The 71,129-nt window shown below is 48.5% G+C and overlaps 1 protein-coding gene across 1 annotated transcript; it reads left to right on the top strand.

The window, feature by feature from the left end:
- Nucleotides 1–21,982: 21,982 nt before the first annotated feature.
- Nucleotides 21,983–62,398, top strand: Rnf165 (ring finger protein 165). Its single transcript, XM_048806586.1, has 9 exons — nt 21,983–22,074; nt 40,306–40,436; nt 41,468–41,783; nt 43,367–43,477; nt 50,674–50,803; nt 52,185–52,289; nt 52,538–52,633; nt 55,400–55,506; nt 56,044–62,398. The coding sequence occupies exons 1-9, from the start codon at nt 21,983–21,985 to the stop codon at nt 56,159–56,161; spliced, it is 1,206 nt and encodes a 401-aa protein (XP_048662543.1). The 3' UTR covers nt 56,162–62,398.
- Nucleotides 62,399–71,129: the final 8,731 nt, after the last annotated feature.

Below are 71,129 nucleotides of genomic sequence, written 5' to 3'. Positions count from 1 at the left end.
AGCGAAGCCGTTGCAGCCCCAGGAAACACTGACCCATGCCAAGGTCACTGTGCTTCACTGCCCTCTTCCCCCTTCCTGTGCTGTCTCTCCAGTCACAAAGCCTAGCTTGTCCCAGTGGGTCACAGGCACCCCTAGCCCAGGTCTCATGGGGGTGTCAGCTGCATCAATGCTGCCTCTCTCAGCTCTTCCTATTTCTGGAGAGGGGTGAGTCCATCCTTTAAGACCCTCAGAACAATGCTTCAGGCCTTTAGGAGAGATGGCCTCTTTCCTGGCTCTCTGGCCCAGGGTCCTGCTCATGCGCCATCAGCACCTCCTTCCCTTGGCCTTGGTGAGCATCCCTCAGGCTCTGCAGCAGACCTGGGGCAGCTGTGTGGCGGGTTCAGGCTCTCATGCTGCATTCATGTGGACATCTCTCAGGGGTTGGTTTGGGGGCCTCAATACTTAAATAGAAAGGTTATGAAGGTTTCAACATGGCAAATCCTGGCATCCGGGCGGTTTGGTCCCTGGCAGCTGGGATGTCTCCCGTAATGCCGTCTTTCCCTCCTCCTGAGAACGACAGGCCTGGGAGGCAGGGTTCACTCAGGTCAGCCGCTGGGGAGGAAGCAGGGTTCTGCCACCCTGGCCTGGTGCCATCAGGGCCTCAGGGCTGCAGGAGCCTCTGGCCTTGGATTCCTGCTGGGCCCTCGCTGGGCTGCAGCTGCAAACCTGTGGCTTTCAGAGATGAGTCTGTCTGCTTCCCCTCTTGCTCTCCCCCTCCTTTTCTTCTTCAGTCCTCCCCTTGTACACATTTAATATTTTTTAAAATGGACACATTCATCAAATGCCAGTCTCTTGTTTCCCACTGTTTATTTTGCTTACTACTGAAGACAAAATCTGCCCTCCCTGTGGATCCTGCAGGCTCTGCTGGCACTTGAGCATCTTAAGTTTCCTGCCTTTCCAAATATCCTCCGTCAATTGTCCATCCTCTGATGTCCACCCCAGTCCCGTGAGAATGAGCAGGAGGTTCCTCCATGAGTAGGGAAAGAGAGAGAGGTCCTGGGGCCTGAGCTGGCAGGAGCCTTCCCTCTGGATGGAGGGGAGGCAGAATCTGGGCAGAGCCTGAGATACCCCCTCTCACCTCCAGCTCTGGAACCTCTTACCCTCCCCTGCCTGCCAGGGGTGTGGGGGAGTTTCCCAGAGAGTTTTCTACTCTTTTTTCAACGGGGTTTTAGGGAATTGCTGTTTCTGACGGTGTGGCTGGATCACAGGATGCCCCTCTTACCTCCCTTCCCATCACCAGCTAGGCCACAATCAGGCTGAGGGCCTGTCCAGGCCAGATATTCACTGGCTAGTATGGTGGACATGGACCAGAAGAGGTTACCCAAGAGGGAGACGCTGTCAGACCCCAGCCATCTGGGCGAGACAGTGAGCATCAGGGACTGAAGACAGAAGGTCCATCTAAATGAATGTCAAAGCAGAAGTTTCAAACTGTTAAAGGCATGATTATCTTACAAATATATGCAGATTTATTTAATTTGCAAATGACGGAACCAAGAGATTAATACTCCCAGTTGAAAACAGAATGAGAAAAAATAGGTATATATGTATACACATCTATGTGTATGTCCGTGTGTACATGTGTTTACATATATTTGTATGTATAAACATACACATTACTGGGAAAAAGAATGCTGGAATAAGATTGTTAAATTAGATATAAAATAGGTTAATATCCAGGAGGACAATAAAATCATAAACTTTGGTGTCATACTGTCCATTCAACACAAATCGCCATCACAGGACCAGTTCTCTACTGCTAGTACCTAACCGGGCTCAGTGGTAAGTCAGAGAAATTTCATCCTGGAAGGCAGATGCCCTTCAGGCAGCTCTGTGTGACCACATGCTGGCATGGCTGAGGGAGACACAGCCAGCCCTCTTTTTGCTTTAATTCAAATTTTTGGATATGTATTTTTTTTAACAGTGGGGGAAGCAGTCAAGGATTGAAATAGAAATTCTAGCCAGAGAGAGCTTGTGACAGAGATGGTCAAGATCTAGTTGATACAGCAGGACTTTTACATCCAAAGCGGCTGTCCTGGCCCCACTTCCATTCCTGCCCTTCCTCGAGCCATTTAAAATTCTACTCTGGTTGTCAAAATAAGCTGAACACTTCAGTTGGACCCACATCCACGTCCAAGGCCTCATGAAGCTGTGGAGCTGTGGGTGAGGTTCCTGTAGTTGACCAGTCTTACTGAGGACCTTCAGACTGGTGTGTGTGAGTGAGTGTGTGTGTGTGTGTGTGTGTGTGTGTGTATGATTCCTCTTTCTTATTATCCCAGGAACTCTCTCCTTCATGGCTCTGTCCAGAGCTGACTGGCTCCTATTTTGTATCCTCTCCCAAATTCCTTGTTTTTTACTTGAAAATTTCCCATGGACACATGGACACCCCTCTGCTGCTTTCCTGACCCACAGGCCCACACATAACCCCTGTCACATAAGCAAGCCCACTCAGATGACTTGTGGAAGCAGCAGAGCCTCCTCATAGAAGAGGGCTCATCTCCATCCTCCGTCTCTTCCATCTGGACCATGGCTGGCCAATTATGCATAAACTAGAGAATGCCTTCCTTCCCTTGGCAGATGCAACACAGAGCCAGGGCACACACATAGCTGCTTCAGTCCGACACACTCCTTGCTGGACACCTCAGTGCACTGAGTGGGCAGCACCCCTACAGATGGTGGCCACATTTCCTCCTCAGAGATGTTCAGAGTCGTCTCCGGGGCTCCCTTCAGCCTCTCAGTTGGCAAAAGTTCCTAGTGGGAGCATTGGCATACATCCTCAGAGATCCTGCTCACCACGCTGGAGCCAGCCTTGTTCCATAGGCTGGAGAATATGGTGACCAGGGCAGTGTGATATCAGGGGCCAGAGGAGCCTATTCTGCCCCACCAATTACAGGGCTGATTTCTGAGTCCCAAATCCAATTGCACAGAAATGAGAGTCATTTTGTAAATTCTCTTAAGCAGATGGAAGTGGGGGCTCATTTTCACAAGTGGGTATAAATGATTGACAATAGATTGTCTTGTCTTGGGGCTCTGGATGTTAGATGGACGTGTGTGTGTATGTGTGTGTGTGTGTGTGTATGTGTGTGTCGTGGCCTGCAAGACAGTTAATTTGGGAAACTGAATGAGGGGATTAGAAAAAACAAACAGACACACAACAAGAGAAAAAGCTGGGACCCAATGGGCACCACACTCTGATAGAGTGCAATGACCACAAGTCAGCTCAGCATATTTATTCTATAAATTTTATCATAGAAAGGGTTATGTGGGAAAGATTCTTCAAAGCAAGAGGAGCCAAGGTCATGAGTATGAGCAGACTGATTATCAGCTTGTGCCCATAACTTTCTACTTTGGTGCAACTGGCACCTGAAACTCAAGGTTAAGAATTGAATAGCTCTTTGGCTGGCACAGAACCTCCTATTGAACAGGGTGTCACCATAGCAACTGGGCTATCTCGATCAGCACCTTCACACCAAGAGTTCTCCAAAGCGGCATTACCTCTGTCACAGAATAGTTCAAAACCATAATTCCATTGCTGTTCCCAACATGTGTGTGTGTTGGTGTGTGTGTGTGTGTGTGTGTGTGTGTGTTGGGGTTCTGAAGAGGAAGGTCATGCCCAAGGATGTTGAATTTGAGGCTGGGAGCTTTTTCTTGATGGTTCTGCTGCTCTGGGGGACATGGAAGAGTTTCTAGAGCCAGAGACCACTCCTCCAATCCTATAATTCTGTTCTTTTCTGCTGATGGGTGGCTGCAGTAACAAGCCTTCCTTTCAAGCACACAGAGAAAATCTCAAAACACACCTGCAGCACCCATCTGGAAGTGTCAGCTCTCACCCTTGGAGTGTGAGCCGAGCACCCCCCACCTCCTCTCAGAGCTTCTCCACGCCTCTCCAGCCTTTTGCTCCCTGTCTGCAGTTTGCAGGACCCCCTGAGGTAATTAATTAATAAATCAGTGTTTGCCTTCCTCTTGGAAAAGTGATTTTTTCCCTCCTCTGTAAGTGATAAGTGTCCCAGTGGAGCCTGGTGAGGTGTCGTGGGTGGGAGGAGTGGCAGTTATTAATTGGTGCCAAGAAGACTGTAATATTGTCTCCACAAAATGAGAGGATGGGGGCCAGATGACCTCATGGTGTTTGCAGTTCTGACACTCTGGCTCTCTGAACCCCTTGTCTGCAGGGAGGAGTTGTTTCCAGGCCATCTGGGCCTCTTTCTTGGTTGATTTGCCAAAAAGGAGGTATTGGGGTCCACCCACAGCTTCATGAGCAAATGTCTTGGTCCATCATTTCGGGGGAATGTTCTTGTGAGTAAGAGAGGAAAGCAGCTGGGTACCCGCTGTGCCCAGCTTGTCTTCCTCCCGCTGCCTACTTGCTTACACTGGCAAGGTGGGCTGAACAAAAGGCATCCCTGTTACTATGGAAGGATCTGTGAACTCTCTGACACTCTGGCTGCTCTTTCTTGCCATCACTATCACCCTCACCATCACCTCTGACAATTGCATGATCTGATAGTTTATTAAGTACCATTGTAGGTAGTAATTCCAGCTGAGACACAAATTTCCTTGGTGGTGGAGCTGGGCTAGGTATAACCACCATTGTTTTATGAGAAGCAGAGGCTCAGATGTGTTAACAGAAATAAGACCTGAGGCCAGAACCAGAATCCAGGTCTTGTCCTATGTTACCGTATGTTTTGACTTCACATCCATCTGTCTACCCATTCATCTGTCCATCCCCCCATCCATCCATTCATCCACACATCCATCTTGTCCATCCACCCATCCACCTATAAACACACCCACCCACCCATCCACCCACCCACCCATTCATCCACCCATCCATCCATCTATTCATCAACATCATTCATCAACACAGTAGATAATTATTATGTGCCCATTTCATGCCAACCATGTACATAGCAATAATGAACAAAAAAGGACTTTTACCCTGTCCCAAGAGCTGTCGATTTGGGGGAGATTCTCCTTTTGGGAATTGTATCATCTCTAGTAGGAAGAACAGGATATGCAGTGGGAGCCTGGATACGAAGCTCTAAGAGGAACATTTTGTTATCACATCCCACCATTTCCTTCTTCCTTCTGCCCACAGCAAAATAGATTTGGTTAATTTTTTTTTTTAAACCAGGGATTGAACCCAGGGGCTCTTAACCACTTTATTTATTTATTTTTTTATTATGAGACAGAGTCTTGCTAAGTTGCTTATGGCCTTGCTAAATGGCTGAGGCTGGTCTTGAGCTTGTAATCTTCCTGTCTCAGCCTCCCAAGAGGCTGTGATTACAGGCATGCACCACCCCAGGTGCGAACCACCATACCCAGAGGATTTGGGTAATTCTTGGGGATACTCCACCTTCTGATTTCTAGAACCTCTGGCAGGGTGAACAAGATTGGGACAGAGGAGCAGCTACATATTAGCAGAGGGAGGGAAGGACACTGATGTTTTGGAGTACTGCTGGGTGCTGGTGCTGGACCAGGTACTTTGCAAAGATATCTGTTTAGTTCTTTCCTCACAACAACCCCAAGAGGCAGCAGACAGGATGAGGAATGAGGTGCCTTGTGAGTGAGCCAGGTCAGAAAAACTGATTCCTGGTGGTTTCACCCAGTGAGATCTTGCTGTACCTTGTCAGTACACAGCCCTGGTCTGGCCAGCTCAGGAGACAAGTTGCTTGAGGTCCTGTGGTTCTCAACTTCAGTGTCCAACTGAAGCAAGTGTGAAAAAAAGACAGATGGCTAGGTCCCACCTCTGGAGTCCCACCCAGTAAGTGAGCGTGGAGGATAGGGGCCTCATTAAAACACCCCCTCCCCGTGATACCCATGTGGTGCTGAGGTGAGGAAAGCAGTTTTCTTTGGACAGTGGAGGCCTTCAGGGGTGAATCCAATATGAAAATGACACTTAGCTTTGGGGATAAAGAATGTGTATAGGACCTGTGGTATTCCAGGATTTGTAGGAGGGAATCTTGTCCAAACGTTGATGCCAGATTCTCTTGAGGTTGTGCAAAATGTGGAAATCCCTGAGTTTCTCAGCATAACTTGAGACAGTTGGAAGAGCCAAGCTGCAGGCTATGTAAGGCCAATGGATAGGAACAGCTTTAGCTCTGGAGGCCTATGGTGAGAGTGGAGAGGCTTTCGATCCGGGTGACTATGGAGTTCTGAAAGCCCAGGGTCATGTCAGGGGCCTGGTTGTGCTCAAAGCAAACTCTTGAAGCAAAATGTGATCACAGGGGTTGTCCAGATACAGGGACAGTCAGTGTGGGCATGCAGGCTATCAGACCGGGGCAGACAGGTCTAATTAACCACGGTAGCTTTCCCTTAACCCCCAGGCAGCATATATAGGCTGTGACTTTCCAAGATTCAAGTTGGCACGTGGGTTCCCTGCAAAGCTCATTGCCATTGGTGATCACTGGACACATGAAGAACATGAAGCCGAAAGACGGGAAAGGGCCTTGCTCAAGGTCACATGGTTCTTTAGGATTAGAGGAGGGAAGTGAGGAGAAATGTGGCATTTTCAGAGTGGGCTTGGGTTTGGTGGCTAAGCAACTTTGAGAACTCCTGTGCATAATGACACCTCCATCTTGAAGATTCACTACTCATGGTGTATGAAAGGCTTGGAAAAGGCCAGCAAGAGAGAATTTGACTTTTAAACTTGAAACTTCCTATATGCATTTGGTCCTGAGATTCCTTTGGAGCCATGGACACTGCTCCATCTGTAGAATAATTTATTCCAGGACAGATGGAGCCTGTAGGCTGACCATACCAGGCTGCAGTGCTCTCACTGTTTCCAGGGTCTGCCCTTGCCCATGGTCAAGGGCTCAGAGTGCTCCGAGGGTCAGAGCTAGGTGAAGCTTCCCTCAGCTGGGATCTGGGGTGTAGTGGATCTTCATGGCTTCTTTTCACTCTGGTGGTTTAGTCTTCTCAGATGGAGAGTGTGCAGGTGGGGCGGGGGGCACCATGGACCTGCTTACTATATCCTAGTCCACAAGAATAAGCGACTCTTTGGGAGAGTGGTTTTAGGATTAACCAAAGAAAATTCCATTTCCCTGAATTAGAAGTAAACCTAGAGAACTCAGAGATGTGTTTGTATGTAGAGGTGGGTGTGAAAGAAAGGGTAGCACCCCACTGGGGTGCCCCTCAGTGATAGGGCACCTGCTTAGCATGCGTGAGGTCCTGATTCAGTCCTCAGAACCATGAAAACAGAAAATAAAAATAAAACAAAACAAAACAAAAATGAACACACAAACATGCAAAAAAGGATCTAATATAAAGGTTAAAAAAGAAGAAGATTTAACAGAAGACACAAAACATTGAAATAGTTGTCATGAAACACGTCTACTTAACTCAGGGACAGCATATTGGATTTCTTTAATAGTTTATTGCCTCAGTTTACAAAGGCTTCTACCAGAGGCAGAGTTCTCTCTTGGCTCAAGGTCTACAACAGATTGGGAACAGCCAATTGGAAGGGGAAGGACAAGCTATGGACCCCAAAACTTGTAATAGGGGGAGCAGGTACATTGTCATCCTGTGTCATAACTCACCTTTAGGTAATTAGGACTCCAAAGAAACAAGGAAGGGTCCATTGTATTTAGACACTGTTTAAAGAGCCCAGAGAACAAGCTTGTAACATTAGGAAAGGTTTTCATGTTAAATGATGGAGATTAAATGAGTAAGTTTCTGTTACAGGGAAAATTCACTTACGCTTCTCTTTCCCAACAATGTTGATAAATGAAACATCATTCAAAGTTCTAAATGCACTAGATAAATTCCCATGGGACAGACACATAATATGTCATAAGAAAAAAAAAAAAAACCAAAGCACATCATTCATCTAATTTGACTCTTCTGTTTTGTGTGCATCTGTGGGCACAGAGCCCTGGGGTGGGGGCAGGGCTAGTATGAGCAGCAGGCTCTCCTCCCTTCTCCTGAGCTGTTCTGATTGGTTTGTGGACATTAAGTCTGCACATCACGGACTAGTGGTCACCCAGCTGCTTTCCTATGCTGTGACAAATGAAGAGCTTGGGACGTGTCAGTGTCCTCTTCCCACAGCAGGTTTCTCCACTCCCACCCCCACACACACGCACACTCAGCATTCACTCCTGCCTATGTGTTTTTCCCCACGCCACTCCCCTGTCACCCTGTCCCGTTCCCTGACCTTTATGTGAACTCACCTCTTCCCCAAAGGTGTTTGGATCACTCCAGACCCCTTGCTGCCTGAAAGGCCAATCAATGGAGCATTTGATGGGTTTCAGCTTGGGGCTTCTCGTGGGGTCCTATGTGTTCACCCCACAAGCTTCTCCAACTGAGACCCCCAGAGCTCTCTTTTGGTCTCCTGCTGCCCATACTGGGTGGAAGTGGACAGCTCTTTACAGCCACTCTGAGAGTCCTTGAAGGCTCCCTGTGACCCATAGACCTGTCCCATGGGACAGTGGATATGGGCTCAGAGGAAGCTGGTCAGGGAGCACATAGGTGGGGTGATGGGTTTTTCTACTGGAGAAGACCCACAGCGGGGAGGTCTAGGCTGATGTACCCTGGATTATCGTTGGGGCTGAGCATGACCCTGTCCCCCACTGGGCATTCCCAGCTACCCGGCTTTAGATTGGGCCTGTGGGAGAGGTGGGCACTGCTGCTTCTGCACCCAGGAAGACAATATGCCTTTGTGGAGTTGAACTTGTCAGTTCAATAAGACTCACACGAGGGCATTAGGGTGGGAATTCCAACCTGCGTCGCTGTACCTCCAGCCTCCGGGAACCCAAAAACAGCATGCAGGAGCTCAGAGGGAAACCAGAGGCCCCAGGTAGCCTCCTCGCTCCCTTGGTGCAGAGACCCAGAGGGATCCAGGCACTTGCTCATTTTCCCTAGCCACTTAGTGGCAGGATGAACCCGGCAAAGCTTGGGGACTCAAGTGCTGGTGTATCAGCCTCACACACTTGTCATGGTCAGATTTGCTTAAATTGTGGGTCTATATTTAAAAGCAGCACCCAGACAAGGCATTGTGTATGAACCCTGATCTTTGCCAACAGGCTGTGCCACTAGTTTCACTTGACCACACCTGGCAGTGTTCAAGGAGAACTCTGTGGGGCAATAGTCCCAACCCTTATTTTAGGGTGGTAGAGGAATTCCGAGGTGGTAGGGGACAGATGGCCAGACCCCACCTGAGCCACCAGGAATTCTCTGGGGGAGGCCCCCTGCCCCACAGTGGTTTCAGATCTGAGACTCTTGTTTCCTCTTCTGCCTCAGGGCTTCCTAAAAGCAGTCAGGAGGCTTCCTACTCTTTCTTTCCAGTTTCAAGCCCTGCCTGGGCCAGGGCCCCTCCCCTCCTGTCCAGGCAGGGCTGGAGCTGGTCCTCTCGCTGTATGACTTATCAAAGCGTGAGGTCTTGCACCTGTATTGCTCACTCCAAACCTTGGTGTACCTTCCAGGTGTCTCAAACCTTCCATTCTGGGAAGCCATGTCCCAATACTCAGAGGTTTGGGCTGCTGTGCTGGGGCCAGCAGGGAGACAGCCAGGTCACAAGAGCTCGCGTGCTGTAGCTGGGCTCTGTAGTCTGGCTGGAGGGGTTCAAAGCCTACCTCTGCCTCTTAGTAGCCATGGGGCCCTTTAACTCTTCTGAATCCCCGTTGCCATGAGACTTGGAGGAACAAGGGCACTCACTGCCTGATGGAGGCCAGGATGCTCCAGGGGAGGTTCCAGTGGGCAGCTCCCAGACCATGGGAAGCAGACAGAGCCTGCCATAGGTGAGCCCACCTTCCCGCTGGCTTCCTGCTCTTCCTGGATGTACATCCTGCTGCAAGCCAGACTTTCACGATTTCCTTCCTCTAGAACCTTCTCCCTTAGCAAGACAAAGTGCATCCTCTGATTCCATCATGACAGCGTAATGTTTCTTGGGCAAAGACAAGCATGGCCCCAGCCTGGGAATCTGTAATTGTGCAGCCTCTGTCTCACCAATCATGTCCCCTGCCCAAGGCTGGGACAGTGTCCTCCTTCTAGCCTGCCAGCTGTCTCTGAAATTCAACTGTGCTGGGTTTACTCCTGTGATACCTCTCTCTCTCCCTCCCAAAGGGTCGGCTGCATGATACTTAAGTGAGCCTGGGGGGCTTCCGCCACTATGGGTGAATCTCTCCGCCCTCCACTGCCCACAGCCAGTCGGCCTCACTCTTATTTTGCTCTCAGCTAAGCACTATGGTCACAGAGGGGGAGTTACTCTGAGCCACTGATCAAACAGAAAGCAGTTTCAGTTGGTTTGAAGCATATGCATAAAAACTAATGACCCTGGTGGGGTTGATAGTTAATAGACCTTTATACACACCACCCCAAATTCCAACAACGGGAAATCCAGAACTTCCCTCCTTGTCCCCACCACTGTGCAAGGGCAGCTGTGACTCCTAACCACGGCCCCTAGGGTGTTTCTGCAAGAGCCAAAGTCTTTCTGCATTCACAAAGGAAGGTTCCAGTGTATTTTATTATGGCTAGTTCTTTTGAGAATAGTTGTCCTGGTGGAGGATACAGGGTAACTTCAAGAACCTGAGCATTTGACAAATGGGGAATGTTCTCGTGCATGGGGCTTTGCTCCAAGCCTGCGATGAATTCCATGCAAAGCCTCACTTCTCTCGTGGAGGAACTTGTGGAACTCAAGCTCACACCTAAATCAGTCCAGACCAGCTGGACTCCCATTTTACAGAGCTAGAGGGTGGATGGATTGAAAGACGGAAGGTGAGTGAGCTATTTTCAGCACCAGGTTTGCTACTAGTGTTTCCTCCTGAGCCTCTTGGGAAGGAGCAGGAGCTCCTGAGCCCTACATTTCCAGGGGACTGTCTGACCATCTCCTCTGCTGCTTGCTGTATGCCAGAGGTAGAGCCAGAGGGTAGGTTTCTTACTTTGGCACTGGATAATTCTTTGGGGGACTGTCTCATACATTGTATGCTCAGCAGCATCTTGGCTTCTCCCCACTAGACACCAGCTGTACTCCTGCCCCAAGAAACCCAAAACATCTCTGGATACTGCCAAATGTCCCCTGGGGACAAGACAACTCCCAATGGGGACACATCATTACTGAGCATACATCATTACACCCAGTTCTCACTGTTGATTCCTTTTGAGGAATCATTTTGAGGAATCAACTTGAGTATCATCCCTGCTTTACAGATGCGTTTGCCAGGGCTGAACCACATCGTCACTTTTCTGAGTGATTTAAGTCACTCAGTTGGTGAATGGCAGAGCCAGGACTCAAACCTGAATCTGTCCACCTCCACATCTGTGACTTTAACCATGATTCCTGCTGCAGGGGATAAGATCTTGTTCATTCTCTGAAACTCCAAGGATCCGAGGATCTCAGCAGGTCTGCACCTAGAATGTGCTTAAGTGAATTTGGGAGACAGGAGCTAATTGGCAGTGTTCAGGGTGAGAGTTCCAAGTTAGGGATTCTCTTTCTCCAGTGGCTTTCTGGGGCCAGATGGAGATTGGAAGAAGCAGTCGAGTGGCAGAGGTGTCTGCAGTAGGTGGTCTGGTTTGGGCTGGTATTGGTATCTGTTTCCACAATGATGCTTCCCAATAATCCACCCAACACTCAGGGGCCAAGAACCATAGTCTTATAATTGCTCATTCTACATAGAAGAATCAGTTCTTCAGGCCCCATGTCAGCTCAGCAGGGCTCATTCATTGTATGGCTTGCTGCTCTTCCCTAGCCTCTCTTCTGTGTCTGTGGCCTGGGCTGGGACAATTGGGTTGACATGGCTTTGTTCCATGGGGCCACATGTGGTCCTTCAGGTTAGCTCAGCCTTGCTCACATGGCAGAAGCAGGAATCTGAGACAGAGAGAGAGAGGAATGTGGCAGGTACTCTGAGGCCTAGGCTCAGAACTATAGTAGTCCCCTCTGCATTATTCTACTGGCCAAAGCAAGTCCAAAGCCAGCGGAATTGCAGGGTGGAGAATAGACTCTATATCTTGACTGGAAGAGATTCTGGTCACATTGAAAAGAAGGGGGAGACAGAGAGGGCATCACTGAAGCCATTTTGTGTTTTTCTCATAGTTCTCATTTGCCTTCTGGCTTGGCCATCAGGGCCCATCATTGAGAGAAGAAAGGGGAATATTAGCAGGTGCAGGCAACTGAAGAGAAATTCCAGCTGTCTGGATGCAAGTCTCCTGTTACCAATCAGGACACGGGCTTCATGAAGGTATAGACTATGTCCTTCCCATACTTTCCCCCATCCAAGTCCTAAGACCTAGCAGGTTCCTGGCACATAGTAAAACCTAAGCTAATAGTGACTAAATGTGAACCCAACTCACTTTGCTCATATCAACCACTTCAACGTAATGGATTTCAGTGGTCTTTGTCAAGTGCCTGCCATCTGTTGAGCTCAATGATGTTTAATCCAAGAGGGGTGAAGGACTTGTTCAGTTCTCAGCCTGGATTTCAGGGCCAGGAACCAATTATCGGCGTGGTCAATAGGGGACTATGAAGAAGGGGTTGGGACTGTTTTGGTAGTACTGGCTTTGCACCCCACACCCAGACAGGGACAGCCTGAGCCATCCAAGGAGGGTGTGGCAGAGGCCCAAGTCTCTGAAAACTTCCCAAGATCTTGGCATGATGTGACTTGGGTGGATTTTCTGCTGATTTTCCAACTGGCTCAGACCAGCCAAATCCAGCGGGTATCTGAAGCAGCCTGCTGGCGCCCTTTTTCTTTGAAAGCTTGAGGGCTCTGCAGGGGAAATATGAGCCGGCTGAGATTCACCACAATACTGTCTGTGTAAGGGCAGCTGGGCACCCAAGCCTCTCAAAGCCTGGATTCTTAGAAACAGGAAGCTGTCTTCTGCCAGGAGTCAATGAGGCTCGCTTCCCTTGGGCCGGGCCTGGAGGACCATGCTGGAGACGTCTGCTCTTCCTGCCCTGCAGCTTCCAGGAGGAGGCAAGGAGGGGCCTTCACTAGATGTCATTCCTGTCTCTCACCCCACTTCAGCCTTTCCTGGGGTCGGGAGTGGGGGATTGGTGTGGGCAGTAATGTGGGAATCCTCCAGAGCAGGACATACCAGACCAGTGTGTGTGGCTTCTCACTTGGTGACAAAGCAGAGCTAGAGAAGAGAGAGGTAGAGAGAGTGTGTGTGCATGTGGTCATGGTGAGGTGGGAGTGTGTGTGTGTGTGTGTGTGTGTGTGGTGAGGTGGGAGAGTGTGTGTGTGTGTGTGTTTGGGTGTGTGTGATGTCATGGTGAGGTGGCAGGGTCCGGTGGAAGGAAGGAAACAGGTGGGAGGAGCAGATATTCTGACCCTGTCAGAAACTGTGGATGGTCCACCAAGAGAAACCCACCTCTCTGCCCTCAGGTGCCTGCAGGTAGGGACATGAGCCTGACATAGTGAGACCACTACACAGAAGTGCTGGGCCATGTCCCATGAAGCATGGAATGTGTGGCTGGGACTTGAGGGCTGGGGCACACAGAGGCGAGGAGGCCGGGAGGGTTTGAGGGAGAGGGGGGTGGAGACTGGTGGCCTTAATGGGCTGACATCCGGGGATCTGGCACTGATGACAGGAGAGGCCAGACATCCTAAATACCAAGGCTCTTCCCTCTGTCGCTCAGGGCTTCATCCCACTGGCTTCTGTCCTTTGTCTTCTAATTGCTAAGGAGACATATCACCAACATGTAGTCACTATCTAGGACACATATGTAGGACAGTGGCTTGAAGTTCACTGTGCCAAAGAACCCCAGGAGCACCTGTTAAAGCTCATGGGAATGACGTCCAGAGATCGATAAGCAATGAGTTTGCCACTAGACCCAGGAATCTGCAGTTAGCAAAGTCCCCAGGAGGTCATGAGGAACTATGGCATGTTTTATGATGGACAAGATATCTTCAACTGTAGGGTGTTCCTCTGAACTCTCTGCTATCCTATGAGTTGTCCCAGTGGTTTCCATTGTTTGCAGTGGAAACAAGACAAGCCTTCCAAGGAACAGCTCAGGGTGACAGGGAGAGGTGGAACTGGGATGAGGGAATGGACTCTTGATACCAGGGCTGTGCTCATGGGCAGCTCAGCTGAAAGGGCCAGGGTGTGCATGGCTGTGCGTGTCTTGGGGTGCCAGGGTGCAAGATGCCCTGATCCTTCCCCCATCAAATGTGCCCCCAGGAGACTGTGACTGCATATGTCCTGGGAATGTGTGTCCTTGAACTGGGCAAAGCCTGCAGCTTCCTGGAAAGGGCCCACTCTGATGGCCATTAGCAGAGTGTCCCAGGCACTCAGACAAGAATGGAGGAGAAGGGGGAGGTGATGAAACAAACATTAACCGTGTCAAGGGTGTCTGGCCTCTGTCCCTCTTCTTGGGGAGAGGACCACCAGAGTCCAAGATGACCTTGGAATGGTCATCCCAACCTCGATGAGTCAGCAGAGTTGATTCCAGCCCATGCAGAGGGCTCATGAATGTGTCACCCCACCCTAACTTCTCCTATTGCTGCTGTCAAGATTTTTTTCTTCTTGTGGAATTTTTCAGGTCTCTCAATGTCCATCAATTAAGAATAAGGATTCTTTGTAGTTAAGTTTTATCATGGATCCAAGAACATGAGGGCACAAAAGAACCTCAGCCAATGCTTCATCCTCTTCCAGAGAGGCAGTGGCTTGCCCATGGTCACTCTGCTCCTCAGGGCCTGGCTGTGCCTGGATCATGTCCAGGTCAGAGGACACAAGAACAGAGCTGAGGCTCATTCCATCTTGGGGTCCCTCCACTGAGCCCCCTAGAACCCACTGAAGCCCTCCAGGAACACTGTTAAGTGAATATATGCAAACCCTTGAGTCAGCCCCAAGTGGTCTAAGCCTCTCCAGGGAGCTTCCTGGAGTCATGGCACCTGACAGCTGAGGAGCTGAGTGTCTCCTCTGTGGTCCCCAAACAGGGCAGAAAGGCACATCTGCCAGATAAAACATAAGATACCCTGTTAATTCATATAAACAACAAATGATTTTTTTGGTACAAGTATATCCCAACTATCACAAGGGATATACTTATACTAAAAATATTGTTGTTTATGTAAAATTCCAATATAACTAGACTCCCAGTGTTTTTGTTGGCTAGTGGGCAATCCTCAACTCACCCTCTCAAGCTGTGTAGACATGTTCCCTTTGCCAAGGGGCAGCCCTGCTGGTATTTGAAGACAGGTCTCAGTGTCTCTAGTGTTCCAAAACTTCCTGTATTTCTGGGGTGTACATAGCCCCTCCTCTGGCCTCCACGCTAGGAGTTTCATCTGTGATGTTAGGATTGTGTTAGCCTTGTCAAGCCATGTCCCATGGCTCTAGTTCCCACCTCCCCTCCCTCCCTCTAGGTTGACATCAACCCGCATTCATGGGGCCACCTGACCTAAGTGTAGTATCTATTGCCCAGACTACATATCTCATTTCTGTCCACAAGCACTTCATAACTGTCTTCTTCAATTTTCTGATTTGTCCTTTTCAATGAATAGCTATTGGACGTTTCCTTCTGCAACATACCAGATGCCTGGGGACCACTGGATCTGTCACACTCTAGTGGTCTTCATCCACCAGCCCAGCTGACTCTGTCACAAAGAGTGACACAGGGCCCCTCCTGATTATGTGTGCCCACTTCTTCTCCTCCCCTTTTCAAGTGATCATAAACCATTTTAAACTTTGTTACAAATTTGTCAGGGTGTTTTATATTCTCATGGAAAGTTCTAGAATTCATCTTTTTTCCCTGTAGGAAAATGTAAACATGATTTATGATCTGCAACGCCTCCACCGTGGATCTCAATTCCTCAAAACTCCTCAGTGGTTCTGGGGTCACGTCTGCAAGTTCTTCCCACAGCTGCATTGTGATTTAATGTTGTGGGAAGATGTGATACGGCCAGTGAACCGAGGGCTCTCTCACTCCTTTTAACTTAATCTAACGAGTTACTAAGTAATTTTTTAAAATATTTTTTTAGTTGTTGATAGACCTGTATTATTTATTTATTTATATGTGGTACTGAGAATCAAACCCAGTGTCTCACACATGCCAGACAAGTGTGCAACCACTGAGCCCCAACCCAGTCCAAGTTACTAAGTAATTTTGATGGCTGTAGATCAAGGACAGGGAGAAGGGTGACAGAAACACACTAAAGGTGTAAAACACTGATTTTGTGTCAGACATGCAATGTATTCAGAATTCAGTGTCTCATATCACTCTCACAGAACACAGTGAGTAGGGATCATGAGTCCCATTTTAGAGTTGGAGAGACTGAGGCTGAAGAAGTTGAAGAAATTAGGTGAAATGCTCAATGTCACCCAGCTGGTGTGGCTGTATATTGGATGCAGATTCACATATTGGCTCCAAAGCTGCCTGTCTTTCCACTGTACCAAGAGCCGAGCTTAACTCTAGCAAGTTTGATGTGGCAACCCTGCCCCCATTTTTGGATAAGGCTCATTATATAATTTCTTTTACGTAGAGCCTGGTTCCTAAAGTGACACCTTATTATTTTTTAGCACATCTGTTGTACACTGTGTGGCGGAGTGGGGGCGTTGCCCTCTGGAACACGGGGAGGTCCGGTGATTTGTTGAGTTTCCTGGAGAGAAGTTTTAGCTCAGGGGTCCTCAGTGACTCTTTCGACTCTGAGGGCTTCTTGGAAATAGCAGGGCCTGCAGGAGGTGACTGTGGCCAACTGACAGGGCCTGGCTGCAGCGTGTCAGCTGTTTGAAAGCAAGACCAGCAGGAGGGTGGAGTGGTTGGCGCCATGCTGATGGTTGCAGGAGGGGATGGATGGTTACTGGATCCATGTGAGCTTCGAACACCCCAAGGGGTCAGACGAGAAGGTGGGAGGGGAAAGGAATTTGCTCTGGGTGAGTCAAGTAGGATGTCTATGTGGGATACCCAGGCAGGGGTCTGGAGATGGGAGAGCTTTGAGGACTCCTACCATGATGGTTAGGTAGCAGAACCCAGAGCACTTGTTCCTGTAGGACCTACATTCCCTGCCTCCCATCCAGACAGATTCTGTGTGGCATGTACACTCTTGTGTATCCTGACACAGGCATCCACACTTATGCCAACTGCTCCCCCATGCCCACCTACATACATATCCACACACATGTGCACAACTTTACACATCCTCATGCTCACTCCCCCACACACATCATAGCTATACATGTGTGCACAACTTTACACACTCACATAACACTCCCCTGTATACATGTGCACATGATGCTCACACCATGCTGTCCTTGTGCACACTTGCATTCACTCCCAAGCACCCTCATGTGCACACATCCACACACACCTGCATCCTTGCTCTCCTGAACTTGTGCACATTCATACACTCACTCACCCACTCACACGCACATGCCTCACACATGTGCATCCTTACTGTTCACACAGGCCCAGTCCTATTCAGCTCTTGCTGCATAAAACCAGCTGTTCTCAGCCTCCCCAAGAGTGGTCCTTTTCAGGGGAACAATGCCTGGAAGCCACAGCACAGCTCAGCCAGGTGGCCTACAGAGGGGCGGGGCTCATCCCTCACTGCCATTGACCCTGAGGTGCTGGCTGGGGCAGGCCAACTCTCATGGACACTCTGAAGGGCTTGAAGCCCTTCTGGTCTCTATTCTGGGCCTTTAGGAACCATGAGACTGATGGCCTTAGAGGGGACAGATGTCAAACTACAGCGGTCCCCAGAGAGCCTCTCATTGGCTCATTGTGCAGATGACAAGACTGAGGCTCAGAGAGGGCCTGACTTTCCCGGAGTTTCCCTGCCAAGGGGTGGCAGGCTGGGGACTGGAATACCAGATCCCTCTGTCTGGGGCAGGAGCCATCAGGGTGCCCCAGCTGGGAAGATGGATCCCAAGAGGGATTGGATGTGGGTCCAAGTTTTGAGGGTTGGGCACAAGACCTATAGCAGCCAGGTATTGGACTGTCGGGCTCCTTCTGTTCCCCACTGTCCCACAAGGAACTGGTGACTGGGAGTAGACAGGCAGCTCCAGGCTCTGTCCCTTCCATCCCAGAATCCAAACCCTGATGGAGACACGCAAAGATAGGGTAGGCAATGGGTGATCTTTTCATGTCCCCAAACAACCTAGTTTCCCTTTAAGAAAGACTATTTATGAAGCTTTTACTTAAGAGTTATCTAAAACCTTCTTGAACTTGACTTTTGTCCTTGCCTTTGCCACCTCTTGGGGGTGGGGGACAGGAGGAATGAGTCCTACAAATTGCACCCTGCCACACCGAGGTGGGTTTCCTTTCATTTGCCTCGAATTCTAGTGTTTGAGATCAATCGAAAACCCTGGGATTAGCAGCCCTGGCTCCTGCCTCCCTCTCCAGGTCACTGCAGTCTTCATCCCACAGAGTCAGGGACCAGCTCTGGCCTGACAGTCCACTTTGCAACCCACAATCTTTGGCAGAAACTGCATTTCCTACTCCTCAGGAGTCTCTGACCTCCCACCCAGCATGGCTGCCACTGGCTGGCGTGGACTGGCCCAGTCTTCTTTGCTCAGATGCCCTCTCTGTCTCTGGGACATGCTGTTTTTAATATTGTTATTCTATGGCTTTATTTCTGCCCCCATTATAAAACCCTGGAACAAGAAGTTTGAAAAAATACAGCTCATAATCCTGTCGCCCAGCAGGACCGTGCCCGCCTGGTAGCACTCTTCCTTCCAGGTTTGGACAGATGAGGTCTTCAGTAGATGAGTGGTTTTTTGGTTTTGTTTTTTGGAGTTGGAGGCTAATCATGCAGAGGACATTTTCAGACCCGAGAGTCCAGCAAATGGCCTGCATGGGAAAAAAAATGAGTCACAGCTGTTATTCATAGCTGGGTTCTAAAAACTGAGAGCAGGGAAGGACTGCTGGGGCTGGCACAGGGCTGGAAGCCTTGGGGCATATCAGGTAACTCTGCTTGTGAGGAGCTTCTATTCCAGTTGGGGTGACAAGATCCACCTGTCCATAGAGTTGGGTAAAACCACAGATGCTACATCATTACTAGTGTCACAAGGCTGCCTGGGGCCCTGGACTTTCTAGTAGTGCAGAGATTGACAGTGTCTGCAGGAATTCGGGTGGCAAAGATCCGGTGAGGTGTCAGGGAAGCCCTCCTGGGGAGGGGGCATGTGGCTGAGCTTTGAAGGCTGAGTCAGTTTGGGCCAGATGGATGGGGGAAGGAGGACACTTCTGACCAGGGAAAGAGGCTAGAGAGACATTTGGAGGTGGGAAAGCTCCAGGACATGTGGAGCTGGGAAGTCACTCAGTTTGGCAGGTTGGCTACAGGTGTGACCTTAGTCAGCTGTGACTGAGGCTGCCATTCAGGGAGTGTGAGCAAGAGGTGTCCTAAGTCTGCTTTCAGAAACACCAAGACGGTGAGGGCGTTGCCTAGCGGCAGAGCTTGCTTGCCATCTCCTGGCCCCACCCGCTGCCCACCCAGAGCCCGAGCAGGCCTCAGGCTCATCTGCGTGGTGCCAGCTTGGTGCAGCACCCGTGATGACAGTGTGGAAGCAGTAGAGAGTCCAGAGAGGGCACACGCTCAGCACAGAGCCGGACTTCTGAGACTCACATTCCAGAACTGTCTGATACGGGCCATGGACTGAGGTTGTTGGGAGTAGCCAGAGTGAGGTATTAGGCTTTGCTCTGAGGGAGACCACACATCGGGGGAACCTGTGGGGCAGCTCAAAGGGGATGTTCAAGGAGAGGAACTTACAGAGTTTGGGGGCTAGCTGGGCTCAGTGGTGCATGCCTGTAATCCCAGTGACTCAGGAGGCTGAGGCAACAGGATCGTGAGTTCAAAGCCAGCCTCAGCAAGGCCCTAAGCAACTCAGCTAGACCCCCATCTCTAAATAAAATATAAAAAGTGCTGGGGATGTGGCTCAATGGTTAAGCACTCCTGGGTTCAATCCCTGGTAACAAAACAGAGTCTGAGGGCTGGAGTTCTACATGTCTTCGTCAGAGTTTGTAGATGGTAGGAATTGCTGGACCAACCAGAAATTTCTCTGAGAACATTCTAGCATGAGTAAAATTACTGTTGCATTCAGTTTGTCTGTGGTCTCATCTTGGAACAGATGGCTGTGAATGAGCTGATGTCAAAAGAGCGTGATAGTCTGATAGTCTGAGATGAACGTGAAGGTTTGCCAGTGCTGTTTATCTGTGTCATGAGTCACTTCACAGGCTTTTCTGCAAATTGTGGGTTTTGCTCCAAGTCTTAGCTCGCTATTCACTGCCTAGATACACACAGGGCATTTTCTTCTGAGACTCTGTTCCTGCCAAGTTCCTTGGCCTCTCTGTGCCTCGGTCTCCTTGTTGATTAAGCAGGGACAATAACAATAGCAATACCACAGAGTTCTAAGGATTAAGCGAATTAATATATATGAAGAACAAGATGGTGCCTGGCGTCACTGTGAGCAATATACGCGTCAGCCATTGTTGTGTGACTAAAGCCTTAAGACTGAGGAAGAGAACATTGATGCACAAAAGAAAGACTGGTCAGGAGCTGGTGTGGCTCATAGATGCCGGGGTTCTATCACCAGCATGGGGGGAAAAAAAAGAAAGAAAAAAGAAAGGATAGTATGTGGGTATGTTTTCTACTTAAGGATTAAGGAGGATAAAGGGGAGCCCTGATGTGGGCACCCATGACCAGGACAGTATGCTGTCCTGAGGAGCAGACACCGTGATCGTGAATGAATAAGTTCTTTTTGATAGACATGATCTTCTGAGAAAGACAGAAGGCAGGGGATCAGAGGCTCCATTGAGGTTTGTCACATCTGTAGGTAAAGGGTGACTTGGGGTTGCCAGCCCTAGGGAGGTGGAGGCTAAGAGGCTGTGGACCCTTGGCCACTTCTGAGCAAGGTGGACACTGGTTCCACAGAGGGACCTCTGTACCAGGAATCAGGCAGCCCTGGCCTAGGGCTGAACTTGCTCTGGGCAGCTGAGGGTTGGTTTACTGCTGCTCGTTCCTCATTCTGTCTGAAGCAGTCTTTATTTATAACCTGGGCATTCAGAGTAAGAGGCTCTTGAAGGGCCCTCCAAGTCCCTTGCTTTCTTCACTTCAAAGCATCCTGGAGGTCATGGCCATTACTTCTCGTGACCACACAGTAGCCCCTGAATGCACATTCTCACGTCAGCGGACATTTGGTTGTTTCCAGTTGTTTTTTGCACTTAAGCAGCCTTGGTGCACATTCTTTACACGTATCTTCATGGTGTTGTATGAATTTGTTTTTAGGATACATGGTGAAGTCGCTGGTCAGCAAGGGCTGTGCTTGGGTGACTTCTGTGCCATTGCCAAATCACCCTCTGTAGAACTTACACCAAGTTATGATCCTCCCGTGAAGCTGCGGGCCCCACTGCTCTCCTTTGTGGTGAAGAGTGGTTGGTGGTCCGTCGTGGAGACAGCGGCTCTAGTGCATCTTACCTCTGAGGTTACACGACTTTAGGGCCCTGCTTTGGCCCCTGTTTCTGGTTACAAAAACAGCCTGACCTGGCTGCCTGCTCCTCTGCTTGTACCAGACTTCTGTTATGCCTCTAACCTTGCGATTCTGCTCTCCAGCTGCCCCCAGGGAGAGACAGAGGGAGGGAGAGAGAGAGAGAGAGATCAAGGTCCGGGTGATCAGTGTCTTACTAGTGCCTGCAACTGTCATCTAGCTTCTATGCACACACACATGGCTTCCCACAGGCAGGGGAGGAGGAGGAGACGGTGGAGGAGGCCATCCACCTATGTGTGCAATGGTAAAGGACAGGACCCCTCAACAGTGAGACCGAGGAGCAGACTGGCCATGCAGGGTTCTTCTAGGGACTTCAGCTAAAGGACACCTGCTTTGACCTGATGTGAGGCTCCTGAGACCTGGTGGTAATTTCACCCAGGAAGGCACTGGCAGGGCCTAGATCTTGGTTGTGACCTGAAGCCATGCCCTCAAACACTCAAATCTGACACTAATGATCATTCCTGGATGTAGAGAAAGTGGAGCATAAACTACAATGACCAGCAAACAAGTGGACATTTGTTACAAGAAAGTGTAAAGAGATCCGCAAATGGAGGAGTACCTTGTCTCTCCTGCTCTTGTCATTGACGTGGTTGGTGCATCAGTCCCCAAGTTTCCCAGGCTCATGAAAGTGGTCAACAAGTAACCCCAGGCTCCCTGCCCTGCTGGTGTAGCACTTGAAGCCCACCCCTTCATGAATCTAACGTCTCCTGGGCACTAGCATGTGCCAGACACTGGCTGTGCGTGGATGGCAGGTGACGAAGACCCTGCCTCCACCCCAGGGCACTGCTGAGACAAGGCTTCTTGTGACAAAGCATAGAGCAGAAAGTGGTAAGTGTCACAACAGGGCGGGTTATCCATGCCTGATGGCTCTGGCACCCCATGACAGTTCTCACAATTCCTGTTCTCTGAGCATCTGATAATGTTGAGGGTTTAATGAAGGGAGAGAGCCCAGGTAGAAAGGAGAGGACAGATCCGTGGAGAAGTGGGGTGAGCCGTGGGAGGAGGGAGCTTCAGCTCTAGCCATTTGCTGGTTTCACAGGGTCACCAGCAAGTGGCTTTGGTTGGGTGAGTTTGCTGAATGATAGCTACTGTCCAGAGGCGTTGGCTGCAGAAAGGAAAGAGGCAGATTTCCTAGGGGCCTTGTACTTGGCCTCTGTTGATGAGACATGGCACGTCACCATGGTGGCTAGGATAAGTGCTTCCAAGTCAGCCTGTCTTTAACCCTTACAGTCGAGGGGGGTGTTGCATGAAGCCCTTTGTATTTTCCTGCCACATCCTCTTTACCACGGGTAGTGTCCTTTCAGTACACATTTGGTAAGCTCCTACTACGTGCCAGCAGGGAGCTGGACAGCTGAGGTCCTGCCTCATGGAGATGACATTCTATTGTGCTAGCTTTGTGTCCCTTTCTATGATCAGGAATCCATCCAGAGGAGGGGCACTTGACCTTAGCGGGGACCTTGAGAAAGGCTTCACATTGTAAAGGAGTGAGGCTCTTGTGGTGGCATCTCAGGCCTGGGTCATTACTTGGGGCTGTTTGCCTAATGCCAACACAAGGGGACAGATGAAGGAAATCAGATTGGGTCAAGGCATTGGACCTGCTGGAATTACAGCCCGGAGCTGGGCCATGGGCAGGAGATCTTTACATGCCCTTGGTCCCTTTCTTCTGGACCCCTGGAAGCCTAGCAGGGGTAGGAGGGGTTGGGGCACTGGGGGCTGGGCTCCCTGGTGTGGCATCCATGATCCAGGCTCCCGGGCTAAAAGCCTCTTGTCAGCAGAGTAATTGGATCTGACTTGCAGCAGGCAGGGAGCAGAGGTATTCAAGTCAAGCGGGGCTATTTTTAAACGCCCTCTCTCTCCAAGTGCAGAGCTCGGCTCAGCGGGAGAGGCCAGCTCATCTCTGAGTCCTGGGAATCAAACACAGCCCCCGCCGCCCAAGAGGAAGTTCTCCCATCTCCATCTTTCAAAATCAGATCTCAAATTGGGCAGCTGCCCATGAATCCTGTCAAGACCACATGCCCTGGTTTGGGGAAGGGTGGACTCCCCGGGCCACAGGGTCAGGCGACATATTCTGATTTGGGCTTGCTGCCAGACTGGCTGGAGGCGAGCCCACAGCCCTGGTCTCTTGGTCCCCTGGCAGCCCCAGAGGCTCACCCCTAAGCCTGCAGGCAAATGTGTCCCTGCCTGCCTGCTGCTGTCTTTGACTCTTGGTAGCAGCTCACAGCTGCCTGTCAAGCTCTGAAGACAGAGCAGAGAGCAGCCACCTTCCTGTCACACTTCCTGCTGGGAGCTGAGACCCATCTTGCACGCTGCCCAGGGAGGTACAGAGGGCTCCAGAGAGGCTGACGTTCTGTCAGGCTGCTGACGAGCTGCTCCGTTTGTCTGCATCTCCTCATTAGTTCTTCCTCTCCCCCAGCTCCCACCCCAGTAGCTAGCTCAGAGACGCTCCCTCCCAGGGGATGCAGGGCAGACAGGAAGTGCCATTCTAAGTGGTCCTGACTCGCCCACCTCTTCCCACTCTTGGAGAAAGACCGACCACCTCACGCAGGAGCTGTCAAGAATGTGGAGGTGCCATTCAGAGCCAGCATAGAGTGACAGCATTCCATGATCCAGACAGTGCACCTGCAGCCAGGTGCCACTGCATTCTGTTACAGAGGACACAGAGGTCCCACAGGGAGCCCTTGGCCAAGCTCACTGGCAGGTCCCCCACTCCCTGAGCAAGACCCTCCAGAGGTCTGAGGCTTTTGGACGTAGAGAATGAGGGGTGCTTTGACCTCACATGACTCAGCCCATCTCAGAAATGGCAGGTGTTCCATGCTCCTGCTCAATGAACGGACCGGACTCTGTTCAAGTTTGTTACTTTGGGTGACAGAACTTAACTCAGTTTTCAGAATTATTTGGTTCAAACATTGCAAGATGGGGACCCTTCCAGGACCTCTTCTTTCTCTCAAGGGGAATTAGAGTAAGCCAGGCTGCCCTGACCCATGGCAAGGGGACTAAATCTCAAGTTTTATAAAGAGTGTCACATAAGCCCAGCCCTACCTGAACCATGTGGTGACCTCCTTGGGGCCCTGGGAAGACCTTTCCCAGCCTCCTCTGCACTGTCACATATGCTGAGCCCATACTCATGTGTGGTGGTGGCCCTCCTTCAGTTTCCCATCAGTTCCTAGTGGGGTCGGACACTCCCTGGCACTGCTGTCCTGAGACCTTTACTGCAGATCCCAGAGCCACTCACTCTATATTGTTGGCCCTGTGACCTGGGACATGTGACAGTGTGGTGTGCTTTCCTTTAGTCTCAGTTCACTTTTCTCTTACCTGGGGGAGGAGAGCTGCAGTTCAGGAGAGGCGTGGAGGGGGCTGTGGGAGCCCTGGGCACCCAGGGCTGGTGGGGGTGGTGGAGGAGACCATGTTCCCCATTCTGCTGAGCTTTCTCTTTGAAAATTATTTTACTTTAAAAATACTTGGTGTATTTTAAAAACATCCTAGACACATGTGATACAAAATTCATATAGCACAAAAGGATTTATAAATAGATGATGATAGATAGGGATGGACAGATAGGAGATGACAGAAGGGCAGGTGGATGATGGATGGACAGGATAGGCAGCCCAGATGCCCAGCTTCTCTCCTCATGAGGAAGCTCTGTGGTCATGCCTCATGGATTCTTCTAGAATCATCTGCATATTAATTTTGCTGTATACACACTGTGACCTAAACCACAACTTAATCCAAGCTAGTGCAGCATTCTCTGGTTCCTGTATTTGTTTGTGGCAGTATCTGTGACACCAGGTCTCATTGGTGTGAGTCTCTATGATAGTCAAAGCACTTTACTGTCTCCCCATCACATCTCATCCAATCCATGTCAGTCCGGGAGGCAGCATTCTTATGTGTACTTTGCACATCTGGAAGCTGAGGTTCAGAGAGTCCAAGATATATTTACCTAAGGTCACACAGTATGTAAGGCTGGACCTGAAAATGTCACTTGCCTGACTTTCCAAGCAGATCCCTTCCATGGTGTCTTTCAGGAAAAATCCTTTCCTCCTGCTCTATTATGTTGGCAGACAACAGTTATTTAATAGAAAAATAATAATTGGCCTGGCAAACCAGGGTCCTGTGGGCACTGCCAACAGGAAGGCCTGACTAATCCCAGCAGGCCATGGGGCAGGTGGATACTCAAGACCACAGCTGCCCTTGATGTTGATGCACACACACACACACACACATACACCCACACATACACACACACATACACACACACATATACTGGCAAACGTATACATTCACACCTACACACACGCACTACATTATCACACATGCATGTACATATACTACACAATATGCACACTCACACAGGTCACGCATGTGCGCACAAACACATCCAGCTCTCAGACCCCAGCAGGGCAAACACAGCAAGTGGAATCCTGGTCTTCAGAGCCTCCCTTGCCCCGGCGGGGAGGTAGGGGACCGTCACTGGGAAATGCTGAATGAGAGGCCAGACAGGCTCGGGAGGCATCTTCGTAGCACCACACATGGGAAGCGTGGATCCCACACCTAAGGCTGCAGGAGGACGTGTGAGACCAGGTCTCATCTATACCCCAAGTCCTTTATTCTCAACTCATGGGCATATCACTAGTTTCAGGTGACATCTGAAGCCAAAGCCCAGAAGATGGGGCAGGTGAGGGAGCAGAAGCCAAATCCGCTTTGTGGGTAGCAGTCACCAGGGCCTGGGAGGGCCTCTCCTAGTGCCTGATGACCTTGGCCTGAGATTGACAGACGCCCTTGAAAGAAGCGCCACGTGAGACCTCAGACCATGGCCTCACTGGTGACTGGCTCGGGGGCCCCTCTCCAATGTACTTGTCCCTTTATTGAGAACATATTTTGATGATGCTGACAGTGAAGGGACAGGCCAGGAACCAGAAACACAGGCTTCAAATCCCCAGCCTGGACCATGTGATATTGAGCAGGTCTTTCTAACCTTCTGGGCCTCAGTTTCTCCATCTCTAATTTGGGGATATTCTTCAAAATTCACTGCACAGAGTGGTCTTGGGGCAGACCTTGGGGAAAGCTCTATGAGAGGTGAAGTGGTCCACTGCCATTACTGGGGCCATGACAGAGGGACCAAAGCAGAGCTCACAAGGAAGCCAGCGCACCAGGATCAGGGGACAGCTGGGCAGGGAAGCCGGAAACAGGGGAAACGGAAGCCAGCTCGGGATGGCAGGGTTAGGACAGCCAGCGCTGCACCAGCTGGCTGCCCGCGCTGGGGCCGGTCCTCAGCCTTGCTGACTCTGCGGCTGGCGTCTTCACTGCTCATTAACATGTCATGGGGGTGGAGAGGAAGAACAACTCAAAACAATTGATTTGTCTGTCTGCCAGCACATCTGGGAAAAGGCTGGGTGTGGGAGGTCAAAATCCAAGCTAAAAATCACGGCTTCACGTTTTCAAGGAAATATGCAGGTCTGTGGGTTTCCATTCTCTGTTGCTATCGCTGGTGAAAGCTCTAGGAAATCAAGGTTCACGCACCTGCAAACTCTTAAGGGACAGTGGGTGGGGGGGAGGGGGCAGTTAAAGCTCTTCTGGCTTTGTCAGGAGAGGGCGACACAGGGACCTGGCTGGTGAATTGGATGGCGATTAATAAACCATCCACTTAATCTATCCATCCACCCACTATCTGTCCATCTAGCAGTTACTGAGCACCCAGATTCTATCCAGCCACATTCTGAGGGTGCACTGGGTGTCACTGGGAAAGAAAAGAGGTTCTTTCTCTAAGCATTTACACTCACAGGCAAATCAATCAGAGCATAACTCAAAATTGAGTCTCCACCGCACTGAACAGCAAACAGTGCCATCTGTAACAGCTAGATTTTTCTATACCACTACTACTCCAAAACCTGGCCCTGAAACCACCACCATTTACCCCAGCTCACAGTTCTGTGGGTGGTCAGTTGAGTTAGGTTTAGCTGGGATGCCCTTTTGGTGTCATCTAGGTTCACTGTGTTTCTGTGGTCAGCTGCTCAGGAAGCTGAGATAGTCCCTCTCTGCTTCTCATGGCCTCTCATCCTCCAGCAGGTTAGCCCGGGCTTGTGCTTATGGCTGCAGGGGACTGGGAGAGAGAATGGGCACTGGGGGAAGAGAATGGGAACTTCGAAGTCTCTGGAGGCCTAGGCTCAGAACTGGCATGATGTCACTTCTGTTACATTTTATTGGCCAAAGTCAGTCACATGGCCAAGCCCAGATTCCAGAGGTAGGGACCTAGACTCCGCCTCTTGGTGGGAGGAGCTGTGGTGGATGAGCGCTTTGGGGGTGCTCAATTTTGCAAACTATCAACTACACCCTTCTTGTAGTTGCTCAGGATAAAAGATCGAGATCTTGTCCTCTCTCATGTTCCCTATCCAAACCACGAGCAAATTTGGTCACCGTGATCCTTGAAATGAAATATATTTTGCATATAACCATTCCTTTCCCTTCCCTCAGCCTTAACGCCCTAAGAAACCTTCCTCCCTTTCCTGGTTGTACTTTCTTTCCTTTGTCCTCTGCAGCCTATTCTAAACACAACAACAAGAGAGTCAAACCTATCAGTTTTCTGCTCCTTTTCTTACTCAAAGTAACAGTCAACACCTATGATGACCAGCAAGATCTTGCATGATCTGTCTCCCCCTCACCAAGATCCATCTCACTAACCTCCTATCACACAAACCCATTAGGGTTTCTCAAAATGCCAGGCTTCCTCTCACCACAGGGCTTTTGCATTTGCAGTTCATAAAAGCTACCTCCTTTAGCTTTTTATGCAAAAGTCACCTTCTCAGTGAAAGTTCTCCTGGCCATATTATTTAAAATGGAATCACCTCCCCACCTCATCCTTCTCCACTTCCATTTTCTCTCACCATCATCAATAAATGACATGTGTTCTTATATATCTACTTATTGTCTATATTAGCATAATACGCTAGAAGTACTATGTAAGACACATGTAATTAAAAATTTTCTAACAGCCTACATTTTAAAAAGCAAAAAGAAGCAGGTGAAATTTATTTTACAATATACATTATTACAAATATTTTAATTTCAACATGCAATTAATTTTAAGTTTTTGATTTAACATATTTTGTACTAAGTCTTTGAAGTCTGCTCATCAGTTTGGACCCGCTACATTTCACACTTGCTCATTTTGCACGCTGTGCAGTGCAGAACTGGACCACAGCTCCACAGGGGCCAGGGGTTTTGACTCTTTTATTCAAGGCTACCTCCATGCCCCTGGGACAATAGCTGGCACACAGTAGGCAAACCATCAATCTTTGGTGAATGAATACTTCAGGTTCTGAATCAAATGCAATGATGTGGCAGGAGAGTCTGAGACCCAGAAAGAGCAGGTGTCTGGCTGTGCTCCTCAGGCTGCTGGGGCAGAACCTGGGTGGGGTTAGGTGTGGTTTATCTCGTCCTGCCTTGCCACTTTCTTCAGCTTCTCCATGTTTTCCGTTCTCTCTGAACAGACAGAAAGTCTTGCAAGCTCATCCTCTCCGACAGCAGGGATTTGATCTGTCACCCTCTTCTGCACATGTGTGCCGTGAAGAAGGGAGAGGAGCGCGACTCTCTCCTGCAGGGGGTTGGCTCTGGTGGGAATGCTGTTACTGCATCCTCCTCCTCCCCAGTGTTTCAGGGTTGGCCCCAGAAGTAGGGTGCCAGCCCGGTGCTTCTGTTGGTAGTTTCCCTTGGGTGGCCTGGCTCCTCTTCCCTGCCTCCTGTTTCACACCAAATCGTGCTGGGGCTTGGAAGAGGAAGAGCAAGGATTGAGGAGGAGCAGGTGGTCTCAGCATTCTGGAGTGTCTCCAGTCCGGGAAGGCCCTGAGCGGCTTGTCTGGAGCCAGCCTGGGCTGCCTAGTGGAGGAGAGATGAATCTCACTTTGGGAGTCACTTTCACAGGTGACACTTCATTCTTTCTATTCACCCTGCCACCTGGGCGAGTAAGATGCCACTTGCTCATTTTGCAGATCACAAAGTGGAAATGCAGAGACGGGGGGGGCCATGTGACCCCATTCGCTCCCCTGAGGGCTTGCCCAGGGCTCTCCTCCACAGGAGTGGGCACAGTCTTGGCCTGAGAGGCCTCTTGGTCCTGTTGGCGTGACCTGGTGGAGGGGACGCTGGCCTGGAATAACTACATAGGATTCCAAGTGATGAGCAGAGGGAGAAAGGGCACCACAGGACCATGCCTGCCTGGACAGGGACAATCACAGGCCACACCAGGGCAGCCAAGGGGTTGATTGGGTCTTTTGAGGTGATCTGAGATGGGCCTTTCTTCTCCCAGGCATCATCTCCCTCTCTCCTCTTTGTTTTCTATCTTCTACCTGTTCTCTTTTATAACCTTCTCTCTCTCCACCCACATCCTCCCTCACATCCTTCTCTGTACACACACACACACACACACATACACACACACACACACACACACACACACGGGCTGGATGGGGTAGGTGCCCAGGAGCTGTCCTGGCTGTGAATCCTGCTCCCTCTGAAAACAAGCAGAGACCCAGCTGCTGATGAGGTTAAATGCTCCCAAGCTGCTCAGCACAGGCTACAGTCTGAAATCCTACCATTAGAACTTCCTAACACCATCTCCTTAAAATGTATCTGCTCCTGAGAAAAGCCACCGTCCCAATTCCCCTCCTCCACTCTTTTGCATCACTGCACTTCTGAGTGCGGAGTCCCAGGGCCAGAGCAGAGGAGTGCAGGGAGCATGTCATCAGAATTCTCCTGGGAGCAGTGGAGGTCCAGGAAAGAGGTAGCCTCCTGTTCTCTCCATAGAGTCCCCAGCACTGGGCCAGTGTGCCTGTAACGTGTGCCCTGCAGCCTCCACGGGAAGGGCCCAGTGGAAACTGCAATCTGAACTTTCTCCACCATTCTGGACACCAGGCAATGATCTTGTGAGGTGGGCCCAGGAGCCATCCAGGACTTCCTGAAAATTGTTGAGGTTTGAGGGTTTTAAAAATTTACTTGGGTTTCTATCAAGAATACAATGATAGAGGAATATCTGAATTCTTGATCTAAGAGGGTGGGCACATGGTTTATAAAGCTGCCCAGTGTGGCCCAGTGCAGGCCTTCTGTCCTTGGTCATGCATGGCAGCAGGAGGGCTGCTGTTCTGGGTCTGAAATTGTGTCTCGGGTTAGTTGGTTGTGATCACACTGACGGCTCATGCAGTGGGCCTCCCCACTCCACACTGGATTTGCAACAGGCCCCTGTACTCAGCACAGAGTTCTCGATCTTTCTGTCTGCAGTTTTTCAAGACTGCTTGAACTGCCTTTGCTCCTCTCCAGCTGTGCAACTCCATGAGGGCCTCCAGGATGGGGAGGCAGCCGCCTGCATCCTACCAAACATTTTACCAAAATGCTGCTTCCGGTGGTGTGTTCAGGCATTCATTGACATCCATCCATTCATTCAGTAAGTCCTACATCCATATCAACATCCAGTATCCAGTATCAGCATCCAAAGTCCTGCCCTCACAGAGTGCACCATCTTCTGACTGTAGATGCTGTCCACAAAATGCCCTGTGACATCTGCGGTAAGAAGTTTTGCAGAGGCCTTGTTGGCTTAGATGGAGAAAGGCATCTTCTCAGATGGGCAGCCCGGAAGACTTGTTCCGTTACCCACAGGGCTTCTCTTCTGGTTGCACTCTGTCTCTGAACAATTACTCCTCCTACGCTTCCTCCCCTTACTCCTGGACCTTGGGGCCACTGACCCATATATCAGGCCTTGCTTCTGGCTGGGAGTTTTCTATTTATTTAATTGTCTCAAAACCATGGATAAGTAGGCTTCTTAAGGATGCAAAATATCTTCCCTTTAGTGTTTTCAAAATCAGAATTGGGTTCCTTGGAAAAAGCTGAGCTCTTCATCAGAGATCAAAGACTGGCCCTGGGGAAGCATCTCCAAGTTGCTGTGGGGTGTTAAGGACCCCTTTGGGCTATCACTTCCTATCTAGGCCCCAGGTGTCCTCCATTGGACAGGGAACACATTTGAACAGTGAGAAAAGCAAACATCTGGCAGCCTGAGGGGACGAGCCAGGGAATAGGCCTCTAGGGCTGATCAGACCAGACCAGAAGAGGTTAAACTGAGTTAACTGGAAGAGGCCAGGAAACCAGGAAGAATGACCCAGGCATTTGGATTCTGGGCAGCTGCCCACTTTCATTTTCATTGCTGATTTGACTGATTTATAACCAAATATTAGTTTATGAAATGTACCCCAGATTCCTAGTCTGCCATTCAGATTCCTTGCAATTTGCCCTCCTTCCCCCCTCTTCCCTGTGGCACATTCGCAAACATTCTGCATCTGAATGAATCAAAAAGGATGTATTCCCTAGTGCCACAGTTTGAATGTCTCCCAGGCTGCAGAAATCAGTGTGGGCTCTGGAGATTAAGAAACAGAATTCTGAGCTGCTTCCTGCGAAGGGAAGAGAAGACTCCTCAGTGGATCCGTGGAGGAGAATGCGAAGCCTGTCTTAGGACACCAGCCTCTGGCTTGCATCTCCTCCTTGCACCCTGGCTCAGGTGCCAGGTCCCCAAGAACCCCAGGCTTGCTTTCCTGGCCACCAGCTCCTCCCTCCCTTCTCCCAGACATCACAGATGGGTGCTGACTAGTTGGCAACTTCAACTATGATCAGTCCACCCTGTATGAAGGGAAGAGAATGAGAGCAGATGTTTCAGGGAGTTTGCTTTGTCTCATGGAGGGTCTAGAAGGGCCTTTAACCTGCTTGTGTTCATGCTCCTCTGTGGGATAGTTAGTTGGCCTCTGTGTGGGCATTTGCAAGGACAAGGAACTCTGGGGGACAGATGCTTTCTGAAAAATGGCTTCCTTTTATGGACTCAAATCCGCCTAGTAGAAAGAGCTTTGTCCCTTTCTTAGAATGACCAAGGTGCAGCAAGAAATCAAACATGTGCTTGGAAGTGGGTCAGCAAGGCAAAACTGTACTTCTGCAGAAGGGTGTGCCCCCCAAACGAAGCTTGCAAGCAAGCACCCCTGGGAGGGCAGTTCATCTGCTTTTACCCTATCAGAGCCCCTTGCTCTGATAGGAGAAGTTCATGGTTACAATCTATGTGATTAGTAATTTAAAATTACAGAGGGCATGGGGAAAAGGCTATAGTTGTACCTGCTAGGGAATTTAAAAATGGCTACATTCTGACCACGTGGTTTCCTAAGTTAAAATGGCTCCATTATACATTGTGAAGTTTAAGTTACAGTAAACATGTTTGTGTATTGCATTACAGGTTTAAATTTGATAGAAAAGAAAATATTAATCTTACATCTTTGACTGCAGCTGTGACCTGGCTGAGTGCCCCCTCCTCTGCTTACACCCAAATCTCCAACTGTTGCCCATGCCAGACCACTTGAATCCCCTCAGAACACTCTTCACCATCAGAGTTCATCAATGTCCCTCTTAACAGCAGGTGACCTGAATTGGTTTCAGTGTCCCAGAAGTTTCCACTCTCCTTTTGATCAGTTAGACCCTGTGCAAGGGATTTGGGTCAGTTAGAGGTGCTGTAGGATTTGTCTTGCTAAAGCCTCCCCCCATCACCCCCACCCCTGCCTGTTTTTGGTCTTAGGCTACAGAGGGGACCTGAGAATTTTGGCCAAGGTGGACTGGCCCCTGTCTAAGCAACCTCACCACCATGGCCACTGCTCAGCCCCTTCACAGAGAGATTCCAGACTGTTCCCCATGGAAGCCAGCGGCTGGGGCTTTGCCAGTTCCAGGTTACTCCCTTGGGCGGGAGTAGGCTAATTCCTAGGGAGCTTCCTCGAGAGAAGGCAGAAGGGGAGGGGACATGGGACCACCAGGGCTACCACATGTCATTCCCATTCTGAGGTCACTTGGGCATGTGGATTCCTTTCTGGGATGACCTTGTGTAAACATGTATGAATATTTGAGTATCATATCCAGGGAGGAGGGGCTGTGACAAGAAAGGCACAGGGTCACATTGTACTGGGACTCAGGAAGCCTGGACTACAGGACAGCCCTGCGACAAAACAGCTCTCATTTCCAAGCCTTGAGGTCTCCATCTGTAGGATGACAGTCACATGATCTGAGTCACATTTGCCTTGCGTATCTGATGATGTCATGAAGAACCATATTTCCTCCCAGCTGGTAATTCAATCCTCAAATTCTCTAAGATAATGGGCCTCCCCCTTTTACGATTACTGCCCCCCCCCCACCTCTCACCACTCTCCTATCCCCAAGCTCCTTCTAAGAACAAGGACATTTGCCTCATGGTATTTACTCTGAAACCCCTCACTTCCCAGCTTATTACTGGAGATAAAATTTGCACACAGCCAAGATGCCAAGTGTCATAAGCTAAATGCCACAAGTCAAAGGGAGAGGGGAGCTTTGTCATTTGGGAAGAGCTTGAGGGTTCTGAGGGGCCCTGCCATCACCCTGGGGAGTGGAGGAGGGTGAGCGGGATGTGACAGTCTGTGAGGAATGGTGGCAGTGTTGGGGCAGAGAATCGCCATCGAGGGCCCAGAGGCAGGCAAGGAGTCTGGGGTTCTGGGACAGATGAGAGGGAAGAACACGCAGGGAAGTGGGGGAGCAGGGCCGAGGCTCGGGTGGGAAATGGAATGCTCAGAAACAGCGGCAGTGCTGTGAGGCAATCTGGGACAGCCATGCTGACAGCGTCCCTCCCTGCCTCTCTCCGCCTTTTGCCCCCTTCTCACAGTCATCTCAGTCCAGCTGTGGGACAGTGGGGTGGCCACAACAGTCAGTCTGTGGGTGTCTTCCTGTGCTTCTGCTTGGCTTCCATGAACAGGAGGAGAGCATGAGGGCCCTGCCGGCGACGAGGCTCCAGCAGCTGGACCCAGCCAGGCATCACCCCGGGCCACAAGCTGGCAAAACTAAGGCCCCGAGAGGTCTCTTGTGACTGCGAGGGGAGGTGCCCCGGCCTCTCAGATGGAGCCTTGACACGGACACCTCTCTTGCTTGGACAGCTTCTCTGTGGCGACAGCTTCCTCATGGCCTCTTGTGGGCAGACAGCTGCTTTGCAAAAATGGTTTCCTTGGTTGCGCGCACGGCTTTTTAAAAAAGGATTAAACGCTGAGTCCCAGAGATGAGGCTCAGCCCTGCCATCCCAGCGGCCAGACCCCTGACCTATGCTCCCACACAACCCGAGTGCCCCTTCCCCTCCCTCGACTCTGCCATGGCCCTGTTCTGCCCCAGTGCTGAGATGGAGTGGCACCGGGTCAGTGAGCTGAGGCACATCAGGAAACCGGACACCCTGAGAACCAGCCTGGGAAGGAGGAAGCCTCTGGCTTCCCTGGAGGCCCTGGAGGGTCTGGTTTCCATCCTCCCCTCCCAGGGTCTCCTGTGTCCGGAGGAGGGGGTGGGTCTGGACCTGGTCGGGTGGCCAGCCTGTGATAGGACTCTGTCTGTGCTTTAGACACCTGCAGGCAGAAGGCCATTGTCTCCAGGACGCCTGGGTGGGCAGCAGGCAGGGCTGCATCAGGGGCCCTTGTGGTGCTTCTAATACCACCTATACTCTCCTTCAGCTGTGTCTTCATTTCTGTCTTCCTCTGAGGGCATGAAAGTGGTGCCTCTCAGTCATGGAGTCTTGGGGATGAAGAATCACTTTCAAACAGAGTAGGATGAATACTGGTGTGTGTGTGTGTGTGTGTGTGTGTGTACTCACAAGCAGGCCGGGTCCTAGTCTTTTCAGGCTGCTATAACAAAAGGCACAGACTAGAGAACTACTGAACAAGAGATGTTTATCACTCACACGTCCAAAGTCTGGAAGTCAAGATCAAGGCACCAGCAGGGAAGATGTCTGGTGAGGTCCACCTTCTTCACAGATAGCACCTTCCAGCTCTTTCCCCACAGGGTGGAAGGGGCTAGCTGGATCTCTGGGCTCTTTGATAAGAAAACTAATCTCTTTCATGAGAGCTCATCATCTCCTAATGTCCCCCCACACACACACAACATGACAACATGGCAGTTGGGGTTTTCAGACCATAGCCCCCTGCGCTGTCACCTCTGCTTGTCAAGCCTCCTAGCTCCCGGGGCTCTGCAGGTACCTTCTCGACACGGCCATCAGGCAACACCTGCATTCAGATCTCTAGTCTGTTCCTTAGCAGATGGGTGTCATGGGTGTCCCAGGCAGTCAAAGAACATTCTAGACTCAGCACCTCCTCACTGTTGTCTCTACCACCTTTCCCCCAGCCCTGAGCCCTGTGTCCCCTGCCTTTCCTTCTCTTTTCCTTCCCCATAGGGGTCGTGCAATGCTAACCCATCCCACCTGACCCATCCCTGCCATGCGCAGTTAAAGCCCAGAGCCACCCTTTCTAGAGCTGTCAGCCTGTTTAGGTTCCTTGCCTACAAGGCATGAAGCAGCCACTGGTTCCCAGGCATTTGTGGAGCACCTGTTTCGTGTCTCAGGTGGACCAGTGGGCATCAGGTGAGCTGCACACCTGTGGGCTTCCCTGGTCACAGCTGTGCAGGGCCAGCCCCAGGCCTTCCCCCTTCAGGTTTGCACCTGCCTTGCTCAAGCCCAGCCCCCTGCCGGAAGCTACAGCTCGAGCCACGTCTCAGGAGGCACTATCATTGGCATCAATTTCCAGAATCCTAAGACACATTTTTTTTTTCTTCTGAAACTAATTTCGTGTCTTACAATTGATGTGTTTATTTAATGTTGGGCTTTCATTTATTTTATTATTTTTTCTTTTCTTGTTTCTGGGAAACCCTTCTTTCTCCCCACTCCCTGAAGGCATTATTTAGCTCATGATGGATCTTTCAATTGGTGGCATTTTGGCCTTGGGGAAATATGATAAATGCATCATGTAATCAGGGACATCTGGAGATTATTTTTTTAACCTGAAAGAGCGACTCTAATGGGAAGAACTGCAGGTTGTCTACTAATGGGGGAGGCATGTGGGGATGTCGCTGCTGTTTAGATCTCACTGGTCCTTGGTTTGTCACAGACCTGTGTATTCTGGAGCTTCATTCCCTGGGTCTTCAAGACCAAACAGAGCAGCTGTTACCTAGTATTGTCACAGTCTATGTGACATAGGGCTGAGCATGGGTCCAGAGGCTCAGAATGGGGGCGGGGAGGGGGTCTCCTGGCTTCAATTTGCTTCTGAGCAGGATGATGAGGCTGAGGGGTAGAGATGAGGTGGGGGGTGGAGATGACAGGCAAGGGGTGCAGAGTCCCAGAAAGGAAGTCAAAGGACCTTGGCAGGCAGAGATTGCCTGAAATATTATGGAACACAGCAACATTTATTCACTTTTCCTTTGCAGCCCACTTTGAGGGGCATCTGCTCTCACTTCCCTGTGTGTCAACTGGAAGGCCCAGGCTGCAGGAGGCAGAAACCTCCTCAAGCTGGGCCATGGGTCCTCTGCTCTGTGGGCCTCCACAGCAACCTGCAGGCTCCCCGGGGCAAAGGAGGCTCCCCCTGCAGGAGGGTTGTGGGAGAGCGGGAGGCCACTGCTGCTGCTGCTCCTAGCAGCAGGAGAGGCTCCACCAGGGCCCCAGAGTGGGGATGCTGACCCATCCCTGCCATGCGCAGTTAAAACCCAGACTCGCCCCGGGGCCTACATGCCCCTCTCTTTCCCATTCAATTTCAAATTTATCTTCATCCAGCTTCAGTACCTCAGTCCCTTGGAGACAGTATTGTCCCCTCACTCCCTCCAATAGTCAGGCATACACCCGGGAATTTCCTGAGCACCAGCACCAAGCAGGTGCATTGGGGATCCAGAAAGAGTGAGGGCTCTGAGCTCAGCTAGTGGGGGCAGTCACTGTGAGGGACAGCTCAAGGTTGCAACCGCCAGGTGCCCAATGGGTGGGAGAGGCAGGGATTTCTACAGAGCTGGGAGGAGGAGGGTGTTTCTGGGGGCTGGTGGGTAGGGAGGCATTTGGGAAAGAGCGCAGAGGTGGTGCAAGACCTTTAAAGATTTGGGGAAGGCACTGGTGAGATGCCAGCAAAGGTCCTCAGTGGGAATGTGCCCAAGTGCCTGGAATTCTGAGTTGACCGACACAGGGGACTGGGGAGGGCTTGGTGGAGTCTGCGGCAGGATGGAACTTTAATACAGGCTAGGCAGGTCTGGACTTCACCAGTGAGCATTGGGGGCTCTCCACCTGAGGGCAAGCCAGTGGAGAAACTTGGTTAAAGTCCTTTGCTCCATGTATGGGATTGGCTTTTGTCCTTTAGAGCCACACTGTCTCATATGGAAGCCACTAACCACAAGTGGCTATTGGGCAATTGGAATGTGGCTAGGCACAACAGATGTGCTGTAAGAACCAATGCAGACCAGACTTCAAAGGCTTATGGGAAAAAAAAAGAACGTAGAATATCTCAATACTTTTTTATAACAAAAACATGTTAAAGTAATATTTTGGATATATTGAGTTAAGTAACAAAAATTAACTTCACCTTTCTCTTTTTATTTTTGAAAGGTGATTACTCAAAAATTTTACTGACCAAAATGGCTCAAGCTATAAATCTATTAGCAGGGCTGGGTGGTGAAGTGAGCCGCAGGGGACCCAGTGCCTGGACTCATCAAAGTCACAATTTGAAAGGCAGAAGGGTCCTGGCCTTATTTGGAATACTTATGGAAATTAAGGTTCTAGACAGTTCTGGCTCACTTGGAGTCAAGTTTTTCTTTTCATTTCTTTTAGGAAATAAGTAGGGTTTTTTGTTTTTTTGTTTGTTTGTTTTTTTAACCCAGGGATTGAATCCAGGATGTGAGCCACACCCCCCAGCCCTTTTTTATATTTTATTTAGAGACAAGTTCTCTTGCTAAGTTGCTTAGGGCCTCACTAAGTTGCTGAGGCTGATTTTAAATTCACAATCATCCTGTCTCAGCCTCCTAAGTTGCTGGGATTATACAGGTGTGTGCCACACACCTGGTGGTCTTTTTTTTTTTTTTTACGTCTATCAATGACATACACATGATTTCCAAACTTCACTAGATCAATATAAGACACATTTAGTAAAACAACTATTGTTGGCCTCTGCCCTCACCTTGGTCAAACTCTGTCTGACCGAGTTTGTCAGTCAAACTCCCTCCAGCTCAGCACTTCCAACCCTTCTTCAGGCATTTACTTCCTGATATATATAAATTACTAAATAAATTTCAAAAAAATGATTAGATGCAATTTGTTGATTTTTCAGTTTCTGACACTGTCTATGTTCTTCATATTATGGAACAAGTGTCCTTTTCTGTTCTAGCAGTTTTATTTGTTAATATATAAATATTGTTTACTGCTGAGCCAAGTGGTGCAGAATAATTGCACTTTCATGTGCAACTTTTTTTCCTGGAAGTAATCATTACTCATTGCTTTGTTATTTTTACACATTCTTACCAAATTCTCAATCAATATGTAAAATTCCTCCAAATATTATTTTATTGTAGCCATATTTATTAGCAATCTTATTGTTTTCATTCCCCTCCCCTCTGAATACTATTTGGGGATACTCACCCTGATGAGGAGCCCCTGCCCAGCTTGGGAATACCCCACCTTTGGGATGCAATCCCCTATTTCATTGATCTTATTTCTTGGTTTGAGTCAGTTCATCTTTGAGAAAGGATAATAAGAAGGTTATTTTTTTTAAAAATGGCTTTATTCTATTCCCACTTTGATTAATGGTTTGGCTGAACAGAGAATTCTAGATTGAAGAACATTTTTCCCCCCTCAGGAGGCAGTCGCTCTGTAGTTTTTAAGCTTTTAGTATTGTTTGAAAAATCCAATGCTATTCTGATTTCTGATCTTTTGCATGGGATCTATCTGATTTCTCTCTGGAAGGTGCTAGAAGATTGTCTCTTTGTTCTGTTTGAACAGTTCACAATGTGGTGCCTCAGTCTGAGATTCTGGTCCTCATCTCTTTTGCTGGGCACTCAGAGTGTCTTTCCTATCTAGAAACACAGACCTTCAGTTCTGGGAAGTAGTTTTTGTAATTATTTTCATAATTTCCTCTTCAGTGTTTCTTAGGTTCTTTCTCTCTTACTAGTGAAATGTGCAGGGAGTCTTCTGCCCAACCTTTTCTCATTCTGCTTCCTGGGAAATGTCCCCGACTTCATCTCCATCCCTGCTGTTAAACTTCACATTTCACCTCGTGTATTTATAATTTCTAAGAGCTCTCTTTCTTGTGTTCTCATTGCTCCCTTTAAAAGAGCTTCCTGGATCCAACATTTTATTTCTCAGAGGATATTAATTACAATGTTTTGAAATTTATTTTCCTTCTAGTGCTTGCATTTTTTTTTCTGCTCCTCTGAGTTCTTTTTCTTCTTTTTAAAATTGGCATGATCCCTCCCTTATACTTTGTAATCTTCCTGAGACTGGTCACCTTGGCCTGTGTGATCGTGTCAAAGAGCTTCCTAAAAGCTCTCCAGAAGCCCTATGTGTGACAAAGGACTTTTTGACTAATGGGCTTCATTGAAGAGTGGCCAGTTGGGAACCCAGTCGTTTGTTTTTTTAAATATATACTTATTTTTTTAGTTATAGGTGGACACAATATCTTTATTTTACTTTATGTGGTGCTGAGGATCGAACCCAGTGCCTCATGCATGCTAAGTGAGTGTTCCACCTCAGAGCCACAATCCCAGCTTAAATCCAGCCATTTTATTGAGGTGCCTCCAACTGGAACTATCTGTCGAGCATTCTGGGACCACTGGTTTTCTTTAGAGAAGCAATCTCCAGTGTCCAGTCCAGGATGTGTGGGTCCACACACCTCATGACAGGGTTTTTGGAACCAAGGGGCAGAAGAAGGTAGAGAGTCTCAAAGTTCCATGGATAGATTTTCACTTAATCCTGTTTTGCACCGTGCTGTACTGGGAACTTTCTGGGAGGGGAAGTCACTGCCCTGCATGGGAAAGGGTATGAGCCCCTTGCATAACTGCCCCTTTTGACAGACTTATCATTAGTCGTCCTCTTCTTAGCTTGATCCTCTTTCGTGACTTGCAAAGTAGTCACTGCCTCCAATTCCTGACCCCTCCAGCTTCATGTGGCAAGCCTTGTCCCCTTCTTGTTGATTGCCTCTTTGGTAGGTGCTTGGTTTCTGATTTCTCAGTTCTGCTAATTCCTCCATCTGATTTCCATCTTTTAAAAATCTGTTGACATCTCTTGCTTGCTTGATGCCACCCCTCCTGGCATCTCTGTCCTTGTATGTTTATCTTCTTCTTTATTTCTTGGCTCTTATCTTGGCGGGGTTTGGGAAAGAGCAGGGATGTACTGAATCTGCTGACCTTCCTTCAGTACCAGGTCTACATCTTTACCTCATTTAAAGGTCTCCTCCAGTACCCAGATCTAGACTTCTGCTCATGGAGCATTTGTAAGGCTTTCCTGTCATCAAATGCAATTTTCTTTAGAAAAGTACCAGAGTCTAATAATTTAAATGTCACTTGAGCCCAGCTTATACCTGGGTATGTTTGTCTTTAAGGAAATTACATTGCTGTAATAAATTGATGATTATTTAAATAAAGCAATTATTTTCTGTGAGTTCCCCTCCCTCTTTAAAACTGCATGCAAAGCAGCTTCTGGTTGCTTCCTCTGTGGAAATTAGGACTTCCTCTTGGTTGGGTCTTAGCTAGCCAAGGCTTTGGTGAAGTTCAGAGCTTGGCTAGGCTGCCCTACATTTTTTTTTTTCTATGTGACATCTATTTTAAAAAGCTTCAGCCAATGAGATTGCATGGGAAAAGTCTAATTCCAGAAAGCCAAACCGCAGCTAGGGAATCTTAAAAACCCTTTAACAAGCGTGTTATTTATATGTAGGATGTTCACCTATTTATATAAATACACATTCTTCCCCCCTCCAGCACAACATGCAGAGCCTTTACTTGGTGGCATTAAAGATGACCATTTGTGTATAAAGGTGATGGGATCGCTGTGTTCTAAGGGTCTTGAGTTTCACCAGCTCCAGGCTGGCCCCGACCGGAGAGTCCCGGTGTTGATCCTTGGGACCCCTTTCTTTTCCTGTGTAGGAGGAGTCGGGAGCGTGTGTCCGTCCACTCCCTAGAGTTGGGCAAGTCACCTCACCTCTCTGACCCTCTGACTTCTCTGTCTTTGCCTCCCCAGGTGCCCCCTTTCAAAGGTCTCAGCATCCTCACGCTACCTCCTGCCGCCACTTCCATCTCGGCCCTCCGCAGCCGCAGCAGCTCGCCCCAGACTTCCCGCTGGCCCACCCCGTGCAGTCGCAGCCGGGCCTCAGCGCCCACATGGCCCCGGCCCACCAGCACAGCGGCGCCCTCCACCAGTCGCTGACCCCGCTGCCCACCCTGCAGTTCCAGGACGTCACAGGTCCCTCCTTCCTACCTCAGGCCCTGCACCAGCAATACCTCCTGCAGCAGCAGCTCCTGGAAGCCCAGCACCGCAGGCTCGTCTCGCACCCCAGGTGGGCTACCTGGAGAGGGGGCGGGGCCAGTGAAAAGGGTGGGGGGGAGGACAGGGCCAAAGGCAAGGACACTGGCTTCTTCCCGCCAAACTGGGCCTGTAGTCACCAGGAGACTGTGCAGGAGGTAGCTTTTGCCTCAGTTGGTGACATTCATTTCAGGCAGTGGGCACTACTGTGACCCTAGCATGTGTCCCTGTCACATCATCCAGGTGCAGGGTTGGGGGTTGGGTAACCAGCAGTCCATGATGCTCACAGTGGACCTTTGACTCATGTGGGAGGTCCCCTAAGTCTCCTGATCAACTGATTCTCACACCCAAGAACTATAAAGAATACCAAAGGATGTTGGTTCCAGCTCTGCCTTCAAAGGCGATGGTCTAGCCAGAGTCCAGTTGTATACCATGAAACAGCTGGAGAGGAAATTTAGTCAACACCAATCAAACGGGTCTGAAGTAGCTGTGGGGACCTGGGCAAGTCACCTCACCTCTCTGACCCTCAAATTGCTAAGAAAAAGAATTGGATTACCATAATGGTTCTCAATTTTTTGGTTCTCCAAACTCTTTTTACATTCTTAAAAATTAATGACTTTAAAGAACTTGTGTTTATGTAGGTTAGAATGTTGATGCTTCCCATATTAGTTAAAAATTATTTAGGAACTCATGTAAAAACAACAAACTTATTGTTAAACCAATAAAGTATTTTTATTAAAAATGACTATATATAAATTTAGTGAGGAATGAGTTTTTTTTAAAATGTATTTGAAAATCTCTTTAATATTCAGCTTAATAGAAAACAGTTGTGTCTTTGCGTTTATTTCTGCACTAAATCTTTCAGAAACACATACACAAAGTTTCTGGGAAACCCCAGTGTTCACCTGTGAGAAAATAAGGATGAAAAGGCAAATAACATCATAGTCTTGTTAAGAACATTGTTTTGAGCTCTCGAACCACTGGAAGGGGTTCGGGGACCCCCAAGGGTACTGGGGCACTTTGAGAGCCACAGGACTGCATGATCGCTAAAGCCCTAAGCTTCCATGGCTGGAGGGTTTGGGGTGCCTGGGACAACAGGTGAGTGTTGAAGGGGTCAGGAAGGAGAGGTCACCATGATCTGGGGTGTTCTGGAAAGCCTTGCTGGTGGAGGCAGACTTTGACCTGGGCCATGAACACTGGAAGAGTATGGAGAAGGAAGAAGAGAAGAAGAACATGGTGGGAACAGAGGAGAGGAGGAGAGGGCTAATAGGAGAGGGTTCTGTATGTTTGAAGATGGTCCATTAGGGACAGAGCAGGAGCAACAGAAAAGGCTGAGGAGGTGACAGTTTGAGGGGGGCCAGGTGGTCTACTGCAGACACACCTAGAGAGAGATGTCAATTTAGTGGGCAGCCTGGAGACAGCTGGAATGTCAGAGTCACCAACTCCTGAGCCTCTGGGAAGCTTCCTTAGAGGTTAAGGAGAAGGTGGAGCCCACTGCCCTGTAGTGGTTGGAGGAGTGGGGCATCCTCAGGTTGGCCGGGTCACTTAGAGCTCCTGGGAGCAGGGCTGGCTGAGGCAGCCCTTGACACCTTGGGACCCCTTTCTTTGCCCGTGTAGGCGGAGTCAGGAGCGTGTGTCCGTCCATCCCCACCGCCTCCACCCCAGCTTCGACTTCGGCCACCAACTGCAGACGCCTCAGCCCAGGTATTTGGCTGAGGGCACTGACTGGTGAGTCTCTGGGGTCCCGGGGGAGGGAAGAAGGTGGGTCTTGCCAGATCCAGGGATTTTTTGTTTTCCTTCACTTTGAATGATGTAGGAAGCCTTGTCCTTAGTCCCCAGCCTTTGCGCCTGTTCCCAGCCAATCTCATGGCCAGATGGCTTCACCTGGGCCTTGTTCCAGCAATTAGCTCAGATGTAACTGGGCACCACCATGTGTCCAACCTGGGGCCCAGTGTTCATGGTCCTGCAGGGGACGGGGAGACAGGGATGCAAAACATTTACCAAGTTCAGTGGAGCTATGAACTAGTGATCCCTGGGAGAAAGACAGGAAAACAATTCCAAGAAGGTGAGGGAGTCGGGGAAGGCTTCCTGGAGGGGGTGGTGTTGAGGGATGGAGATAGCTGGCTACCTTGGAGGTAAAGGTGGGGAGAAAGCTGAGAGTTTTGGTTTTGTTGAGTCTCAAGGCAGAGGGCGCCTGTGAAGTCTTCCCATCATTTCCTGCACTTGGCACAGAGGTCTTTGTTGTCCTGGGATGTAAGGTTGTTTGGTTTTGGATCCTGGGCCCCACCCAGCTCTCTGTTTCTAGCTCAAAAGAGGGCTCATCTTAACTGATTAGAACCCTCAAATACTTTTAAAAGATGTGCAGTTTGCTGAGGATTTTGAGGTAAAGAGCATCATGTCTGCAATGTATTTCTAAAGAATTCAGTTTAAAAAATTGTCTCTCCACAGAGGTGTGTGGGTGTGTATGTATATGGACATATATTATATATGTATATATATCTCACACACACACACACACACACACATATATATATATATATATATATATAGAGAGAGAGAGAGAGAGAGAGAGAGGGAAATAAAATACAGTAAAGTAGTAAGATAGTAACATTTGAGGAATCTGGGTTGAGGGTATTCAGGAATTCTTTGCTTTTCTTGCAACTGTTAGGTGAAAAATGTATTTTAAAAAAAGTAAAAATAAAAATAATCCCTTAATGGAAAGAATGGACTATTTTTAAAATGGATGTGCCATTGTGTCATTTTCTAGCCATCTGGTCAGGCAACTGGCTCAGTTAAGGGTGGCTTTGGGAGTCCCTTCCATGACACCTAGGAATGATTCAAAAGGGCAGTTCTGATTGGTTGAATGCCAAGGGCACTTCTGAGTGCAGTGAAGAGTTGGTTCAGCACATTCCGTCGTCCCCAGTCCTCTGCTTGTTCTCAGGTACACTCTCTGCTAAATTGAACAATCCCTTAAAAGATAGATTACATTGCTGCCAACCTTAACCCAGCCTTTTTCTAATTAGCAGATTCAAATTAGGAAGATTTAATTGCAGTTTGAATTAAATTCCGTCCCTCAGCAGTGAAGTCAATTCAATTTGATTCCATTCAGCACACATGGAGCTCCGTTGCATACGGCTCAGTAATTTGAATACACACACAGGGTCCAATGAAGCATGTGAGATTGGACAGGTGATAGGAAGGGATTGTCCTGGTCAAATGTCAGGAGGAACAGTGCAGGTGTTAGCTTGTCCCCTGGCTTACTTTCTTGAGCCAAATTTTCTCTTCCTTCTCATTTCAACCATTCTGCCTTCTTGGCCCCTGCTGTCCAAAGAAACAAAGCTGGTCCATGTCTCAGAGTTCTACCTGGGTCTATCCCTGAGCCCCCTCTGCCTATCCAGCCCTCACTTCCCAGGTAGAAAACTGTTTCCAGTGCAACAGGGGCAGTTTCTCCTCCCTTATAATGAGCTCTGCTCCAGCAAGGGCTGGCCTAGCGGTGCTCAGGGATGTTTTGTAATTGTGATCATGCTAACTGCATCCCAACCCTCTTTCCCAGAGAGGCCTCTTCTGCCAGGAGATGGGAGCCTGGTAATTGGATTACAGGAAATGCATTGTAGGAGGGGCTACTCTCACCCTCTGCAAGGAGCCTCTGGGGGACGGGGTAGTATGTCTGCAGCAGCCTCCTCCCCCTTTTCTTTACAGAAGTATCAAAAAACATTGAATTCTGCCCTAGGTCATTTGGGAATTCTGCAGCAGGCCTTGTCTAGCCCCAGGTTTAAGGCTGCCCCAGATTTTGCCCTTATTTGGAATATCTTTGCTTTCCTGAAGCAGCTTCTTCAGCTGGGCATCTTGGCCTGAGCTCTGGTGGGAGCAGCAGCTCTTTGGAGATGAATCTCAAAAATTCCCCATCTCTTTGCCTTGTCCAATAACCTGACCCTGACCTTGAACCACAGCCCTATATCCCCAGTGTCCCCATCCTAGTCACTCTCCTTCTCTCAGTCCTGGCTTCTCAATCCCAACTCTGACCTTGCAACTCATAGACGAAAGCCTGCTCCTCATGGTCCTAGCCCTATCTAGGCAGAGGTCTCCAGGGACAGGGGACCTGTGAGCAGAGGGTGGGAGGAGCATGAGAGCCTCCCTTGCCCATAGGCAGCCCTGACTTAGCCAAGTCTCCAGAGCTCTTGTAGCCTGAAGTCACCCACAGATGGTGCTGACATTTTGAAGGCCAGTTTCCTGAAGAGAACCTGAGGGTCTGCTTAGCAACCAGGGCATGCCATGTTTCAAGAAAATTGATAGAGAAAAATAAGATTGAGCTGTTTGTTTAGACACAGATGAAAAACAAATGCATGGAGACAAAGTCCACATACACACAAAAATCTCTACAACGTGGTTCTGGGTTAACTCTGTGACTTTAGGCGCACGGGATATTCCTAGGACACCCCCAACCAAAAAACAACCAATCAACCAACCAAATAAACAAAAGTCAAGAACCTCAGTTAACTGTTTCTTTTTTGGCTGTGGCAACAGCAGAAAATGAGGAACGCTGCTTCTTTAGGAGCTGATACCTTCTAGGACGAGTTCCCATCTAAACTGCTTAAGGGCTGGGGAAACTGTGCCCAGCTGACCAAGCCCTTGTCCAGGAAGGATTTTTCTAATGGTTCTATTGTTCTTTTCTTCTTATTTGTAGCTTCTTAAGGTGGCATCTGAAGTAATGATTTGGATCTTTCTTCTTTTCTAATATAAGCATATAAAGCTATGAATTTTTCTTTAAGGAACAGGAATTTCCTAATATCTAGGATGATTTATTTTTTTGACAAATCTTTATAGACAGCATATAGTTGGCTACTGTTTTCCAGTTGACAATCTCTGTTTGTTAAGGGGAATGTTTACCTATGTGGTTGGGATTAAATATACCATCTTACTCTTTGTTTTCTATTTGCCCATTTTAAAATTATTATTTCCTACTCCATGCCTTCTTTTTCATTGGTTGAGTATTTTTAGGGTTAAACATTGGCCTCATAGTCTTACCATTTTATTTTGTTATTATATTTTGTGAACATACTTGGCTTACAATATGCATATTTAGTTTTTTACTTTATCTAAAATAGAATTATACTGTTGTATCTAATATAAAACTCTTACAACAGTATACTTTCATTATCCCTTTCCCATCCGTGTTATTCCTTTTGTAGATTTTATCCATATATATGTTATAACCCCTATAATACATTGCTAGGATTTTTGCTTTAAACCAGGAGTTCAGCAAACTATGACTCGAAGGTCCAGTCTGGCCCACACCTTGTTTTGTAAATAAAGTTTTGTTGGAACACAATTACACCTATTTGTTTACATGCAGTTTGAGGCTGCTTTTGAACTACAATACACATTTGGAGTAATTGTGGCAGAGAAAGTATAATCCTTGAACCCTAAAATACTGTCTCTAATCCTTTACAAAAAAAAATTGCCAATTTTTGCTCTTAACAACCAAACTTCAAAGAAAAGTTTTTAAATGGAGAAAAATCCCCCACACAATTGTCATCTCTGATATTCTTTATTCCTTTGTATAGATTTAAGTTTCTATCTGGTATTGTTTTTCTTCTGTCCATAGATTCTTCTTGAATATTTCTAGTGCAGGTCTACTGGTAGTGCGTTCTCTCAAATTCTGTTTGTCTGAAAATGTCTTATTTCACCTTCATTTTGAAGGATATTTTTGCTGGGTTTTCTAGATTTGTTTGTTTGTTTTCATTCAGGAGATTAAAGATGTTATATCATTGTCTTCTGGCTTTCTTTGTTTCTAGTTTATGATAATGAAAAATTTATGATAATTCTTATCTACTTTCTTCTGTGTCTAATAGGTCTTTTTTCCTTGGGTTGGTTTATTTATTTATATATTTGAGATAGGGCCTTACTCTGTTGCCCAAGATGGTCTTGAACTCCTAGGCTCAAGCCTCCCAAGTGGCTCACCACTTGGTCTGGCTCTGGTTTAAAGTTTTTATCTTCACTAATGTTTTCTAGGAATTTGATTATTATGTGCCTTAAGGTGATTTTCTTTGTGTTATTCTGCTCAAAGTCTATTGAACTCTTTGAATCTATGAATTCATCAGATTTGGAATTTTTCAGTCAGTTTTTCTCTAAAATACATTTTTTAAAATCCTTTACCTTCCATCTTCCCCCTTTGAATTTTACCAACCACTGAGTATTGTCACTGAGAGTGTTAATGTTTCAGTCTTTTTTTTTTTTTTTTGCCTGTGTGCTTTGTTTGATAATATTTTTATCACTGTCTCTAAGTCACTAATCTTTTGTTCTACGGTATCTAACCTGCTGTTAATACAACCCAGGGAATTTTCTATTTCAAATGTTGCATTTTTTGTCTTTGGATGTTCTATTTAGGTCATTTCCCTCCATATTTCATTTTTCTCTTCCCTGTGTATATGTCTTCATTTACAATTTAAATATGATTAGAATAGCTATTTGAGCATCTTTGTTTGCTATGTCACCATCTTTGTCATTTCTGTGTCTTGGGGTGTTTCTGTGGCTTCATTTTTTCATCTGATTATGAGACATGTTACTCATTTTCAGCCTGTCCAATAATTTTCTATTGAATGATGGACATGATGAATTATATATTGTTGAGTTACTGGATTTGTTTTCTTCATTTGGAGAGTGTTGGACTTTGTTCTGGTGAGCAATACTTGAAGTTCATTTTGATCATTTGGAGGCTTGGTAAGTCTTATTACAGGAGCTCTAGAATATGCCTAGATTAGAGAGTTCTCAAGACTTTCCCTAAAAAAAGCTTATCCACAAGCTTCAAAGACCATCTGGGTCTCCATTGGACGCCCTGAGTGATTCATAGGACTCCGTGCTGATGTGTTAGGACTTGAATGCTTCCCAACCCTGTCTAACTCCTGGGAAAAAAGTATTCCCTATTTCTTCCTATTTCATGTGCGCTCTTTGTTCAACATGATGGGGGTCTGTGCCACATGTACATTATCTTAGTATTCAACAAGGACTCAAGTAAAGACTCTCTGTAGCTTTCTGGAGCTCCTCCTCTCCAAAACACTCTACCACAACTTTCAGGGAGCTCAGCCTCCCTGAAATAGGATCTCTGATCCTCAACTCATGGAGACCACCATGCTCTGCTTAGGGTTCCCTTCCCTGTTCAAAGTCTAGAGGCACCTTCATGTGAAAAGGTAGGGAGGTGGCAGGGCTCACCTTGTTTTCCTTCTTCCAGGGATCACTGCTCTGCGCTGTTTGTTGTAAGTGTCTGAAAACAGATTGCATATATCCTGTCTGGTTTTCTAGTGGTTTACAATAGGAGGGTGCATCTGATTCCTGCTACCCTCACATATGGCTGGAAACAGAAATTTCTTTAATGACTGTCTTTCTCTATCTGTCTGACTGTCTGTCTGTCTAGATAGATAGATAGACAGATATTTAATGCTTTCATTGGAGAAAACAGGCTGTTCTTCCTGGAGAGTTTCCCCTTCTCTAGATTTTGCTGGTACTCTCTAGAGGTATCACTTAAGATGTCCCCCAGTTTCCTGTAGCCCCTATACATGGGAACCTAAGTCAAGGCTTCAGCAGATACATGTTTGACTCTTATTTCTTAGCGATACTTTGCGGGAAGGTAGTGTGTCTTTCTACCAGAAGGCACCTAATGTCTGGTTGTCTCTTCTTCTGTGATGTTAGCAGTAATTGAAGATCTTTGCCTGGATCTTTTGTTTCTTCAGGGGTGGAAAATGGTGGCAAATAATTCAATCATTCCTTATTCATTTATTTGCTGGGAACTATTATTAAGGGAAATTTTCCCTCCTCAACTATTCGATTACCCTGAAGTACACTTATTAAGGGGAAAACAAGATAAATGTTTGGTTCTTCCTTTTATTTACTAGTTTCCTAAGTGACGAGTTGGTTCCTTAGCATCCTTCAAAGAGAATCAGTTTTCTTCAGCATCATTTAGTCTTATGGATTCAAATCTGTTTCGGGGTCTTCCTTACCTTTTACAATTATAATTTTTTGTTGCTGTTGTTATTGTTTTTCTTTTGGGGTATCAGGGAGTGAACTCAGGGCACTCGACCACTGAGTCACATCCCCTGCCCTGTTTTGTGTTTTATTTAGAGACAGGGTCTCACTGAGTTGCTTAGCGCCTCGCTTTTGCTAAGGCTGGCTTTGAACCTGCAATCCTCCTGCGTCAGTCTCAGCTTACAGGCATGTGCTACAGGCTCAGCTATAGTTATTGATATGCAGATTTTCCTAACTCAGGGGCCCATGGGAGCTTCTTCTGGGTGATTCATGAATCCTTTTGCCATGACCCTGGTGCCTTTTGATAGCTTTCTTGCCTTCAGTTATGACAAAAGTGTTTTTGTCTCATTTTACATATTTTCTCTATAGACTTGAAATAAAACATAATTCAAATTAGACATTAGTTCCTCTTGAGTGTAAGTAATTAACCATGTTTAAGTGAAATGAGTTTCCTATACTTTTAGGGAGCAGAAGGCAATGGGCTCGGATAGCTTTTCTGACTGCAGAGCCAGCTATAGAGATTCCTCTCTTTCCTTGTTTTCTCAAAGTGGTAAAAATATGGCTGGCCGCTGTCCTCTCCTCCCCTGGACCTTGTCCTTTCTTTGCTGTGTATTCCTGACACTCTCTGCATTTGGATTTTTCTTTCAATATTTCTCTCAGGGAAGAGTTTAGTTAGGGGTAGGAGGATTGGGCCCTCATTTCAAGGTTTACAGGGCCTGGGCTGCTCCAGCCCCCTCAGAACTGGCAGATCCCCTGGACCTAGTTTCTCCTTCCAAAGAGGGGAGGAGAGCTGGGTGATGGGGAGCTCTGAGCCACCCTGGCCGAGTGCTACTGGGTTCCATGACCCTCATGGAACCTGATGGTGCCTCACCCACCCCATGCTGACGGAGGCTGTGTCCCCACAGGGATCTCAGTGTGGACGCTGGCTTGAGTCCTGCTCAGTTCCAGGTGCGGCCCCTCCCGCAGCACTATCAGCATTACCTAGCCACTCCGCGAATGCACCACTTTCCCAGGAACTCCTCCTCCACGCAGATGGTGAGTGCAAGGTCCTGTGGAAATGAGCTCTCTGGCTGCCCCCTGGGTGCCGCTGCTGGGCTGAGGCCCGTAGCTCCCCCGTGTCCCTGCTTCCTAGTGCCCTGGTGGTCTGCAGGGGAACACCTGGGGCCGCAAGCAAGGGCGGATTCTGACCCTCATAGGACCTCATTTAATTTCTTGTGGCCCTTTCTCCCTGGGTTTGGTTTTACCTGTCTGTGAAATGGGAATGTGGGTGCCTGCCCTGCCCTGTCTCCCAGGGCTGGCCTGAGGCTCAAGACAGATCCCGGAGGAAGCCCTCAGCCTGGCTTGCTGGTCCAGCTCTGCCTTCCTCCTCAGGGCCAGCCTTCTTGTGACTGCAGAGTACTAAACGCTGCAGAGGATCAGGTTGGGTTTGGGGTTGCAGATTGCAGGGAATGACACCCCACCGAGGCAGCAAGACTGATGGAACCCCGTTTCCAGACAGCTCCACGTTGTTTCTTCCCACCCTTGCCTCTGTCACTGAACCACCTAGCTGAACCAAGATGAATAGTCTCTAAAGTCTGTGGCAACTCTTTATTCTTGAGAATAAAAGAAGAATAAAAGAAGGGAACACTTATGGAGCACTTCCTACATACCAGGCACTTTCCTGAGCATTTATATAACTCATCTTCTATTCTGTCAATCACACAGTGGATATATCCCTATTTGACAGATTGGCAAAATGAGGCCTAGAGTTCCCTGGGTGGAAACTGACTGCTAGCCTGGGTTAAGAAAGGGAGAGTAAGTCAGGCTGAGCAATGACAGGACCAGAGTCTGTTTTTATTTAAAATATTGTTATTTTGCTCAGCATAGACTTTTTTGTGTTCATTTTAACATAAAAAACAATGCATTTCCCTGATGACTGACTTCTTTGTGCCTCACCCTGCTCCTGGGCCTGGCCTGAGCCTTTGACCCACCTGCTGTTCTCAGAGTGGGTGGTGGGGGATTAAACTATGCCACACAAATACCTGAGTTTGAGTCCTGGCTTTGACACTTGGTGCATAATTTGAGCCAATTCCTTAATCTATCTGTGCCTCACTTAACCCATCAGTAAAGTGGGGGTTGCAATTGCACCCACACTTTAGATCAAGGGAGATCATTACATTGGTGTGTCTTGTGAAGGACTTGGAGCATTGTGAGCCATGAAATGGGTGGCCAGTCAGGGTGAGTTGTCATTTTATTGATTGAGCTGGTCTGGGCCCAGATTTCCAACTTGATGAGGTGAGAGACACACAAAAGCAGGAGGGACAGCCCTGCCACCAGCTCACAGCATCTCAGGATTGTGCTGGCCATCAGGATTGGGATGGGCTCATGGAGAAGCTGGAATCCTTTGCTCTGTCTAAGCCATTTTGTCCCCCTACAGGTCGTCCATGAAATCCGAAACTATCCTTACCCCCAGCTTCACTTCCTCGCTCTCCAGGGGCTAAATCCCAGCAGACACACTTCTGCTGTGCGGGAGAGCTATGAGGTTAGTCGCTGCGTCTGGTGCCAACTACCATCCATCGTTCCCTGTCATGCTGGTGGGTAGGTCACGGGTGGAGGAGGCCCCAGGAGAGAGCAAGGAGAGATACTGCAGCCTTCAGCACCAGACAAGTACTTCTCCATGGCTCTGTGAACACTTCCCATTAATGTCTTCCGGTGCCCTTCCTCATCCTGCGTGGGTCTGTATGTGCTTCTAGGTGCTGAGTCCACCTGTCTATGCCTTCCTCTTTACAGGAGCTGCTGCAGCTGGAGGACAGGTTGGGAAACGTGACCCGGGGAGCTGTGCAGAACACCATTGAGAGGTTCACCTTCCCCCACAAGTACAAGAAGGTGGGGCTGCCAGCAGGCCAGCCTACATGGTCAGGGGGTGGGAGGGGTTGGTCAGTGCGTCCACTCACCCCTGGACTGGTTGTCCAGTGGGGGTGCAGTTCAAAATCCAGAAGCCCTTGCTTTCGTTAGGCGCTCTGAAATTTAAGTGTCAGTGCTAAAGACGCTGGATGTTGGCATAAGCATCTTCTCACAGTAGCATCGGTTTGTTCATGAACAAATTCAACCACATTTATTGAGTGCCTACTATGAGTCAGACACTAGAAGGTGTATTAATAAGGGATGTGACAATATTTCAGTGACTAAGGGTCTCATTTGTGTGGGGAAATTGGTCCTTCTCTGGAGAGAGGACTTTAAATTATTGGAGAAAGTGGAGGAGAATATGTGGCATTTGGGGAGCCCGGAGCAGTGTGTGTTCCTGGCACAGGGTGTTCATTTTTGCCAGGGTGACATACCTCACCTGCTATCATTTTAACAGGGCACAAGGAAATAGTGAAAGAATAACAGAGAATGAAAAGAGGAAAGGGATTGAATCAGTGAGACAGAAGGTGCAGGTAAAATTATGGGAGACAGTAAATTAATCAGGACAATTAAGGAGAATCAAAAGAATAAAAATGTTATTTAAAAAAGTAAGAAGAAGTAAAAGTGAGAAATAACAAAGTTTAGGATCCAAATAAAATGCCAAAACAAACAAACAAAAAACACTTTTAAAAACTCAGATTCAGAGTAAAATAATATAAAACAGTATATTTTAAAATAGCAATAATGTAAGAACAAAAAATATAGAAAACATAAACAATCACAATAGAAAAATATGGAAGGAATGGGAACTAGGAAAAGACATAAAAACAATGTGTAAAATTAAAATTAAGAACATCAGAATTAAAAGGAAATGTTAATAAAAGGAGAGGGTAAGGGTGAAAAGGATTAAATAAACACTGAAATAAATAAATGCTGAAAAAAGTTAAAGGTGAAAGTTAGGTAGAGAGTGTGGCACAGTGACACATGCCTGCTATCCCAGCAACTCAGGAGGCTGCAGCAAGAGGATCTCAAGTTGGAGGCCAGCCTCAGCAACTTAGGGAGAGCCTAAGGAACTTAGCAAGATCCTGTCTCAAAATAAAACAGTGGTGAGACACCCTGGGTTCACTCTTTCCCCCCTCCCCGCGAAAAGTTATGTAGGTAATAAAGAGGAAACAAAAATCAGAAGAACAAAAAAAAAAAAAGATTAAGAATAGGAAATAAGATTTGAAAGGGAAGACTAGTCTAAAGAGGTAAAGATTAACCACAGCAAAACAGAGTAATATTTAAGGTAAAATTAATACTTAATTTAATAATCTATTAAACTATAAAAAGGGAATCATGAAAATACATGGAGAACAGCAGAAAATAAGCATGCAGTAATAATAATAATAACAATAACAACAACAACAACAACAACAATAAGGCATGGTTTTTGGAATCTCTAGATGTCCAAAAGACATGGGTCCTGCAAACAGCTGGACCCATAAGCAGATCATCATGATTCTATTCATATTCAAGATCCACACAAATGTATGCTACAATGGCTATAATTCTGACGAGGAGAAACCTACCTTAGAAGCCCAGCCTGGTTTGCAGGGGCCGTATAGAAGACAGAGAGGCTGAAAGCAGAAGGAATAGAGTTTCTCATGTATCCCAGCAAGGGCACAGGATTCCCCAGACTAAATTAAAATGAGGAGCTCCAGAGCTTAGGACCATGGACTGGAGTAGGAGGACCTGACATTTTGGCTTGGCCCCAAGGTCATTCTCTGGATGGTCTTTGTCTTGTGACTCCAGATTTTTCTTTTTACAAAATGACCTTTAAGTGTGCTTATGGTTTTCTTCCTATGGTTATTATCAGATTATTTCACATTAGAGCAAAGAGATATAAACGTGGAAGGTGGGCTGATTCCATTCACTAGATTCCCTCTTCCCCCAAATATTGATTAAGAGCAATGCTATGCCTTGAACTTGGTTAAATGTAGGTTGGTATATTAAAAAAGGGTAAGCCATTGTCCACGCCATCTGAGAACTTGGAACTTTCTAAAGAGTGAAAAACTATTTTCAAATAATTAGTGAATAATTGAAAATAGAAACATTAAAGTCAATAAGTATGCATAGCGTGTCTGCATGATATCAAACCTTGTCTTAAAGCTAGTGCCTTCTCTAAGGGAACATTCTGGATGGGAAGAGAAATCAATAACACAAAATAGCTGGTAACAATGTGGTACTGATTACAGGAGTTAATCCTAGGGTTGGGAATTTTATCCTCGTCTGTAATGAGAGCAGACCTGAAGGGACTTGGTAAAGAATGACTGGATGAGTGAATGAATGAATGTGCGCAGGAATGAATCACACTAAACCTAAAGGTAGAGGGCAAGCCCGGAGGCAAGAGTCCACACTGGACAAGGTGTGAGAAGTGAACTGTGAGAGCAGAACAGAGTCAGGAAGCTGCTAGGCAGGAGCTGTACCTTCGCAAAGGGTCAATTCACTAGGAACCTGATCCCTTTCCCAACCTGGGCTCCTTGATAGTGCCTGGGACAGTAAAGTCCACTTGGCCTCTTCCTCACGTGGCTCGCACCCTCTCTCTCTATTGCAGCACGTGGGAGGAGATAGGGAAGGGAAACTTAAAAAGAGACTGACCCCCCAGGAAGAGGAGGCTGCAAGGGGGAGGAGGCTGTGGGTAAAGGCCAACGGCCATCAGGTGAGTCGGCCCCAGGTAACAGATGCTCCTCTCTTTGCTTGTCATAGAGAAGACCCCAGGATGGCAAGGGCAAGAAGGATGAGGGCGAGGAGTCCGACACAGATGAGAAATGCACAATTTGTCTGTCTATGCTGGAAGATGGAGAAGACGTGAGGTAGGAGGCCCCTTTGATTCTCTCTCCCTCCTCGCACAGGCATTGGTGAGCGGCCACTGCACTGTGTCTGGGGTGAGGGTGCTTCTTTGCAGGTGCGTGTGAGTGTGCCAGGTGTGCTGTAGTGTGCTTCGGAACTGCACTGGGAGGATGGGGCATGGAATGTTCTAGATGTGTTGACGGAGGATGAGGATGCATGGAGGGAAAGTGTAGAAGAACGGTGCCACGTTTGGCCTGGGGATGGTCTGGGGCCACATCGTGGCTTTGCTTTGGGCTTCATGGAGGAGGGCCTGAGGCTCCCTTCCTAACTTAGCCATAGCCCCACTCTAGGGCAGGGCTCCTGCAAGGCTCCCTCTTTGGCAATTACCTAGTGGTCCTGGGTGTGTCTCCTGGTCCCCTCAAGATCCCTCACATCACCTCCTGCTGCAGCCGTTCCCCTCACATCACCTCCTGCTGCAGCCGTTCCCCTCACATCACCTCCTGCTGTAGCCATTCCCCTCACCCCCACGCTGGTCACCTGGCTTTCCTCCTCTCTTCCAGACGCCTACCCTGTATGCATCTCTTCCACCAACTCTGCGTGGACCAGTGGCTCGCCATGAGCAAGAAATGCCCCATCTGCCGAGTGGACATTGAGACACAACTGGGAGCTGACAGCTGAGGGAGGAGTTAGCCAGTGGACGCCCCATTTCCTTCACCAGGTCCCCCCACGGCCATAGCCCTTGCAGCCAAACTTTGCCTTCTGAGCCATTTGACGTAGAGGAGAAGCCTGCAAGCACATTTCGTGGAAAGAGGAGTTGGTGGTATCCGAGTCCGAGGGAGAGGAGGGGGTGGGGGAGGACCCACCCATCCAGAGTGGCCACTGCCCCCATCCGCCTTGCTGCACAGGAGGGAGGGAGCTGGCCGTGCCCAGAGCAGGGCGGGAGTGGGGGGCCCACGCTGTGGAGAACCCAGATGTGATCCGAGGGTACTAGCCGATAGACCGGCCCCTCAATCCTGTCCTTCGAAGGATTGTACATATACCTCTCGACCACGTAGAAACCATGTAGGGGTCTCTAGCTATTTCTGTGGATGGCAGCCGGAGCATGTTAGCTTAAGAAAAATGTCGTGTGTGGTGCTCTAGTCATCTTGTGGTGGACATGTCGCTATTGCCCAACTTGCACCAAATGTTTCTCATTGAGTTTCTTGTTTTGGTGCCTGACTGAACCAACCAACGACAGCCCCAATCTTCCCGTCTTTATGAGAGAAAGGAAAAAGGAATCAAAGGTGAAAAGAAAAAAAAAGAAAGAAAGAAAAGCCAAATCCTGTTTACGGTGAAAAAGGATGATTTTTTTTTCACCCAGTTGGGAGGTGGGAGGGGGGTTCTCGTTCTGTTGTTTTTGTTTTCTCCTTGGCTTTTGATTTTCTCATGTTTACAGTGCACGGAGTGTGGAAGGGGCATCCGGGCAGGGGAGGACTGGACAAAGAGCAGATGGGGGTCTTCGAGGGGTTTCCCAGGGGTTCAGGCCAGGTGAGGAAGGTAGAGCCCAGCAGGGGAAGGGGGGAAGTCTGTCCTGAGGGAGGGCTTTCAGTTCTAGGGCTCACCTCTCAGCCCGGCCATCCCCGCCCTCCCTGCATTCCACACTGAACCAGGGTGGACTTGACCTCCAGTTACCGCAGCCTCAGTGTTCCCCGGGACAGGGGGCCCCTGCTCACTCCAGCTTCTTTCTTTAGATTAGGCTCTTGTCCTGTCACAAAGAGGCAATGTAGCCACTGCCTCCCTATGCAAAAAATTAACCAGATGATGCAGATCAAATAGCATAGGCAATGGACACTTGACCTTGGCCAAAACGCTCCCAGCTAGCATAGCACCCAGAGCTGAGGTCCAGCACCACGGACCTGAGGAGGAACTTGAGCTTTCTTTGGGATGTTTCAAGTCCTGATCACTTCCTCAGAGATGGCCCTGGCTCTGAGACCACTTTGGCTGGGTGTGGGAGGTCCTATGTCCCTAACCTCTGGCTCCTTCTCTGAATCTTAGATAACCATGGGCAAGCCCCTTTCTTCCTCTGTGCCTCAGTTTCCTTCTCCTTCCAGTGGGGAGAAACAACAGTGTATCCCCTTTCCACTCCCTCTACCTCACCTAGATGTCCTGAGGATTAATATCTCTGTCCACCATCTTCTGCATTCTCTGTTCTCTCCTGGGAACTTCTTAGGGTTTGGGGTCGGGGGTGCCAGAAGAGACAGATCTGGAAGCTCCAAGTGACCTCCCAGTGGTCTTTGTGTATCATCCCACAATTTTTCTGAACCCCCCCCCAAAGGAACAGAGAGATAGGAGGATAGAAGACTAGAGATGGGGAAATCCATCAAATTCCAACCCAAACCCAACTCTCTATCCATATGTGGAAAACACCAGATCCATTGGAATTCTGTGACTTTCCTCTGCCCCTCCTCCTCCTCCTTCCCCGCCCCTCCCCCGTTCTCCTCATTTGCACTGCTTTCAAAGCCTCCCTCACCTCAACCCCTAGCCCACTCTCAATGCCCTCATATTAAAAAAACTAAGGGACAGGACACTCGTCACATAAATGAAGAAATTCCATGCAGTTAAGGATATTTGAATCTATGTTGCTGCTGTCAGGGGTAACTGGACCAGTGGGTGACAATGACAGGGAGACTGATTTTAGCTTGAGGTAGAACCTTCTAACACCATTGCACCATCTGGAGCAAAGGCTACTCTGGACACCCCGGGACAGAGTTGGGGAAGCAGCTCCCTAGGGATGTCACTCCAGAATCTTATCCAGACAAAGGTCTCTCCCAGCACCAATCTTCTGGTGTCCCATACAATCTCTGTTGAGTGCCTACCGGTGCAGGTGCTGGGAAAGATGAGAGCTAAGAAGACAACGTCCCTGCCTGAAGGAGCTTACAGTCGAAGACCAGACAGGACACGTCCAATAGTGCAAGAAACAGTGAAGAGTTCAAGATTCAGGGTCAGCAGTGATGGGCATTGGGTCGTCTGGGGCAGTGATTGCAGTGTGTGAAGTGTCTCCAGGACAAGGCTGGACATCCCACTGGTGGGGAAGGACACTGGAGATACTGCTTACTCATAGCCACAGGGAGTTGGGAATTTTCTCCCCTCCTCCCCAATGCCTGGGTCAAAACCAAGAATTCATCAGAAGGCGGCTCTGGAATGGAGATCACCAGGGTGGACTGGGTAGGGTAGGCGAGTCCTCTCCTGGGTCAGTCTTTTCTTCTTTCCCTGAGGCTGGTCTGGAAGGCTAGCAGGGGAAGAGAATCTGTGGGGGAACTGGGGTTGAAGTAGAGCTCATATTCCAGGTTCTAGTCCTGGCTCCTCACTGATAAACTGGTTGATGCCGGAACCCTCCTCCTGTGTTTCTCTGCACCTGTTTCCCCAGTTATGACACAGGAGAGTTGGAGTGGATGCTTGCTAGAATTTCTCCCAACACTCACATTCTATGATCCCCCAACATCAACACATCATTCAAGTCAGAGCTGTGTGCTGACTGGGCCATTGAAAAGGACTTCTGCGGGCATGAACATTCATTTCAGAGGCTGAGGGTACACACGTTGAGTAAGAGACTGGGACCTGGTCCCCTCCTCCCTCCTATTCTCTGCAGGCTCTCCAAGTGCCCCAGGCTACAGGGACTGGGCTGGGGAGGGAGTAGATCCTGAAGCTCCCTCCCCTCCCCATCTCTCTGGGATCCTTGTATCCTGCAGGTAGGGACAGGAGAGAGGGGACAGTCACTCTGAGCCCTCCTGGCTCCTGTTTCCTTAGCAGAGAAGCCAATTGGGTGAGAAGAGCAGGTGCCAGCTTCTGCTCCCTCGAGCCCCCCCAACCCCAGCTGGCCCGGGAGCCTGGGAAGAGCGGAGAGGAGGCAGGTTCAGGCCTCAGCATCTCACACCCACCACCTCCAGGAGGGAGACACCTATAGTCCTCCTGCTCAACTCAAGGGACTCAGACCCTTTCCTGACTGAGACGCATGAGTGCCTTCTGGGGCAAGAGCAGCCCCAGGGTTCAAGTTGGGCCTCCAAACCGCAGCCATGGCTGCAGCGGGTCCACCGAGGACACTAATCAATCAACCCAACGCCACGAGCCACTGGGCGCAGCAGAGGGTGGGCAGGGGCCACAGTGTCCTCCACCCAGCCAGGACCCCCGGCCCTGTCGCCCTCGCCCACCACCTGTGGCGGGACTCAGGCTCTCTTCTGCAAAGGCTCTCAGCCTCCGAGCAAGTATTCTTAACTCTTTACGCCTAACGAACAAGCACAGTTTTTTCAATGGTGAAGAAAAAGCACCAGATTTTTTTTTCCCCCTGAAGAAATCCCCAAGCCCCCCGCCCGCTGGCGGGACCAACACTCCCCGTGTGGGGCTGTAGCAACGTCTGTCAGGTCCCCTCGTGTTTCATCTCCTGCGCGCGTAGAGCAAATGCTAGAGCGATTTCAGCTGATAGAAAAACAAAAATGAAAAAAAACAAAAAAACAAAAAAAAAACATGGCACGTTGCTAGTTTACAGGGTTTTGTGAGTTTAAATGCCTTATATTTAACAATCATAATTTATGACTAACTTGTAGATATCGTGGGTTCTTATTTAATTATTTTTATAGTTGTTTTGCATTTTTAATTATAATTTATTTATTTAGAAAGGATACTAATTTTTTTTATTACTCCTATTACCTCATTTCGGCGTTGTTTTTGGGAGTGGAATGCTTTGCATGCATTGGTACGATGACAAACAACTACGAATACAAAAAAAAAAAATTAAATAAAATTCCGAGAACTTTATTTCGTCCAAACTATCAGGGTGTGTGATTGCAAGCTGTCCTACTGTGGTGCTGGCCTCTTTGGATACATTCCATACGAAATGCAAACCTTTGATTCTGTATGCTGTGACTTAGTGAAAAACTCCAATATAGTGACTGTATTTAGCACATATATAAATATAATTTGCACTCGTCAGCAGACTGGGGTAATCCTTTCACTTGCTACCCTTGGCACCCTCGCCCCGACCCCTCCACCCCTGCAATTAACCTGCTTTTCTTTCTTCCTTCCCGCTTCTTACAGCCTCAGTCCACCCAGGCTTCATCCCCTGAAGGAGGTCTCTGGGCTCTAGAAGTCACTGTCTCCACTTGGGCTCCACCTTTCTAAGGTTCCAGAATTGGAGCCCTTGGTACATTGCCAGCAGGAGTGTAAGAAAATTGAAAGTCTGACTCATTACACGAGCCTGGATAGCGGGGCCAGGAGGCTTGGGTTTTCGGATCAGCTCCATTGTGGTCTTCCCTTGACTGTGAGCCAGTCCTTGACCTCCCGAGTCAGTTTTTCTGTGCTAGGGAAGGGAGGCGAAAGGAGTGGGAATCTCTAGGATGCCTCTGATTCAGATAGAATATGACACAGATCTGGGGATGGGGGACCTATCTCGCCCTCTCAGGAAAAAAAGGAAAAGAGAAAGATGGAGGGAAGGAGAGGAAAGAAAAGGAGAAGAGAGGGAACGGATGGAGGATTTAGCCCTTAGATTTGCCCAGAACAGAGGTCCACAAAGGTTTCTGTCCTTTTAAGTGCAACATCCGGAGGGCGACAGGGAGGTAAATTAGGTGGACACATTCCTGGATATGGGACATGGCCTTTCACGAGTTTGGCAGGTCATTGGGAGAGTAAGCTAAAGTCCATGCCCTGTTAGGTTTAGGGATGTGATAGGTAGAAGTCCCAGACTCTGGTGTTGGGGGTTGGCACTCCTATCCTGTCATCTCTAGGAGCCTTTGTGACTGGGACATCACCCACCAATAACTGCCTGGGACACAGTTTGGACTGTGGTCTCTCCTCTCAGTATCTCCCCTGGGCCTGCCCCTGGACCATGGGTGTGGGCAGGAGGCTGCTAGGGAGGATAAGGGGTGGGACTCCAGTGTCACTGCCCCAGAGAGAAGTGATAGGAGGGAGGCCTGGGGAAACAATGGCATCAACAGCTGGCACAGTGCTGAGCCCAGGTGTCTTTGAGCCAAAAGGGGAGAGGAGGTCCAGGCCTCTGGGAGCAGCCTTTGAGTGGGCTGGCACCTGCCCCATGCCCTTCCTCTCTCTCTCCTCCTCCTCTTCCTTTCCAGCTTGCCTTCCCTCTTGGCTCTTGCCATCACTGCCTTTGCCTGGTGGGGACTCCCCTCCACAAGAGGCCCCATGGGGATGGATGGTGCTGACTTGGGGGAGGAAGTGGACACCTAGAGTTGCCACCCTGTCTGGTTAGGCTTGCCCAAGTGGCCAGATGGGGCATGGCCGCTAAACCCATCTTTGCTCTGGTCTGGGGACGGGAACCCTTCTTGGGGCTTCTTGCCTGCTGCTGCCCAGCTTGCCCTCGGCCTCCACCCTGGAGCCTTGCTTTGCTTGGACACAGCCTGTGGAATCCCCCATCACGCTGGTGGGTGTACGACCACCATGCTGTTGGGCCTGGCAGACACTGCCCTGGCAGGGCTCCCGGATGGGCATGCCTTACGCTGCTCTTCGGGGACCGAGTGAATAGGGCCTTGTGCCCTGGCTGGCCTGTGCCCCAATCTCAAGCCTCCCCTACCACCCCCACCCCGCTTCCACCCCTGGCAATGGATGTGGCTAATTTCTCAGCTCTGGAGCCGGCCACACCAGGGGGTGATTTGGTTGCCCCTGGTAAGTGAAAGGATTATCCTCAGTGTTGATTGTCCTTTTTTGTAATCCTCCTGCTGTTCTGTTCTGTTGTGCTGTGCAACATTTTGCTACATAGACTATTTTATAGCAGAAAGCTAGAAGAATATTTATTATGAATATTAAAGCAATAGTGCATCAATGAAAAGGCGAAGACATTAGGAATTGTGTAAATGCTTAGATTCACTTTTGGTGGATTTTTTGTACTTTATTTATAACTAATAAAAATGAACTGCATTGCTAACTACACCTTACTCGTGCGGGCTCTTTATTTCTACGCATACCCAGGTCACATCCGAAGGAAGGCTTCGCCCGAGATATGAGGTGGCATCAATGATCTGGCTCCCATCAAATTGCCAGATCCTCTTTGTCATCCCTCTTCCCCCTCTCCCCCCTCCCACTTCTTCCCCTCCCTCCCTCTTCCCCCTCCCTCCCCCCTCCCTTCCCCTTGTCCTCCTTCTTCTCCACCCCCACCCTTCCTCCTCCTTCGTGTCTCTTATCTATTTCTACCATAGTTTGGATCTGCAATGTCCTCCAAAGGCCCCTGTGCTGAAGGCTTGGTCCCCAGCTTGGTGCTATTTGGGGGTGGTGGAACCTTTGAGAAATGGGGCCATTGGGAGGAAGCTGGTCACTGGGGTGTGCCCTTGAATGGGATCTGGGGACCACAGCACTTTTTGCTTCTCAGCCACCATGAAGTGAGCCACTCCCTATGCCACACTCTCCTATCATAGTACTCTGCCTCCCCACAGGCCCCAAAGCAACAGGGCAACCAAACATGGACTGAAACCGCCAAACCTATGAGCCAAAATAACCTTTCCTCCTAAGAAGTTGATTATCTCAGGCTCTGCATCACAGTGAAGGAAAGTCACCATTAAAAATTTGTTTTAATTAGTTATACATGATAGCAGAATGCATTTCAACTTATCGTACACAAATGGAGCACAACTTTTCATTTCTCTGGTTGTACATGATGTAGAGTCACACCATTCGTGCACTCATATGTGTATCTAGGGTAATGAAATCTGTCTCATTCCACCATCTTTCCTACCCCAATGCCTCCTCTCTCTCCCTTCCCTCCCCTTTGCCCAATCCAAAGTTCCTCCATTCTTCCCATGCTCCCTGCCCCCCATTACAGATCAGCATCCCCTAATCAGAAAAAAACATTTGGCTTTTGGTTTGGGGGGATTGGCTTACTTCACTTAGCATGAGATTCTCCAACTCCATCCATTTACCTTCAAATGCCATAATTTTATTCTCTTTTAATGCTGAGTAATATTCCATTGTGTATATGTACCACTGTTTCTTTATTCATTCAACTATTGATGGGCATCTAAGTTGGGGAGAGTCACTATTTTTATCTTTTATTTATCTCTCAAAGAATCTGTCTTATGATTGTGGACCAGCCAACTAATTGACCAGTTTCCTAAGCTTTAGTTATGAATCTTCCAGGGTGTCGAGTTATCATTTTTGATCAACCTTCAAATGTAAACTCTTGCCGTTTGAACTGGAGGGCTCCTTGCTTTCTCCATAGGAGAGAGGGAACTTGACGTCAACAGTTGGTGTGGATTTTGGTTCCCTGGTAGGAGCCCAGGCTCATGAATTCTGTACGCTTCAGAGTCTGTTCTCAGTGAACTGAAAAATTGCTTTCTTTCATAAGCTGCAAACAGAACCCATATCAATGAACTTTTTTTTTAAAGCAATAGGCAGTATCTTTTTTAAAGTAGTTTTAGGTTTGTGGGAAAAAAATGAACGTAGAACATAGAGAATTTCTATTGCTGTCTCCTTACCACCCCCAGGTCACCCTATTGTTAACATCTTGCATTTATGTGATACATTTCTTATAATTGATGAGTCAATATTGATATATTACTATTAAATTCCACAATTTACAATATGTTAATGAGCCATTTAAATTCCTGGTTCATATTCAGAGAGATGAAACACAAAACTGTATAGCTTTGCATACATTTCTATCTATGTTTCTTGGGATCCATGAACCAGGTTTTTGTTGTTGTTGTTGTTTTGTTTTTCAGTACTGGGAATTGAACCAAGGCCTCATATCATCTAGGCAAATGCTCTACTATTGAGCTATACCCTCAGCCCTTTTCATCTTTTATTTTGAGGCAGGGTCTTGCTAAGTTTCCAGTGCTGGTCTTGAACTTGCGATCCTCCTACCTCAGCCTCCCAAGTCTCTGGGGTTACAGGCGTGTGCCATGGTGCCTGGGCAAGCCAGGTTTCTGAGTCCTTGCTCTCCCAGTCAGCTCCATGGGAGCGTGGGTAAAATGCTGTACTTCCCCAGAGTGTTAGTCAGCCTTTTGTCACTGTAACCAAAATACTTGACACAAACAGTTTGAAGGAGGAAAGGCTTATTTTGGTTCATGACTTCAGAGGTTCAGTCCGTGGCCAGCCAGTTCCATAGCTCTGCGCCTGAGATGAGGCAGAACATCCCGGCAGAAAAGCGAGACAGAGGAAAGCTGCTCATGGCATCTGGAAAGCAGAGGACAGGAAAGGGCCTGAGAGAAAATACACCCTGCCCAGGCGTGCCCCAGGGCCTACGTCGCCCAGTAATGCATTCAGCCATCGATGGGGGAATCCACTGAGGAGTTCCGAGTCCTCCTGATTGAATCACTTCCCAAAAGCCCTGCCTCTGAATTCAGGAGTCCTTGGGGAACATTCCAGAGCCAAACCATGACACCTGGCTTACCCATCTAGATGGTAGGCAAGGCCCAGCTCTGCAATTCTCAGGTCACTATATACGGGCTCTGCCTCTCTTAGTGTCCCTTGGTCCCTTCTCTGTGTTTACATTTACAGCCTGCGAGCAAAGGCCTGGGCTACTTTCAGGGTAGGGGACTCAGGGCGTAGCTTCTTTTTTGGGGTTTTGCACCTGCGTAGCTCATGAGAAAATCCTCAGCCTCCCTCCTCCCCCTCCCCCTTCCCACTGCACTCCCAGGAGGAAAGAAATTGCTCAGAAAACATCTGGGTTGTTTTCTGCCAGGCCCTGAGACCCCTGGTCACCATCAGGATCTCCCAAACTAAGTAGGAGAGGAATCTGTCCTCAGCTCTCCCCCAGCCCCCCCACCTGCACCCACCCAAAGCACCACCCACCACCGGAAGCACCACTCTGCTCTTCCCCATCCCCCATTCCCTGAGAAGCCTCTCCCCTCCCAGGCCTTCTGTGGCCTAGAGTTTTCTGGTCCCTATCCCTTCAGCACTCAGTCACGTGTCATATCTAGCAGCTTTAAACCGAGAAGAATGTGTCTTCACCTCCTCTTGTCCCACAGGGAGTGGCCTTCTCTCCCTACAGGGTCTTATCCCCACAACCAGCCAGGGCAGCCATTCCTTTCTCTGTTTTACACTGTGTGTTGAGCTTCCATCTTATTACCATTTGATGGAAAGCCTTGCCCTTCCTATTGGCTTCCTATTAGCTGTGTGATTTTGGGCAAATTACTTAAACTGTCTGTGCTTTGGTTTCTTCATCTATAAAATGGGAATAAATCATAGTATCTGACCCATAGGTTTTGTTTTGTTTGTTTGTTTTTAAACAATGAGGATTTCATGAATTATCTGTGTGAAGCACTTAACACGTGTCTGGAATAGACTAAGCACTATATAAATTTTACTGATGATGATGATGATGATTTATTTTTTTAAAAAAATCCCTGCCTCTGTGATCTTTCTCTTTGATCTTCTTATCCTGGCCTCCCTCTCCTTCTCTCACAGTGTTTCCAGTTCCCATTGATGTTCTCTGGCCACCTCCTATGTGGTCAGCCACCAACCATCACCTGTCCTGCTGGGGGTTAAGGGTTACAACCGAGACTTCTGGAATCATGGCTTGGAACAGTCTTTGCTGTGCTCAGCTGGGGCGGGGTGGGGGGGCCTCTGGAAGAAGGGCCACAGTGAGGTCAGAGCCTAGAAGTGTGAAACTTTCTCTCCTCCCCTTCAGAAGCTCCTCCCCACTGTCAGCTGTCCCCACCCAAATTGCTCCTTCTAAATATAGTGTTAAAATGCTCTTTCCTTTCTAAAGGGTCATTCATTTTCCAGGCCCCTGTGTCCAAAACCTTGCCCTCAGGCTTTGTCTGAGGTTAAGATCTTCCATCTGTTCCCGGCAGTCCCCTTGCTTAGGGCATTTTGAGGTGTCCATAAATGGCTGACACCTAGTTCCTTGTTCTGCAAAGAGGCTGGGGTAAAGAGATGCCTGTTCAGAATGGACACCTCGGGAACTGGGGTGCCCAGAGTACTGTCTGATCTCTTCCCTTTGGACCCCACATAATCAGATTTCAGATAGGGTGTATCTGGACTGAGGCAAGTTTACTCTTATCAAAACCTTGGATGAAAAGCTTTTCAGCCAAAGACCTGAGAAAATAGAATGGGAAGGCTTTTGTTTTTTTGTTTTTACCTATTTAAAAGCAAAAGTGTTTTTTAGACTTTGTACAATCTTTTATATGTAAACAGCTTTTGCTAATTGCAAAAAAAAAAAAAAAGTATTTTCTTTAAAGTAGACCCTCAGGTATATTTATTTGGAAATACTTTGTTAGCAGTTACTTGAAAGCAATGCAATTATGGTTCTCTTCAAATAGTCTTTAATACAGATGTGTCTCTAAATCAGGCGAGGAAAGATAGAGCTTGTCACTCAACCACTGTCCTTATAAGGAAGAACTTTCCAACAGTGTGAGCTGTGGGTACCCGGGGGGTTTGGGGAGGGAATGAGCTGCTCCTACAAGGACTGAAGGAAGAGGAAGGAGGTGGCCAGGGAGGAAGAGATCCATTTTTCCTTTGTTTCCTTCAGCATGAGCCATAGGAAGGGACCTGGGGAGAGGTGGCATTCTGGTGCACTTTCCCATCACAGAGTAGCACCAATAACCCCAGGGCCATGTTGATGGCAGGGGCCATTGGGGTGAGACAGGTTGGGGGACTGAGACTTCTTCACCTTCACCATGGTTGTTTGGAGGGTGTCCCTCTCAAGTTTGGGATTTTGGGGGTACAAATCTCTGTAGGGGCTGCAGGTAGAAAAATGTCTTTCTGCTGGGGCCAGGACTATGGTGAGAACAGTAAGGTGTCCCTGGTATAAAAGTGAAGGAGACTTTAGCTCTCAGGTTCCACATGCAGGAGCCTGAGGTTGGACATCTTCTTAAATTTTGTACCCCGGGTTTTTGCTTGCCTGACCTTCATTCCCCTGCTTACTGCCCTGTCTGGAGGAAAGGGATGTATGGAAAAGCAAAGCCCAGACCAGGGTCAGATGGAGTGAAACTGGAAGGGAAGTCCCTTTCTAGGGGCTTCTCATGGGTGTCTCTCAGTCCTTCCTCAGGATACAGGGCAGGGGAAGGGGCAGCAGCCAGGCCTGGGCATAGCAACCAGGTGAGAATAGAACAGAGCAGAGATCAGTCTTTTTCTGCCTTTCTCAGAGGGCCTTGTAAGCAATTCTCCAGCTCCTTTGGACTGTAGGCCCTCAGGCAATAAAACTTTCCTAGTGCCCCAGGAGCCCCCAAGGAAGAAGGAGGTGCCCAGTCAAAGATGCAGGCTCCAGAGTAGCACCAGTAATAACCCCAGGGCCATGTTGATGAAAGGGGCCTTTAAACTGGTGGAGATGGAATGTGGCAGGTAATGAGTTCTACAAGACTCCAGGTTCCTATCCCTTTTCTCCTTCCCACTACCATGCTCCACCCTCTCACCTCCTCCATTGCTTCTGTGTAGAAGATTGTCCCATTTGGAACTTCACAGCATGTGGAGGGATCAGAGAGGCTGTTGCAAAACCAGCTTTGCCCTCTGCCACTGTTGGTGAGTCAGAGGTCCTTTCTGGCCCCGAGTTCCACTCCCAGACACCGGAAGGCTGCACTAGCACAGGGCTTCCTAACAGCTTCTGCACAGAAGGGGCTCTTTCCCACTCTCTATTACCATCAACAGAGCTGGGTACCTTCTGGCTCTGGGAGGTTCCTCTGGAGCAAGACTAGCTTCTGGTCCCTCACTGGTACCTGACACTCTTATTGGATTCTCATTTCTTTGCATAAGTCAGCGTTACCTATTTTATTAAAAATTAGAGATGTGTTGGAGGTATATTTTCATTTATATGTTTCTGAATTTGTGGCTTTAAGAGTCTGAGGTAGCTTATAGTAATACATAAAGCATTAGCTATATATACATACAGATTGAGTATCCTTTATCCAAAATTACGTTTGGGATCAAAATATTTCAGATTTTTTTTTTTTTTGGATTTTTGGAATATTTGCATGTGTGTGTGTGTGTGTGTGTGTGTGTGTATAATGAGGTATAATAGGGCTGAGATCCAAGTCTAACTACAAAATTTGTTTATGTTTCATATAGATCTTATACACACAGCCTGAAGGTCATTTTCTATAACATTTTAAGTGTGCCTGCCTTTTGACTACAACCCATCATGTGAAGTCAGATGTGAGAATTTCCACTTATGCTATCATATGAGGGCTGGAAAATGTTCAGATTCTGGAGCATTTTGGATTTCAAAAAAATTTTTTTGGATTAGAATGATGCTTAATTTTCATTTTTAAAAATGTATTTATCAAAGTCCAGAATGCAGAAAATTAAAGTTGGAAATAGCTACATTTATATTTGAAGATTAGACTTGACTTATTTGTTCTGAAGCTTCACTTAAAAGACTGCAAAAGAATAAGAGGCGCTAATATCCGAAATCCGCTGGGCCCAGGAGATAAGAGATATCAGAAAAATATTATAAGATAAAGGGGGACGAACGAGATGAAACCCATCAGCAGAGAGAATAAAACTCACGCCAGAGTGCTGAAGGAGCCAGAGTCTTAGGAATGAAGAAATCTGTAGGCTGGGGTGGGGGAGCAGCAATCAGGGGTGCTGGCTGAATCTAACAAGATCCTGGGATCCTTTCCACATCTCCTTCAGTGACTACCATGCACTCAGAGACCCCATCCTGTCACGCAGGGCACTCTGTTCTCTGGAGAGCTCGAGGAGAGACTCTGGGCAGGTGAGGGACAGGAGGCTCAGGGGAGGTGGGATTAAGGGGCTTTACAATGTTGGGAGTGAGCACCTCCATTCTGCATCCCGAGACCCCAGCATGTGTCTCTGTCACTCTTGCTTCTCAGATGTGGGAAGCCGTCTGGACTTTGGAAAATACGTTTCTCACATGGGTCTTCAGCAGGCCAGGGCAACGCAGAGCAGAACGTGAGGCGGCGCCTCAGCGGGGCAGGCAGCAGGGCTGATTTCCATAGGGCCTCTTCCCCCGGACTGTGGTGTGGCTTTGGGCAGAGAGATGGGAAAATATGCAGGAGGGCAGGTTCAAAACTCCCATGTGAGCCAAGCACAGTGGCACATGCTTGTAATCCCAGTGGCTCAGGAGGCTGTGTCAGGAGGATCGCAAGCTCAAAGCCAGCCTCAGCAAAAGCGAGGTCCTAAGCAATTCAGTGAGACCCTGTCTCTAAATAAAATACAAAATAGGGCTGGGGATGTGGCTCAGTGGTCAAGTGCCCTGAGTTCAATACTTGGTAACAAACAAACAAACTCCTATATGTGAGTGACCTAGAACTGGGAGACATCTCTGAAGCTCTCCTCCATACACGCTAGCAGCTTAGTTTGTAGTCAAAACCCAGAAGCCCAGGCTGAGCTGGAATGTTCCTTTGCCCAGGCTTGCAGCGGGAGTACTCAGAGCTCTGATTAAGGGCATTCTCATGATGTCTTGCAAATGCTGAGGCACTGACAGAGGGTTTTCCAGAAGAGATGGGAAGAAGGATGTGCTCAGTCTCACCAGTTGCTAGAAAGAGCTCCCTGCACAGGGGAGCTGTCTGCCAAGGGCAGGCTGCATGGGCTAGAGCCAGAGCTTTGGGAGGACTGGAGACATCAGAAAGACACCATCAAGGTGTGTGTGTTGAGAGGATGGGGTGGGGGTGGGGTTGCTGTGGGCATCCCGGGGAAGAGGAAGCAGAGAGGATGCCAGAGTCAGTGTTTGCCTTTATTATTTAGCCCCATTTCACCTGATTCCTGAGGCTGAAGATGTCTTGGCAGCCACCTGGCAGCCTCTTCCTCCACCGTGGTGGGCGGGTGGCTCCCAAAGACCGTTGCCTCTCTCTTGGAAAAGAGAAAGACTCAGCTTCAGAGCCTTCTTCTTATGAGAGCAAGGAAGGGCCTGGGAAGCATCCAATCACTGATCTAGTGAGTAGCAGGGCGGGTACTGAGGCTGATGACATTTGGCCCTCTCAAAGCCTGTCCTGGGTGCCAGGCACCATGCTGAGCTGGTTACACTTTTCTTTTTAGGAATCTCTGTGGCTCTAGAATCATCTCCAATTTTAGGGGAACGAGGCACAGGCAGTTTCATAACTTGCCCACGGTCACATAATTAGAAAGTGAGAATGGCATTGAACCCAGCCTCTAGAGCATGCCGCTCTCCTAAGGCCTAGGTCTCTGAGACACAGTCCTTGTCCCTTGGCATTGTTCCAGGGGTATTTAGGGATACTTGGGAAAGTGGAAGAGTTGGGAAGAGTCCTCTCCTCAGAGTATGTCATCACAGATGCTCCATCTCTCCCTTGAATATGTGCTTGACTTCAAATGCCTTCCCACCAGGTGCCTACCGCGTATCTAAGAGACATACATCTAAAGCTCCGACCCTCCCCTCACCTACAAGAAAATCAGCACAGCCCAAACCACTGCCTCCCCCACAGTCTTCTCCATCTCAAGGAATGTCAACCCCACTCTCCTAGGTGCACAGGTAAAGTTTGTTTCTAACAATATCAACTCCTTTCTTGATCTCACATCTCACACTCAACCCCTCAGCAAATCCTGTGTCTTCGCAATAGACTCAGGACCTGACCACTTTGGACTTCTTCTGCGGCTACCACCCTGCTCCAAACTGTCCTCATCTCTTGCTTGGATCATTGCAGTAGCCTCCCGTCAGCTTGCCCTGGTGCCGCCCTGTACTGTGTCCTCAGCATGCAGCCTGAGTGATCCAGTTAGACGATGCTACTCTCTGCTCATGTCTCCCAACAGC

The sequence above is a fragment of the Marmota marmota genome, unplaced genomic scaffold (assembly GCF_001458135.2).
Source record: "Marmota marmota marmota unplaced genomic scaffold, marMar, whole genome shotgun sequence".
NCBI lineage: Eukaryota > Metazoa > Chordata > Mammalia > Rodentia > Sciuridae > Marmota > Marmota marmota.
Note: the sequence above shows the minus strand (reverse complement) of the source record. Positions and strands in the feature narration are given on the sequence as shown.

Excerpts from the sequence above, each read along its gene's own strand:
- Rnf165 (XM_048806586.1), top strand. The coding sequence starts at position 21,983 with ATGGAGGAGTACCTTGTCTCTCCTGCTCTTGTCATTGACGTGGTTGGT. Across the intron at positions 40,437-41,467 it reads TCTTGTTGATTGCCTCTTTG|GTGCCCCCTTTCAAAGGTCT; the intron begins GTAGGTGCTTGG and ends TTGCCTCCCCAG. Across the intron at positions 43,478-50,673 it reads TTGGCTGAGGGCACTGACTG|GGATCTCAGTGTGGACGCTG; the intron begins GTGAGTCTCTGG and ends GTGTCCCCACAG.